Below are 72,089 nucleotides of genomic sequence, written 5' to 3'. Positions count from 1 at the left end.
TACAATGCTACATAAATAAACAGTATAAAATGAAGGAAATAGTGACTATTAATTTTAAGTTATTATTTATAGTTTAATAGTTTTGAATTATTATTTCTGGCTGATTAACTACAAAACAAAAAAGAAAATTAAAATTAAAATTATACTGAGTAACATTAAAAAGTGATTTTCAAATAATAAAAAAAGATGTATTAGAATATAAGATTTATAAAGTCGTAGAAAATAAAAAGTAGAGGAATTAAAAGCTGCAACGTATTTTATTTACTTTTTTAAACTAAGAAAATAATTTATTTTTGAACAAGAAAAAACATTTTATACATATGTAGTTTACATTATTATTATTTGGCCCATCCTTTATATTCATTCATTCCTTGTTCTGAGGTCAACATTTAAATCAGATCTTAGATCAGTGATCATCTAGATCTGTCTTTCCTTAATCTGTCTTTGACAAATATTTTCTTTATCTGTCTTTGCTTAATCTGTATTTCATTTTTCTTCATGAGGAAACATTAAAACATCTTTAAGTGTGCTGAGACAGGTTGCTGGCATGGTCGATTCTTTCACGGTTTCGTCTTCGGGCAATTTATCAGCTGACTTTGTGCTATATGCTGCTATCAGTCACAAGACGGCTAAGTGTATTTTAATACACCTTATTATTTTATACCTTTTAATTTATTAATATGTAAATTACAGTTCAGCCGTCTATCTAAAATTACATCAAAGTAATTACAATCAAGGGAATGTATCTTTTACAATTGTGGCAATATTCCTTTCAAAAGGGATTGATTGATTCCTGGAAGAAACATTGCTGTTATTATCATTGATTGTCAATGATAACAATTATTGACGATGTGGCCAATGATTGTTATGAAATATATCCATTTATATCCATTCATATTTTAGAATTTTATAAATTTTGAATTACAAAAACAAATAGTTTTTGGGTAACTAGAGCCTGGTTAAATGTATTTTGGTAAACATGATACACTAATTTTCAATTTAATAATGGCGAATTAACTGTGATGTTACTATCGATTACATAGGCACACCGGATACAAACGATATTCCCTCGGTTATTAGTCGAATTGTGTACGATGGATTAAGAAAATACCGACAATAGATTTGATTTAAAGAAGGGTAATTATTTGGAATTATACTTTATTACAGGTTTAGAGATGTGATCGGTGTAGTGTATCTTTCCTTTGTAGCTAGATGAGGTGTTGATAGTCTGCAAAGGAACAATAATAATAAAATGAAATATAAAATCCCCTTTTGAATATAAATAATGCCAGGAAATATCCAGATTTGTTGCGTTCAATTCCTGTCAACTTAATTAAGGTGGTAAATACTGTTGCGAGTTGTTTAATGTGATACCCCTATTGATTCATAAAGAATTTATTTCTGATCCCTTTATTCTACATAATCTCTTCGGGAAGTGTTTGATTTTGTTTTTCAGAAATTTGAGATTAATGTAAATCTTTCTAACGATATTTATGATTATTTTAGAGATAATTAAAAGTTAAAAAATAAATATGTAGTATAATATTTTAAAGTTATAATACAGTATTGTATTTAGTATTATATTTATTGTCCTGCATTCTATTTTTTTTATAGTAAAGTATTGTACTTCTAAAAGTACTGTATCATTTTATCATTGTTGTTGTGATTTTTATTACTATTATTTCCCACATATTTTTTCTTGACCTCATATATTTTTGTGATCAAAAGATAAGGTTATTTATTATTTTCCGCTTTTTTGCACAATATCCGGTGATTGATATACTTACATATATTCTTGTTTTTTTCTTTTCTAAACACAATTATATTGTTTCAAACCAATATCTAGGTTAAGAAACCGCATGTACTGAATTTAAATGTAAATTTATTGATATTTATCTACGTAAGGTAAAATTAAATATAATTTTACGGACCGATTTCTGTAAGTGGAAATAATAAGAAAATAATTAAAAATTATTGCTGTAGGATGTGGTGACCACCAAGTAATCGTCAATGATGATTTATATTTTACCGCTGACGATATAGAAAAGTATTTGCACCTTTTTTTTAATTTTTTGGAAAAGTTCAAAAAGCTTCATTTCGTAATAGAGCAACATTGATTTTTACAATCGGTTAGCGGGTTTTTTCCCATACGGAAGATATACAGTTCATCCCGACCGAAATAGAATGGCTCTACGATATTGTTCCCGGCACCGTTCTACCATTATTTTCTATAAAAACATCCAGGTCTAACGAATCAAAAATGTTTTTCAAAGATTAACATTTTTTTCTCTATTACCATATCAAGTGTTCATTTATTCATGAATACACAGGTATGAATGTTAACGAGCAAGTTGAGGTGAATAAATATGTCAAAATATTATAGGAAATTTCGAAAGTAATGTTCACATTTTCCAGATTTGATAAGAACAACACCAGAACGGAAGTTTTAATAGTGGTTTACTTCTGCTGCATAAACTTAAGAACGTACAAGAATTATTTTAATAACATAAATAATAATTTTTTAAATAATATTAGACGGAAATGCGGTTAAATAGTCAAACGCAGAATGCCCTACTTTATTATTATTATATTGGTTAATTTTTTAATTATTTTCATTAATTGCCTTTCTCAATAGAAATATGACGTTGTTGTTTATCTGAGATTAAAAAAGTATGAAAGAAAACTGATATCAAAATGTTAGAACCCGACTTGAATTTATTAAGAAATAAAGCAAAATAGAAGGTAAATCTGAGTTATGTGTAACAGTGAACGGGAAACTAGAAAAATAGCTTCTTAATAAAAATAATATATTTATTATTATTACTGTAGTTCTTTTTATTGGCTTTGTTATAATAATTAGGGTTATTATTTTTCTTATAGTTTCATTGCCATCTTCAATAAAAGAATGAGATTATTTGTATCCTCGAACTGAATTTGACGATTTGATTTGGTTTTATTAATAACACTTAAAAAAATAAACACTTGTTGTTACGGAAATCTAACCATATTTCGTCATTTTAATTAATTTTTTTAATGAAATATTTAAAACTAGGAATGGTCGCTATGTAATGTAATTATTAAATCTATGAAATGTCTGTTAAATTAGTACTTTAGTGGGTTTTTTTATCAATATCCGTATTTTTTTTTTCAATTTATTTGCACGTAGAGCCTGTAAAATCTTTTTCTCCGTAGACCGGTTTTAATTTCGATATTTTATCATACTGCCAATAAGAAGCCAGTCAAACCCGAAGAAATTATCTTCAATAACCCACACTAAGTAAATCACTCGTAAGTGTGCGGTTTGAGAAAAATCCAGTTAAATGGTGTTTTTGTTTCGTCTTCAGTTATTTGATTGGTTTGATGCAGCTCTCCAAGATTCCCTGTTTAGTGCTAGTCGTTTCATTTTGGTATACCCTCTACATCCTATATCCCTAACAATTTGTTTTACATATTCCAAACGTTGCCTGCCTGCACAAATTTTTCCTTCTACCTGACCCTCTAATATTAAAGCGACTATTCCAGGATGCCTTAATACGTGGCCTATAAGTCTGTCTCTTCTTTAAACTGTATTTTTGCAAATGCTTCTTTCTTCATCGATTTACAGCAACACATCTTCATTTGTCACTTTATCCATCCACCTGATTTTTAACATTCTCCTATAGCACCACATTTCAAAAGCTTCTAATCATTTTTTCTCAGGTACTCTGATCGTCCAAGTTTCACTTCCGTATAAAGCGACGTTTAATTATATACTTTCAAAAATATTTTACTGACATTTCAATTAATTTTTGATGTAAACTAATTATATTTCTGACTGAAAGATCGTTTCGCCTGTGCTATTCGGCATTTTATATCGCTCCTGCTTCGTCCATCTTTAGTAATTCTACTTCCCAAATAACAAAATTCTTCTACCTCCATAATCTTTTCTCCTCCTATTTCCACATTCAGTGGTCCATCTTTGTTATTTCTACTACATTTCATTACTTTTGTTTTGTTCTTGTTTATTTTCATGCGATAGTTCTTGCGTAGGACTTCATCTATGCCGTTCATTGTTTCTTTTAAATCCTTTTTACTCTCAGCTAGAATTACTATATCATCACCAAATCGTAGCATCTTTATCTTTTCACCTTGTACTGTTACTCCGAATCTAAATTGTTCTTTAACATCATTAACTGCTAGTTCTATGTAAAGATTACAAAGTAACGGGGATAGGAAACATCTTGTAAGACTCTCTTTCTTATTACGGCTTCTTTCTTATGTTCTTCAATTATTACTATTGCTGTTTGGTTCCTTTAAATGTTAGCAATCGTTCTTCTATCTCTGTATTTGAACCCTAATTTTTTTAAATGCTGAACATTTTATTCCAGTCTACGTTATCGATGCCTTCTCTAGGTCTATAAATGCCAAATATGTTGGTTTTTTTCTTTAATCTTCCTTCTATTATTAATTTGAGGCTTAAAATTTCTTCCGTTGTCTCTATACTTTTTCTGAAACCAAATTGGTCTTCTCCTAACAGTTCTTCCACTCTCCTCTCAATTCTTCTGTATAGAATTCTAGTTAGGAATTTTGATGCATGACTAGTTAAACTAACTGTTCTGTATTCTTCACATTTATCTGCCCCTGCTTTCTATAACTATATATTATAACTATAATATGTAGATAATATAGTTATAACTAAAAATTGGAAGGTCACCGTATTACTGAGTTTAACGAAGCAGAAATATATTTAAAGACAATAGGCGATATATATATGGACAAAGACAAGCGTAAAGTGAGGGTAACATCGTCTTTTGTATAGGTAATACTGATCATTACAACATTATTTTAAACAAAACATACTATCTGACACCTGATGGAAAATGAATACTGAAAACAAACACAGAATATTAATGATAAAATGAATTAATAATTCAGGACAATATTCAGTGAAATCGTTGTTGAAATCAATAATTTTACTCTCTATTTGGTTAAGGACTTCTCTTTGATAAAGAAAACTTTGACAATAGAAAAAGTAACCTATATAAAGAACACTTTGATATCTACAATAAACAAGTAATATTCAATATGTTTAAATTAGGAAAATTTAAACTGGAATATCGTTGACAGATGTAGTGATGAGTAATCGCCGACTCTTCCAAGAACATTGAAGTTTAATACAGAAAATAATGATCATATTGATTTTTCTAATATAAAAAGTTATTCGTCTGGAACAAGTTTCAATTTAGTTAATTGCCCGTACAATGTCACTTGAAACTGTAGTTCTCTGAGAAATTAGTAATACAATATGACCACAAATATTATTATCTGTCATTTAAAAAAATGAAAAGTAATATATTATTAAAATACCATTCACTGGGTGGAGTTAGAGCGCGTTACATCGCAGCTAATTTGTTTATATTTCATTACAATTGTCAATACTAATCCAGTCTCAATAATTCTCAAAATAATTGCACTACAAAATTATTAAAAGTATACTTTTCTGCATACCAAATTATTAAATAATAATATCACATAAAAAATGTATTTATTTATTATTTAAATACATAATATACACTACTACTTTTACGTATATGTTTATTTACCGTATAGATCAACTAGATAGAACGCCAGAATCAAAAACTAATTTAAATTAAAATAATAATAAAAAATAATATTCTTCTTTGCTAAATATCAAAATTATTAATAATGCATTAATAAGACAGCAAAGCAAATCGCTAATGTACCCTAAAATTTTACCAGCATGCAAACGTTTCACTACCACAAGTTAGTGAATTATAATAACTATCACAATTTGTATACTTTCTTTTGATTGAAATGCACTTATTGAAAATTACATCTTTTCCGATCACTCTAATCGCTTTTCCAAACTTAGCTGTGCTTGCCACATTAACTCTTTTCTTTTTCCTGTTTAGCCTCCAGTAACTACCGTTTAGATAATACTTCAGAGGATGAATGAGGATGATATGTATGAGTGTGAATGAAGTGTAGTCTTGTACATTCTCGGTTCGACCATACCTGAGATGTGTGGTTAATTGAAACCCAACCACCAAAGAACACCGGTATCCAAGATCTAGTATTCAAATCCGTGTAAAAATAGCTGGCTTTACTAGGACTTGAACGCTGGAACTCTCGACTTCCAAATCAGCTGATTTGGGAAGACGCGTTCACCACTAGACCAACCCGGTGGGTTTTGCCACATTAAGTATTTAGCATCCAGTGCACTTATCAAATTACTCGTATTTCTTCTTGAATGCTGATCCAAGCCATGTTTTATAGCATTGTTACCTCTGCCCTAAAATTCAAATTTTCTTCATGATTTTATGATCTACTGCTTTTCTGTAATTATCATCTAATCACAATTTTTTTTCGTTATGTTATTTTAAAATTATCAAAAGAATAGTTGATTTCACGTGGACATTGTGTAGGTTGTTTATTGATTGCTCGTGTATATATCTCACTCATTTTCTCATAGACACAAAATTCTAAACTTAAATGAGGATTTCGATTCTTCTAATATAAAAAAATTATTCGTGTGGAACAAGTTTCAATTTAGTTAATTGCCGGTACAATGTCACTTATAGCTGTAGTTGTATTGGTAAGAACCTTTTTTATTTTTTTCATCCGCTTTCTTAATAGAAGACTGAATAATTAAAAAAAATGGAAAAAAATATGTTGGCGATGACATCAACTGACACCAATGTAAAATAACAGCCCTGAAGTGCTCGCAATTTTTTTAAAAAACATTCATTACACAATCGGTTAGTTATAACAAAATAATTAATTCCAAATTACCAGCACGGAGAAGAAAATTACAATCATTTTGAAGCGTAAAGAGATTTCTCTGTAGTCTCGATTCAATTATCATACTGACTGAATAAAGTGTTTTCAGTCACGTTGAAAAAGTAGTCGCAAAAAAAACAAGCTGAATGTACGGTTTCACTTGTACAACGTGTTCATATTCCTCTGCAGTATTTATGAGAGGAATGAGACATTTTATACTTAATATTTATGAGAGGTGTGAAAAAATATGTGAAGTTTACGTTGTCTTCATAAATTTTACCAACGATTTTTATCTTTTAGCTTCGATTCGAATTTAGCAATAAAAATAACATTTAGTTTATATACATATTTTAAAAAAATAAATAAAATATGTGTTTCTTAAAATAATTGGCTTAGAAAAAAAAGTCAGAAAATAAAATCATATATCTGCCTTCCCAATATTTTTTGTCAGAAAATTCTTTATTCAAAAAGTAATACTTGTAAAACTTTGATAGAATAGTTGCAGAGAGATATTTTATTAAAAAAAAAAAAAAAAACTAAATAAAATAGAAAAGAGTTGAAATTTCTGCTTGAACTTATCTTGTATGCAAGTCAAAACAATTCTGTACTATTAAAATAACATCCAGCTGGATCATTGATTCATAAATAAAAGACAAGACTGTTAGACTATTGTGCTGTTATTACTTACTTCTGCTTCTACTACGTCAAATATGATGACGACTATGTAAATTAAGCTACTACCACTTATACTAATAAATTAATTATGAAGATTGCTATATAAAATGGTGTATTTAAAACATAAATACTATTTGCCAAGGGATACAAAAGAGCAGAATTCATGCTTGTTTTAATATTTAAGATAATTTATTATTTATATTATCTTAAAGAAAATGGTATAACACCTTCTTTTTTTTAAATAACATTTAAAGGAATTCTAGATTGATTCCAATCAGGATTCCAATCAACTGCTGCAGGCATTTCTAGTTCCTTCATCCATGATGTCAGTGATGACTATAGTATTCCCGCATTGATAGTGATTTCTGGTCTGCAGCGACAAAAAGAGAATAAAGTGCTGGGACAGGAGAAATATTAAAAAAAATCATAGAGATATTATATGGATGTAGTAAGGAGGAATTGACCAGGTAGATACTAAATGGGAAGTACTGTTTCATTCTTATTTTGCATCACAAATTTCTATTGAAAATGTCAAAAACTCTTAAATTAATATAATCGAATTGAATTTCCCAAGACTGAAAACAAAATATGAAGAGTTAATTTTTTTAACTTTCAGTAGTTGAGGATTACAATTCAATAAAAAAATCCAGATAAAGGAGCAGAAAGTATGCTCGCTATTTATCCATTTTATGGTCCATCGGAACTAAAATAAATTTATTGTTGAAAAACCATTGGAGCAGAGGATGACTTAGGTAAGCCCCATCATAATGGATAAATTCATAACTATTATTAGAATGGTCATGGCTTCAGAACCAAACCAGAAGATTTTGTAGTGGTAAGTGACTCTCAGTATAATGTGATTGCTAATAAAAAAAAAATAGATTTATGGTAACTTAAGAATTTAAAGTTTTATCTTCTAAATCTGGTATATAGACCTAAGAAAATTCTGGAGGAGTGTATGGCCCCTGAATTTTGTGTACATGGTGGAGATGACCGGGTAAAGTATTGATTTGTTTAAAATTTTTTGTGTACTACATTTAATTGAGATTTCCAGTTTCAAAGAATAGAAATTTCTTATTTTCATGTCAGTATATCCCCTTGGCTGTTATTTGAAAAGGTTTAACTGATTAAGAATACACCGTCCACTAGATTTTTGATAGTAGGGTGAATCTACCTGGACTGTAGTTATCAGAATGAATTAAAAGTAAAAATAAAAAATTGTAAATATCAAACCTGCCAGCAACATGCAACCTAAACAGGACAGCAAAACCAAGCCTTCAAAAATAATTTTACATAAACAAGTTATTGCTTTCAGGATGGAAGGACAAATAGTATAAGCACTACATGAATGATATCAACAAATTCAAAAAGTAAAACCCATTTTGTCCGTAGATTTTTGGATTTTATTTTGGTAAACTGTGAAGTTCGTACATGTCTGTTGCAACTGGCTATCTGGTTAATCATGATACCCACATGATTTCCCAATAGTAAGCATACTCCTAGATTTGATTTTAAAAGGTTATTTAGTAAATCATGAATGACCTGGAGCCAATTTTCTTGCATTATCCTTTGGTGATAATGAAATTAAATGGGAATATATTTGAATGGTGTGTACGAAGCACTTGAGGATTTTACAAATATACTAACAACGTTCACCAGCTACAGTATACCTACCACCATATAGCAAAATGCAAGTTCCTGAAAGATTTCCCAAAGAATTAATTTCCTTATGGAAAAGAGGAAGCTACAAACTAAATATAAAAGAACCAGTAGTGTAACTGATTACCAAAATTCTCTGACTAGAAAAACATTTGAATACCTTAGTGACTTCCAGTTGAAGTTAAATGGCCCTTAAATGGCCCATGACACAGAAAGTGAGCTTTATTCTAAGCTTACAGATTTCATACATAAAATCTTTATTAAAACTAAATGTCAACAATTTATGTACATATTGAATTAATATCGGTTTGAAGTAAAGTTTGAACTGGCACTTCATTAAATACATTTACGCAGTAAAGGCAAAATGTAAATGAATTTGGGATTGACTATTCTAAGTTTATCATTGTGAAAATACCATTCCTTCTGCCAATTGTTCATATTACATAAGAGTTATTGTAAAATAAAGGTAAAAATGTTTTTTTGAATAAAAATTTATTAATTAATGCAATACATGAAGTCTGAGAGCTATTATGTCACTTTGGGTCTGTGGTCACACCTATGAAGCAAGACAGCATTGTGCAAAGGTCAATGGGAGACATGCAAATTAAAAAAAAAAGTTATTAATTTTCTTGTTCATACCCAGAGTTCTTGGGCCATTTTTATCAACGACTAAACAGTGAACCACTTTCTAATGTATGTGAACCACTTCCCAGGTGGTTTATCTAGACTGATGGACATGGTTTGTCCAGCCATTATGTCCAGGCTGAACATAATGAATTAATCAGCATGCTTTCATGTTGTATGATGTGATCAGTCTCAAGGTGGCTAAGCATCTCTTATATTTCTTTTACATAAATGATGTATTACTTTGCCTAATTAAATTTTTCCGTTTGATTCTCCAAGACATTTTTTTTAACAAAAAAATGTGTTTGTGAGGCCCCAATTTTTCGTTTACATACTCTTTTTCGTTGACAAAACATTACTACTACTTTTGCTAAGCCAGTGAATGAATCTATCTTCTTTTTACCATTATTTTTCAAACAGCTATTCTATAAATCTTTAATTCCTTTGTTTAGAGAATATTTTGAAACTTTTTTTAATTCAATTAGTTTCAGTTATTTTAAGTTTTAAAAATTTAAATTAATTTTTTGATAATGCCACCCAGCATCATTACTCTTTTCCCTTTTGCACTTTGTGGTCTAAGTGGTTTCATAGCAAACAGAAATTTTTGGAATGTTAGTGATAGTTTTAGATTTCCTTTTATTGTATTAGCATTACTATTGTCAAGTAGGATTTGTATAAAAATCATTTATAAGATAATTTTTATACAAATCCTACTGTATGGTATTCCATCTTATGTCTTCTTCTTTCTTTCTTTTCCTGTTTAGCCTCCGGTAACTACCGTTTAGATAATACTTCAGAGGATGAATGAGGATGATATGTATGAGTGTAAATGAAGTGTAGTCTTGTACATTCTCAGTTCGACCATTCCTGAAATGTGTGGTTAATTGAAACCCAACCACCAAAGAACACCGGTATCCACGATCTAGAATTCAAATCCATGTAGAAATAACTGGTTTTATTAGGACTTGAACGCTGGAACTCTCGCCTTCCAAATCAGCTAATTTGGGAAGACGCGTTCACCACTAGACCAACCCGGTGGGTTTCCATCCTATGTCTGGTATTCTTTAAAAATAGAATAAGTAATGATACTCCCTTCAAAGAAAAAAAAATGAATAGTGGTTTTTAAAAGGTGATTGGTGTTATTAAGATGGTTATGAACATGAATTTTTTGGGATTTGGAAATGGATCTGTCTAGTGTTTTAAATATTTCTAAGATTGATAAGACTGTTGCTAATTGTACAAATATGTACAGGCATAGATAATAATACCTAGGGTGTTCTCATTAGGTTCTTAGGGGAGATGTAGGTAATGATTAAAAATAAAACCAATGTAAATATTAACACACTAGGGAGAGATTTTAGCACGGAAGGATAACTTAGTGGATATTAAAACAAGAATCCTGAATTACAAATGGTTTAATGTCCAAACTCATCCTGGTAAAATACATAAAAAAGTCAATTAATCTGGATAATGAAAAGATGATTAAGAATACAAAAGGAGCTGAATTGAATTCATCAGCTGGTGACTGTTCTAATTCATTTCTCAGTAATTACCTTTGTATGTAAAGGTTTATGTATTAAGGTTAAATTCTGATCTGAATGATGACAGTTATCTGCTCTATGATAATAGTTCTAATTCCTACTCTTCTTTTTTTGAGGTAAAAAGGAAAAGTGCTGGGGGCTGTGAAGGTGTTTGAAAAGAAAACTAATATAAAGGAAAAAACACAAAGAGATTTTAAGGGATGTAAAAACAAACCTACTGAATGCTGAATGGAAGGCATTGGTTTTCCAGGCATTAGTAAGTAGCCTTGTCCTTTAAGTTACCATTCATCATCAAATCATCAGTGTTACTACCACACAAGTCATCAAGAGATTTTTTGAATCCCTAAGCTAGAGATCAATGGTTTACATTAGATTCTAAGTAAAATATAAATTTTACAATTCTTATCATGTGTCAGTGGTTGAAGCTAATTTTGCTACAGTTAATGATCAAGAGAAGTTGCTAGAAAGTGTGCTTACTGCTTTGTTTTATGGTTGACTAGAATAGGACTCAATTTTAGCAGAAAAGTCGCTAACAGACAATGGACAATGAGGAATAGTAAAAAACAAAAAAAAAAATACAACATAAAGGGTCTAAGGGTCAAAGCAGAAGACACTGTACTTATTGACAGTAAGTATGTCATAATTCCTCACAGGATCATGCTTGGATGATGAATTTAGTATTGTTTATAATTTTTTGAGCTAGTATAAACTCTCTTCTGAAATTTTTCTCCACAGAGAAATATAATTGAAAAAGTTGTATTATATTAGCAGATATGATTTGGAGGTTATTGAAGAATATGGTGGAGTTTCCTATCCCAGGTAAAAAGAATATTTTGTTTTCTTATCAAACACAAACAAGGTAGTACTTTCCTCTTATTTGTCCTCCACTCATTTATAATAAATTAATACTTAGACAAAAGAAATGGCAGGATAGATTATTGGTTGTTTAATGCAATTGCCATGAAAATTGATTGTAAAAATATTAATTTGCCGTATTAATCATTGTTGCCAAAAGTGCTCTTTTATCCTATATTATAAGGGACATCAGTTTATTATTATTATTTTTTTGGTCAAGATCAATGAGTGTGCAGGAGGGAGAAGAGGAGTTCTCAATTTTCAGCAACATCAACTTATTAAAGACCATTAATCACATAATTTCATCAGATATGTATCATAGACTCGACTTTATGCTGTAAAGGAATTCGATAAGTCAAGAATTTAATAAACAATAGATTTGATCTCATAAAAGGAAATTATTTTGGATTATATAAACAATTACTAAGACACATGATTGAATAATATTCTCCTAGTTCTTAACTTGGATTCAATAGTTAATAGTTTGCTGGAGATTATTGTTTGCAAATTGAAGGATAATATACTTATGAAAACATCTAAACCAAGTAAATATTCAGCTTGGTTCACATTTCAAGTTACTCATTGCCTGGAAATAAAGAAGGCTCACACATTTTTTAAAGAAAACTGTTGTAGTTGCAATTTGATACATTTTCACTATTGCAAAAGTGTAAAGAATTTGTTTGGTTGTGATAGAAGACCATAAACAAGATTTATCAACCAATCCTCCCCTTTCTTGAAAATAAATAGGAAAATACTGATGTAACTGTTTGATTCTACTGCACTGATTGTTAATGGTGTTTAGTTTCTAATTTCATTGAAGCTGTATGACCTCTTTGGCTGATACTTCAAAGTTAGTTACCAAAAATTTGATGATTATCTGCTAAAAAATGTTATTATTACTTGGAAAAAAGAAACTAAAAGTTCAGTTTCTCAGTTAAATGCTGAAGTGCTCTGTTTTACTATTAGAAAGGTTATATCACTTTAAACTTTAAGCTTGGATGATATTCTCTCTATCATCATTAAAGATACTGATGACGCAGTTGTACCTGTTCCATTTTAAATGGAATTAAATAATTATATTTGACAAACATTTTAATTAAATAAATTTGAATTTGAATTTAACGTTCCATTTAATTGGAATTTGAGCATTGGTGCTTTTTCTTCTAGAAGTAAGCTCCCATCCTTATAAAAAGGATGGAAGTAGATTTTGTTTACCAGAATATCCACTGTGGATATACACAGTTTCAAGAAAGCAGAGAAAAAAATTTATAAAGAAAACTTTAAATTGATTCATCTTAATCCTAGGCTGAAATGAGGAAAATATCAGTTTAAAAATTAGCAACATTATTATCAAAAATTAACTAATGTACAGTTAGAATTGAATGTTAGTTAGTAATAATTTAACAGTAATAATTATTAATCTAATTAAATACATTTACATGTAAAGATAACAAGTTTGACACACATGAATTCAGATTAAATACTTTATGCATTAATCATCCTATAAAAAAATTATGTATTGCTTGTGAATACACTTAATGAATAAAATAATTAAAATTCTATAATTTCTGTTTGCAGGAAAATGCATCCATTGTTAGACATTTTATCCCCCCCAAATCAAAAAACGTTTTTTGGGTAGCGAAACTTAGATGGTAGGAAAGGAACATGTGACCAATTTGCAGTTGCATTTGCTTCAAAATTGCTCAGCAAACTGGGTTATATGTTTATGTAGATCAATCAGATGATCTAGAAAAAGCAGAATTTGTCTGACTAAAGTTTCATTTTGATTACTACTATAATGATTACAGCAATGAATAAGCAATGCAAGCAGATCAATATATTTGTTTCAGTAATATGCTATTCTTATCTGGATAAAATGGCTAGATCTTTTAAGATTGTGGTAGGATGTACATGAACTGCCAGCACATGAGCTTATCTGTGGGTGGATTGTTTGTCTAATTATGTAATCCTCCAATGGAGATTTCTCTTTCTTACTGTCTGCTCTATTTCCTTATCACTAATCTATTTTTCCTATCTCTTGTTCTGTTTATATAGATTGTACCCTTTAGATTTTAGATTAGGCTTATCTAAACATGCTGAATTTCGTAGATCCCATTGCATCAATGGACTGATCTGGTTGTGAATGCTGACTCTGGATCAACCCAGTGACAACACATACAACAAGCCTAATGGCTTAATTGTCTTGCTGAACTGGAAAGCTAGACCTCATAATTTCTTTTAAATATAAAATATCAATTTCCCATTAAATAAATCTGAAATTATCAGTGATTTTTAACATTTTTCCATTGTTTGCTGGTGTAGATCTTACATATTCTAATTATATAAACTGATAAAAGTAACAAATATAAAAAAAAGATAATATGAAGATAATTATTAACTTTATTATCATTAAAACATTTAAAAAAAAAAAAAACTATTATGATGTGTATTAATGAGTGGAATTGAATCTATTGAGTTTAATTACATATTTTTATCTCATGTCAAAATATTGTATGTTGGATAAATGGAGGATTGATCCAGAATGTGAAGAAGAATGACTCATCTAAACATTGTAAAATTAAATATAAAATAAACTGATATGTAAGTTACTGATGGAATAAAATAACACCCAAATGTTGTAGGAGTTGAAGATATATACTATGCTACAGAAAATTGTGTTTGAAGACATATAATAAAAAATGTATTGACCATGAATTAATATTACTGTGTCTTGAAAAATGTCTTTTAATCTTTAACCTCATAGTCATTTTTTGCCTTATATTTTTGTATCATTAAATAAATCCTAGATTATAGTTCTCCTGTGCTTGTGGATTGTTAACTATAATTATCTCACATTTTCTAAATTTGTTGTGATTGTCACTAAGAAATTTAAGTTCTTTATTTAAACTAACTTTCATTTATGTAGTTTCCATTTGATCTATTCACACCTGTGAATTGCATGCTTCCAGCAGCATGTAATAGTAATATTAATTATTGTTTATGAAAGATTATATGTAGTGATCTTAATCTATTAAATAATAAGGGCTGCATTATACATTTTTACCTAATTTTATGCCGCTACTTTTATTTTTAACATTCAAATTATTTGTTTCATATAAAAAATCACATACAACCCTGTTGATTGAAAATCATTTTTCCTATCACTAGACTCTATTACTTTCAGCAAAAAGCGAAGAATTAATGGAAATAAAAAATTAATCTTTATTAATATTCTACCAATACCTTTTAAAAAAATTATTTTAATAAGCTTTATCACTCGTGATTGTTAATTAGTTAAAATAAACAGGTATATAATAAAAAAGGAATATAAAAGTGATACATTTCTTTACAAGTGCATTTGGGAAGACTGCAGTAAGAAGCTGAAATTATGTAAAAAAATTGACAGTTCCTAAAAGTTCAAGAAAATCCTTATCTCTCTTCAAATAAAGCATAATTCTATAGTGAGTATTCAAAGGACACTTGCAATTTTTCATGTAGAGTTGCTGCTTGTTTATTTTTTTTGTTTTCATAACATCATGTGTAATTCTCTTTTGTAAAAAATAATATTTTCTGCAAGTACCTATAAGTAAATGTATGTTACATTAAATAATTAATGCATATGTTAAATATTTAACATATATTTAATGAGTAATATTATGTGTTAAATAGTTTTAAGTGTATGATTGCTTTTACTTCCTTGTACGAAGAAGTAAAGGAAGAATTGTAATCATGAAATATTTGGTCATCAGATTACAATGGAAATATCCATTTTGACCAACTCCGAATTCATTTTGATTAGTTTCAGTGTGACGTCTGTATGTATGTGCATATGTATTTCGCATAAATCTAAAACAGTTGTAGGATGTTGAAATTTTGGATTTAGGACCACTGTAACATCTAGTTGTGCATCTCTCCTTTTGATTGCCATCAACTGAACCAAAAGTGTTCATAAAACCCAATATCCCAAAAAATTGGATTTGTTATTTTTGTTAATTGCAGTAATACGCCCTCTTTGACAACTTTTCAACGATATATCATAAGTAGTACTTAGTTTCATTGGTTCCAGAGTTATAGTCAAATAAAATTTTAATTAATGAAGTAGTTGTATATTTGAATTTTATAAGGGGACGGCATATCGGTTTGAATTCGAATTCATCTCTTTTTTTTTATTTAAATATATTGATTTATTAATAATTATTAACTTCTGATTGAGAAAACATTTTACAATAAATAATAATTCAATAATAATAATAAAAACAAAATCAGAAGTTACGTATTAATGATATAAAATTTTATGTACTTTTCATTTTAAAAAATTGTGTGTATATAATTTAATAGACGTACAAGGAAGTCATGTAGTGACCACATTAGATTTTTATAAAAAATCTAAGGTTCATCTAAAGGATTTGAAAGTTAATGACCAACTTTAAATCATTATAAGTTTCTCATAATGATATTTAATATTGTCTGTACACTTATTTATTTCAATTTTTAAAAATAAACGTATTTGTACTTTTTTGTAATTACTAATGGGGATTAAATCGCTTAATACTTTGTAAAAGTAACTTTTTTTTTAATATGATGTTACAAGCTGAATGGAAACATTATTTTATGTTTACTATTTGAGATCCTAAGTAAACTATTTTGTTTGAAATCTTTCTGAATTTATAAAAAATCTCAGAACCTTTTCAAAAAATTATAAATAATTTAAATCCGATTTAGATTTTCTTTTTTTGTCTTCCAACTTTATTCCCGAAACATTTGGTTATAAGCAAAAAATAATTGCAAGACGGGTTTACATTAAGATCTTTATACATTTTTGAATTCATTTATTCAATTCGTAATGAAAATTCATAATTTCTTTTATTGCTCATTTTCTTACGTGTTGTGACTATAATTTACCTTTAATAACATTATAACTAATTTATTAATTTAATAGATTAGTTTCCATATGTTTATACTACTATTTTCCTATATTTATAACAGAAATATTTTTTATTCCATTTCTAACACAACTTATACATATACAATTTATACATATTTTAATGATATTGGTTGAAAATAACTACTAGCAAGAGTGGGAAATATATTTTACTGCATAAAATGTATTTGGTTTTTAATTCTCTACTCCTCCTTTAGAACATACTTTATTGGATAATGTCTGGTTGTATTAAGTGAATAAAGTAAACTAAAAATTTTTTGTAATCACTGTCATGTAGGTCTACTGGTTTATTAAAAAAAACAATTTTCTTATTCGATAAGGATTTTGATAAGATTTTAATCTTTGTATTATTTCTTTTGTTGACAATGAAATGATTTGTTTATTACAATTATTATTCTACTGATATTAATTTTAACAAGCTGCCCTTGTGAGATTACAAATTAGTCATTTTCAGAATGACAATAGGGTTCGTGTAGTTACAGAATTGAAGAAACAAAAATAGTAATATCTATATAGTACAAATCTAAGAATATTTTTAAAATGTTAATTATGTTTACTGACAATATTTCATTTCCTGCTTTCTGGTCAGTTAATAAAACTAGCTTTTAATCCAACTAGGAGAACAAACTGCATTTACATATTTGTTACCTTATATTGTCGTACTTTTTCTAAATTCTTTTCTTTATTCTTTGTCGCCACTATTTATTGTATTTCTCTTTGAATAAGAGTAAATTGATATTTTTGATTATCGAAGCTGGTTCTTGTTATCTCTCCAAAATCTCGTGGAGAAATAATGGGGATATTGTTTTAAAATACTCATATAAAACAATAGTTAACTAAATTTTTAACAAATCCCTTCATTTAAATTTGTCAATTTTTTTTTATAAATATTTTTGTGTTCAGATACCTTATCTAACAAGCAAACCGTTTCAAAATTAATAATCCCTGCTGTGAGCCAGCACTTGTATAATTAAATTACGTTCAGTAAGGGAGAACAAATATAGATTAATTTAGTCTGATTAGTCTCTGTTTTTTTTTCAAATTTAAAACTCTACTATACAAAAACTGAACTGTATACATCAGTACTGTAGCAGTAAATTTTAAATTGTTGAAAAATTACTCTTTATCAGTTTCCTAAAGTAATAAATTATTCTTAAATGAACTTATACATTTTAATAATCATTGAAATTTACTCTAAATACAATAATGTAATTCCTGAAAACATTTAACTGGCTTTTCGAAGGACATCCACCCATAAAAAATCTAACTTTTCTTCTGGTTTGACCAGAAAAAGATGGAAAAAGATATAAAAGTAGTTACAACGTATGTAGGTCTAATAAAACATTGAGCATAAAGTATCTAAACCAACTTAATTAAATCCAACTGATAAAAAGAAAAAGGTTTTCGAAAGATCACAATATTCCATGAACACTTCTATCTATAAGTTTGCAAAATTTTTTTATTTAATTAAAAAAAAAAATGTGTGGCAGTATAAATTTATTAAGGACGGTTTAATATTATGCATATCTTTAACTACAGGAAAAAAAATTTGTTCCATGGATTAATTAACCAATTGTGATGTGTAGGAGACTATTTGACCCTCCACCCACATAGGTCGTTATATTCATGAGAAAGTAAAGTTCTTAAGGGACATCTAGTTTAGGTTAATTAATCTTTCTTTGGTATCTTTGAAACTCTTCAATCCTATGTTATCTACCCCTTACTGAGAAATTTAATTTTGATTTTAAAAATAATGCTATTTTAACGAGTATGAAAAATTGTTAAAAAAAATAAATAACTTATTGATTTAACATTAAGTTTAAAGTTAAATTTAAATAAATTTTACGCCTATTAAATTACATATACATATTTTTTTTTTTTTTAAAATGAAAAGTACGTAAAATTTTATTTCATTAATAACTTTTGATATTATTTCATATTTTCTTTTTTATTGTTATTATTGAATTATTATTATTATTCTAAAACTTTTTACAATCAGAGGTTAATAATTATTAATAAATCAGTATATTTAAATTAAAAAAACAGTAGATGAAGTCTGATTCGAACAGATGTGCCTTCCCATTTTAAGAACCAAATTTACTATTATTTCATTAATTAAAATTTTATTTGGCTATAAATCTGGAACCACTGAAAATAAGTACCACTTATGATATGTCATTGAAAAGCTCTCAATGAGGGCTTATTACTGCAGTTAAGAAAAAGTCCAAAATTCAATTTTTTTAGATTATGGGCTTTTTTGGACACTTTTGGTTCAGTCGATTGCAATCAAAAGGAGAGGTGCACTACTAGATGTACAATAGTCCTAAATCCAAAATTTGAACATCCTACAACTAATCATTTTTGAGTTATGCGAGATACATACATACATACGTACGTACAGACGTCACTTCAAAACTAGAAAAAATGGATTCAGATATGGTCAAAATGGATATTTCCGTTGAAATCTGAAAACCGAAATTTTTCGCGATCACAATACTTCCTTTATTTCGTACAAGGAAGTAATAAAAACTCTTATCTGCTTTTCTTAATTTCTTCCCTGCACTGTGGTCTCTGTAGTATATTACACTGTCCATGCTTCTCACGGGCTTGGAAAATGTTGTGTAATGGAAAAAAGTAATAGAAAACTATCAAATAAACATTTTTAATTACGCAGTTAAAATAGAATTTTAACTTCTACCTATAGTTCAACTAGTCCTTCTCTATATAATAAAGATGGTTTCATTTTTACTTCCTTGTACGAAGTAAAGCAACTATTGTAATCGCGAAAAATTTCGATTTTCAGATTTCAACGGAAATATCCATTTTAACCATTCCTGAATCCATTTTGACTAGTTTCGATGTGACGTCTGTACGTACGTACGTATGTATAAAAAACGATTAGCCGTAGAATGCTGAAATTTTGGATTTAGGACTGTTGTAATATTTAGTTGTGCACATCCCCTTTTGATTGCAATCGACTGAACCAAAAGTGTCAAAAAAAGACCAAAATCCAAACAAAATTTGGATTTTGGACTTTTTCTTAACTGCAGTAATAAAACCCTAATTCAGAGCTTCTCAACGATATATCATAAGTGGTACTAATTTTCATTGGTTCCAGTAGCTAAATAAAATTTTAATTAATGAAATATTTAGATCTTATAAGGGAAAGACACATCGGTTCGAATCTGACTTCATCTCCTTTTCTTTTTTTAAATTTAAATATATTTAACTATTAATGATTTTTAACATCTGACTGTAAAAAAATGTTACATTAAATAATTATTCAATAATAACAATAAATAAAAAAAATGAAAAAAATATCAGAATTATTAATGAAATAAAATTTTAGGTACTTTTCATTTTAAAAGAATGTGTTTATGTAGTTTAATAGGCGTACAAGGAAGTCAAGTGGTGTCTATATCAATTTTTGCAGTAACTGGTACAGGGAAGTAAAAGGTACCAGCAATTTATCGTACTGAAGTTCTCCACTGAAATATTACGATATTGTGATCTGGTGTACACAGCCTTCTAATTGTTTTGTGATACAGATATACAGCTGTATGGATTTATTTGAAGAGCAATTTTTTAATAGATTATAATTGTCTGATTTTTCTTTTGTTGGTAATAAATTGCGTGTAACTAGTTATTGTACGGTTCCTTTGATTGTACATTCTTCAGGTAGAAATTTTTAAATGAATTTTTGTTGGGCGCATTTGTTAGATCCTGGGTTTTTAAATGTTCTTGATTAAAACAAAGGGATTAAAAGGTTATTTGTGATAATTTTAACAAACCTTTAAACATATTTTCTATTTTCAATTATTTTGATATTTAATTTTTGTTACAGATTAGTTTTAAAAATGGGAATATAAACAGTTTATTGTGTTCGTGAGTACATTTTGTCTTATTAATTTAAAAAAAATCATTTACTTTAAATTTAGCGAATGATTTAATTTTATTTTCGTTTTATTTGTAATAAGTCGATTCAAAAAAACTGATATGATTAATTTCTCAAACATGGTAACGCTGATATATTATATAAATAAATTAACAATTAATATAATTCATTTTACCAGCACGTTGATATTTTATCAAATAATTAGGTGGATTATATTAATTGTTAATTTACTGATATGATTCTTGGAATGCCGAAGGGTGAACTGATATTGTTTAATTTTGCTTTTACTCAACAAAAAATAGGACGTAATATTTTGTCTTGTAGCCGTAAGCTTCTGTAACCTGTTCCGGTTCAGAGAATCTTGTTAACAGAAATCGATTGGATTCCTTCTTTATTCCTTCTTTTGTATACTTTGCTAAAGAGTATTTTAAATTATAATTTAGTAAAAATTGACTAGCATACTGGTTTTTTCAATAAAAACTAAAGTTTTTTATTTGCCGATGTTAACATTTCATTTGTAAAACAATGTTAATAAATTTATACTGGTGTTTTTAAACTTCAACTATTATAAACTGCAGTTTAAAAATAGATTAAACTGCTTTACGTAGCTGGAATTTTTATTTTCAAGATTAATTTTCTTCATTTATATTAGATAAATTTGTATGTCCATAGTTTCTAGTGTATTAAGCCTACATAATGTGTTCTGTACAACGACAATTTTCGTATTTTTTTACTCTACAATTATTAATAGTTCAAGAGGTGAAAAAAGATCCTACTGTCACCAAAATTCACTAAACAATCACTGAATTAAATCGTCACAACACACATCCCAACCCCGTAGGGGAAGACACCCGCCTGGTGACGTTCCGGTCGCCACACCATCACCCCACGTTCCCAGCCTTGATGGGCTTTAACGGGAGTCGTCTATCGCTCTCTGATGTTTTACATCTCATAGTAATAAGCCTGGCCTCTTGGGATGCCACCGATGTAAATGCCTCGGTAGACATTTACATCGGTGATTATTAACTCAGTTTTGGCCTTCGGTGTAGGCTTCGTCCGGACATCTTGAATGTCCAACTTCTGTTGAAGAAGATTACCTGCGGCTTCTTCGCCGCCTTGCTGGCTTCCCGCTTTGTCTTAAGGACATCAGCATAGCGCCTGGGCCGCGCTGGGACCTGGACCACCTTGGGAACGACCTCAACCTCATTGGGCTTAGAGGCCAAGGTCTCAAATACTTCTGCTATCGCAGAAAACACCTCCTTAATTTTCACTAGCCGAGGAAGAATTGTCTTCCTCGTTCCCACGCTGACGCCGCCAGGAAGTGATAGAATTTCAAACAAGTAGTCCAGGTCCTCCTGGACTATTTTAGCCAGCGGGACAGAACTGCCAGGTCTGCCCTTCGCACTTTTGAAAGCGGGGGTTGTCTTAACCCGGGTGGGTACGCCTGTATCCACTGCGCTGGACTCGTCCTCAGAGGAATTTGACGGTACAAGCTCCGGCTTCCTCTTCCGCCTGGACTTCCTGACCTCCTGGAAACCTTCCATGACCGAAGATTCCCTATCTCTGAGCTAACTAACGAGATCTCGCTATCTTCCGCATAGCTAGGTTAGGCAAGCCCACAAACGTGACAACTGCCCGCAGCGAGCTCGGGCAGCCGGACACCTTAAATATTCTCCTGTCACACTATGTACCTCTTCACCGCTACTGGATCAATTAAATGCAATACGCAAACGAACGGCAAGAAATCACAGATTACTGCCCTCGTTCTTAAAGAACGCGAGTAGAACTAAGGGCGTACCCTTTACTCGTAACGGAGACTTACGACCAGGGATCGTTGCCATCTTATCGTGACGCTGATGCGGGTGCCCGAAGAAATTTTCGCCTTGCACTGCGTGAACAAATTAAGATTGACGGGTCTAAATTTAAACGATGCTACCGTTTCTAAAGGACTCAAATCGAATCGCTCAGAACTGCGAAAGGTACACAAACGATCACAGCTCAAAACACATAGAAAGATAGTCTCAGACACAACGTCACTTTGACCGCATCGAAGGGCCAAAGTTACATAGCCGACAATGGCACTACTGCAACTCACTACGCGGCTGTGTACCCCAAATTCCACAGCAGCGCTGGTTGATTGATAGCCACTGATCATTGTCAGCTCCGCGGACGTGAACGTAAGCACACTGTACTGGTAAAAAGTAAATTATCGCTACCGATAGCAGTTAACGTAAGTTTTACAACACTGGGACAGAGGCCGAGAAACGATGATAGAAGATATAGCAATTATGATATTACTATATTTCTGGTGTAGAAATGACACTTATGTGCCAGCCATATACATTATTAAATAATTATATTTGAATGCATCTTTTGTCATTTTTCAGATGATAATTTTATTTTTTAAATAAAATTTAAAAAATGAAATGAAAATTTTTTAATACCAAAGTTATTTTTTTCAAGGTCCGATTGGTCACGAAATTAAAACCACGGTGAAAATAAAAAGCTTTTATTTGTAACAAGTACTTACATAGTTACGCTATTTCTCTACATGGTCGCCACTCCGATTTAGACATTTGTCGTAGCGTGGTACCAACTTTCCAATACCCTCGTCATAGAACGGAGCCACCTGTATTTTCAGCCATGTTACTACGCTGGTCTGCAGCTCGATGTCTGTGTCAAAATGTTGCCCTCCTAGCTAGCGTTTAATGTGAGGAAAGAGGTGAAAATCGGTAGGAGCCAAGTATAGTGGCTGTATAGTGGGTGATCAAACACTTCCCAACGAAAACGCTGCAGGAGCTTCTTTGTTACAGCTGCAGCTGCAGCGTGCGGCCGAGCATTGTCATGCAGAAAGACAATGCCTGACAACATTCCTCTCCGCTTATTCTGAATTGCCCTTCGTAGACGTTGAAGAGTCACGCAGTATGAGGCTGCAGTGATGGTCGTGCCACGTTCCATGAATTCCATCAAGAAAACTCCATTCCGGTCCCAATTACCGTTCAGGTATTACTTCAGATGATGAATGAGGATGATATGTATGAATGTAAATGAAATGTAGTGTTGCACAGTCTCAGTTCGATCATTCCTGAGATGTGTGGTTAATTGAAACCCAACCACCAAAGAACTCCGGTATCCACGATCTAGTATTCAAATCCGTATAAAAATAACTGACTTTATTAGGAATTGAACGCTGGAACTCTCGACTTTCAAATCAGCTGATTTGGGAAGACGCGTTCACCACTAGACTAACCCTGTGGGTTAACGGAAATGCTTTTGGAAATTAGGCAAAGGGCGACAAAATAAATCCCTAAAATTTAATTCAAAAGTTAAACGTTTGACAGGAAATAGATATGTTTTGCTTCTTATTGTAAACATCGAAATGAATTTAAATTTTTCATAACATTGTCATGTAACAAGACGCCCCAGGCTACGGGCCCTATTCTGGCGGTCTGCTATAATACAAAATCAATCATTCCGGTACAGCAAAATTAACAATTATACCTCTGGTTCGGATGATAAGAAAAAACTGTTTCAAGGAATTTATCCATTCAATTTTTATTGTCATTTGGATTAGTAATGGCTGTATGCACTTCAATGAACAGTACAGTATTTAAAGCGTAACGGTGAATTATAAAAATTGGAATTTTGAGTTTTTTTAAATAAACTAGTTTCATATAAACAATCTTTATGAAATTTTTTGGGGAATATTATTATTAAATATTTCCAAAATCCTCCTTCAGTTCCACTAGCGTTAGGACAGAAGAGATTCTATATAAACCGCTTTAACATCTGTTAAAACTAATTTTTAAATTAACTATTGTACTTTAAAACAGTGTTCTTTAAGAAATCAAGCTTTTTACCGATCATGCTTTAAATCTCATTATTTTTTAAAATGTTGCTATTTTATTCTTAACGAATAAAATAAATAAATGGCATACCTTGAATTATTATTCTTTAAGCTTATTACGTATACTCACAGTGAGTAATCGACTATTACAATGATATAACTAAATAAACAACAAACCTCAGTTTGATTGATGATTAAGCACAGCATTTATTTATTCATTCGGTTCCAGTGACACTCATTATTTATAATATGGGATATTCATAAATTTGGTAACATCTTGACCGTTTGCTGAAACAAATTTAATAGAAAAAGTAGAACATTAAAAATAAAAATACGTTAAAACTTCGATATATTATTAAATTATTCATAACAATCCCCTTAATAAATTATACTTTTAATGTAAGAAGCAAATAATTACCATGTGTTCATATTTTTAACAATTTTCAGTCATTTTTATAACTTAAAATTAAAATTTTTATATTTTAAGTTTTAAAAATTTTATGAAATAAAATTAAAAGAAATCGAATGAAGACTTTAAAATACTTCAAAAGATAAACTGGTAAATCTCTTCTGGTTTAAAAATAATAAAAAATTATTATGATTTAATGTGTTATTTTGATGTTCTTGTTCATAATTTATTATAGTAAAATGGATTAATTATTAAAACTTAAATTAATAAAATTAAATTGACGTTCTCTGTCGGATATGCATCATCCGATCAGACTAACACCAGGACAAGACCCTCCATATTGCTATACAGGGACCCGATATTGGCCATTATCTGACCGATGGCGGTAGCCGTTTTCTAGGCTTTGACTGACTCTTCTACTTCCTGTCTCAGAAACGTGGCGTTCTTACCTACCATACCCATAGGTACTGCACTGCAAGGTTAAGGTGGATTACCATCCATCTTGACCCCCATAGAATGGGTCAGGAGATCCCATCATCCCCTATGGATGGTGGATTACCGCCTATCGTCACAAGACCCCTCCTTATGATGATTCCGGTCACCATACCACCAAATCCGATCCTAGTCCTGATGGGCTTTACCGGAGGTCACTATTTGAGGTTTCTAGACCCTCCGTAACATTTTTTCCTATTTAACCTCTGGGAATCACCTTCAGGTATTACTTCAGAGGATGATATGTGTGAGTGTACGTGAAGTGTAGTCTTGTACAGTCTCAGGTCGATCATTTTGGAGATGTGTGGTTAATTGAAACACAATCATCAAAGTACACCGCTATCCACGATCTACTATTCAAATACATATAAAAGTAACTGCGTTTACTAGGATTTGAACGTTGGAACTCTCGACTTCGAAATCAGCTGATTTGCGAAGACGCGTTCACCACTAGACCAACCCGGTGGGTTAGACCCTCAGTACCTGATTACATATTTCAGTCATCAATACGCTCTCTATCAGAAAGGTACCGACGCAAATGGCTCGAAAGATATTTCCATCGATGTTGAACCCATCAACTAACAAAAGATGTTTTTCAAACTCATCTAAACCAAATTGAAAAACTGATAGCCAATAAAAATTGAGATGTAACAAAATATTAATCTCATAGCCTCAAAAATTGTTTGCAACATAAAAATTTTGTCCTACCATATCAGAGCATCCAAAATTACTTATAAATTTACCAACGAATCTACCAAACAACAATCGGGCACAAGTGCCGAATGCGCGTACTCTAGCGGGGAAGCGCCCAAACAGGTCCCTAGCCTCCAGCCTACTATTCTACACTAAGAACTCTCTGCAATCTTTTCGAGCGCCAAAAACCTTGAAAATATTTTAATAATACGCCACTCATCTCTCTAACTTTTCAGTTTGCCCGCAGATCCAGACTCGAACCAATACCCTTAAGTTCCCTAACCTTCTCTACACGCCTAAACTCATATTTTGAGCAGACGTACAGCACAAGATATGGATCATCCGATACTAAGCATTCAGGACACTGACCCGAGTCAATCAAACCAAATTAAGTTAGACTCTCCCGAATTGCGCCATGCCTTGAAAGGAACTGAGTCATATGCCGGTTCGGAGAAATCCATGAGGTGACTTCCAACGCCCTTACGTCTGGAAAGAGACCGTGCTTATTCCGCCCATCTGCCGTCTCATCCCACCTATCCGGCCAAATACCAAAACCTGCCTCCTCTACTTCCCGAATACGCTGCGCAGTTCATCCGATTTCTTTGCAGCGTAACGTTCTGACTCAAGGACTTCAATTGGTTTCAACACCCGCGATAACTAGAAATGCCGCACGTGAAATAGTTCTATAGCCCTCTGCGTCACAGTAAGTAGCAGGGGACGTTGAGTCCTCAATAGAATATCGTGGTAGCTTTTATACCTCATTCTGTTTGCCCAAACAGGTGCTGCGACTGGAATAATCGCCTCGTATACGGCTTTATACAAAATATTCATTTTTTTTTTAATTTATATAGAGTGCGCAATATTTCTGTTCTGTCAGTTTTCTTTCGTTTATGTTCCAAAATCCTACAAACGACACCTCAGGGATTCTTATTACTTTGATCCTGAATAAAAGTACGCCAAAAACCCTTTTTACTGTTCGAATCATATGAAAATATCGGGTCCCCCAAATCCTTATACTCGAAAGCGAATTCCGCTCGTCGTTCAGGGTCACCCTCACGTTGAGACGCTCGCCTAAAACGACTCACAGACCGCTTCAGATCAGAAAACTTGTTCATAATATAAGAGGAAGCCTCCCTCAAATTAAAAAAATTCAAAAGTTTGTAAGGTAACAAATGCAACAGATTAAACAACAAATTGAAAATTATGTCTTATAAGATTATTTGAAATACGTTAAAGAATAAAAACAGTGCTGTGGCGGAAAGAAATTCTTAAAAAATTATGAAAGTAAATTGTAGATCAAAGCTTTACATTAACATCTTTTATCTGTAACAGCATGTAGACTACAAGTAATAATGATATATTTGAGTAAAATGTAATGTAAGGTACACACACACACACACACACACACACACACACACACACACGCAAGTTGGTCTAGGAGGAAAGTAAAAAGATCAGGGATTCGATTCCATTCTAGAGCTTGAAATAAGAAAAAAATTTATACAAACATATCTCCGAAAACGTTTTGTATTGAGTTACGGCTAGCGAGAAATTTCGTACGGATTCAGTTCCCCTCAGGTGAAGTCATACTGAAACTTTTGAGGCGTTATATAAGGGGTAAAATTGATAGTTTCTTACTTCTCTTCACCTGAAAAATCGAATGCAAGAACTCCTAGAATTGTATCTCCCGTAGTTTTCATGATATCCAATGTAAAACAGGAAACCTTGGTACGAAAAACACATTTCTTTAGTTCTGAAGTGTAACCTTGTTATTGTACTGAAATCTAAAGACCTTGAATATCTATCATTCATACGATGTAACTTTAAATGAGTTTAGTTAGTTGGAATAACCTTAAAAACAATAAATAATTCAATTTTTGGAAAAAAGCTCTGCAACATATTACATTTTTATATTTCTTCGAAAGAGACAAAGAAATCCCTTACTTTCTTCAATATCATAAAATACCATAACGATATGCCTGAGACAAATATTGCATAATATCTTTATATACTCGTACATATATTATTTGCAGTAATAAGTCTGCAAAGGAACATCTCATAGTTATTTTTCGCCCGATATATAGATGCTTTTGAACACAATCAGTTTTTTTTTTATAAGCTTGCCAATCCCAAATAACGTTCAATGGTTATAGTTAAGTTATTATATATATATACACACACACACAAATTTATTTATGCGGGAATGCGTGCTCTCTGTTCTCGCTTCCGTGCGTGTTACAGAATTAATTCATAATTAAATAATGTTAAAAATGGAACAAATGTGTTGAAATGGCAATACAAACCTGGTTTATCTTCTCTCGTGCGAGGTCCTTCTTTTGTTATACAAGTCAAATAATCCTATTATTTTAATACCGATTCGTATGAATAACTTAAAATCTATATTATTTTATCATAGCCTATGTCAGTCTCTCGCAGCTACTGAATATTTTATTTATATTGCTATATCCAAGGTCGCATCACTCATTTAAAGAATAAGTTAAAAACAATTATTCAAAAATATGGAATGTCAGTTAAAAAAAAGTTTGTTTATAGATTGCGTAAAAAATTAACAAAAAGAGAACAACATGTAAATCATTTCAATGTTATTTATTTTCCCTTCCCTTCGCTCTACTAACTCATAAATATATAAAAATGTAAATAAGAATATTATGTTAATATTTAAAACAGAAAGTCATAAATAATTAACCAATTAACAAAGATAAAGAACCCAACAAGAGCAACTTAAAAGTTGATAAAGCACAATTTTAATAACCGTGGGTTTCAAAAATCAGTCGCCATAAAATTGTTTTGTTCAATTTTTCATTTGTTATACTGAATGTTACTGAGATATTAATTTTATTTCAAGAAACAAAATTATACTTTAATTTGTTTTCAAGAGTTCAGCTTTAAATAACTGTTTTCTAGAACGTACTAAGAGTTATAACAAAATAAGAAAGGTGATTTCAGATACTTAAGCACACAGTAACAAAATTTTAATTGAATAATAATTTTTTTTCAAATTGTAGACTTCCTGCAAATCCTCTGATCAAATGTGTTTTTTTAACAACTTCCTAGGACATTTTTTTTTAATATTACGAACAGTACGTTAGTAATAACGAAGTTTTAAGCGATGGTAGTAAAATAATGATTAAAGAAATATTCAATAAATTTAATAGAGTAACTAACACAATTCACTTTTTTTTGTAAAATTTCGTTAATCAGGTAAATATTCCGGAAACAGACTTCATAATAACGACGGCCCCTATTTCTGTATATTTCTATATACAAAAGCAAAGAAAGCTCCAAATAGCTGCAACTACAAACATGCTTGTATAGCTTTAGTTTTAGTTTTAAGTTCAAACTCTGCCTCTTTTTTTTTCTTTTTTTTTTTAATTTTTATGGGCATCGACTGCTAAGGTCATTAGCCCTCGTCACATTCTTTAAAAGAAATTATTATCTCCATCAGGATCGTCATATATAAGGGTGTAAAGGGCCCTTACATTTTATTTATAAAACACAAACTTCACAATATACATTAAACATAAAAGACAAGGACAATCACAAACACTTACGGGGTGTAAAGGGCCCGATATTAAAATTTGAGATAAGGTTCTCAAAAGACCATGAAATTAAAATTTCAACTTATCAATGCCATTTCTTTCTTTCTTCTACGAGTCTCGTTTATAGTTTGTTTAAGCACCCTCGGGGTGACCAGAACCGCCGTTGAGCAGTATATCAGTCGCGCCAGGGTGCCGTGGCAGTTGAGTCTTTCTTATAAACAGGCTACAGGCGAGCACCGCGCACACCCATAGCCTCGCGCCCTCAATCCACCCTTGAGGGTCCCCCATGCCATCATCGGACACACCCCGACTCACTGCTCTTGAGTGCAGAAGAGCCAGGATGGCCTAGGCAAGAGGGCTACCTCCCGTCACTATACGTGCCACGCTTCGAGACTCCCTTATATATATATAAAACTACCGCTTAGAGATTCTTTTATCACTCCCTCTTGTTGTTATTGTTGTTTATTGAAATTCTTTAATAAACCGTAAGAAAAATTTTAAATCAATATTTTACTCATTAGAATATTACCGAATTAGAAGCAATATTTTTTAATTTAAAAATAATATTTATACGCAGTATATTTTAAGTTATTTTAATTAGTAACTACCATTTAGACAATTTGTCATGTTTGTTTTCAACAAAAAATACGTACGAGAAACAATGATTTTACTTAATTATAAATAATTTTTTTTTCATAAATTACATGTGTCATATATTATGCCAAAAATTCGGTCAAATCATAAAATATGTAAAATTAATTTTAAAGAATCATTATACGTATAAAACTTTAACTATTTTTGAAAGATTCTTACACAACTGAGTGATTTAAAACAAACTTAAAGTCCTAGATATTGATTTAAAGCCATTTATTTAATTTTTTTGATCGAGATTAAATTTGTTAAGATTGACTTTATGATGAGATTAGTCACAAAATTGATTTAATCAGGATATTGTATATAATGACATAAATCTAAACACATAAATAAAAAGTTGTAAAACTAAAGTTTTAACAAATTTTTTCAAACTGGTTCGCTTCATTGTATTTTTTTTATTGTTTATGGTCGAAAAACGCTTGGGCGTTATCATCGCCCGGTAGTTATTATTAAAAGGGTAATATAACCCCAAAATAATAATCTATACAAGGTGTAAACGTAATATTAATCATGTAATAAAAATTTACTAAAACAAGCCAAAAAGGCAAAATAAAACCCAAAACTAATATCACAGACAAAGTTGATAAAATATTAAAGATAAAATAATAGAATAAAGAAAGTATAAAAACTTACCTAACTCTGATGGGTTGTGCAAAAATCCCTACCCCGGATAGTAAAATTAAACACATAGAACTAAAAATCAAATCGAAAATAAAGGTTAAAATTATTAAAACACTCTCCTTACAGAAAAACATATATAAGTATATTAAATCCTTTGCAGTAACTCAGTATTTTGTAGTGATGATGCTACAGTAGTTAGGGAATTCATTTCTGATGTTAATTAAATTATCATAATACATACCATCTTTATCTGAATGAAAACGAAAACTGGGGAATCTGAGCTGATTAATATATTATCAACTAACAAAAGTTTTAATAAATGTGTAATCTCCTAAATTAATGAATCTTTGCTGTAGTTGAAAAGCTTTCACAATGCTTTTCCGTAATCGCTTAGTAAAAACACTTTTTCAGCTGTATAAAATAAAAAACTACTTAATAAATCTTTAATGAAAACTATTTAAGTTTATTTCCTTTTATAAAAGTGTTATTAATATTTAAATAATAAGCTTCTATTTGAAATAATGCTATTTAATAGATTGAATATTATACTTAATCTGCACAAATTCCTATATTATGAAGTAGTGGACAAGTATATAGAAATACATCCCGGTTGCTTTTCTATTCTTTTAACAAAGAAAGAGTAATACAGGAACTGAAAAACTAATCTGAGAGTAAAATGAATGAAAAACAAAGCACAATTTATAAGATTGCTTTATAAGATTGCTTATAAGAATTTATAAGATTGCTTATATTGCACAATTTAATATTGCTTATATTACTATATTTTTGGTGTATCAGGGAGAAAGAATAACAATTTCAAGATTTGTTGATGGCACAATTCTTTTGGTAGAAACTAGGAGTGAGTTCGATGATATCCTAATCGTATAAATTTATCGCTAAGGAGAAATTCAATTTAAAAGTTTAAAATGGTACCTACGTTGCAATATTACAAAGCATACACGAAATAAGCTAGATATCGAAAGCAGGCTGGCACAAGCAAAGAGAGATTTCAACTAAGAAAGAGGTTCTTCTTCTTTCAAGCAGAAATAAAAAGAACAATGGCATTTAAAATGTGGTATTGTAGGAGGTTGTCGGAAATTAGGTATATTGATAAAATATGAAATGAAGATGTCTAAACACGAATATATGAGAAGAAACTTTGGATGATATAATCTTACAAAGATGAACTAGACAAGAGTAAGTGTAACTATACACTGCTAACTATACAGTTGTAACTATACACTGTTACGCGCATCAAAATAATAGGAAAAAATACAATATTTTATTTTTAATTTGCTTTATATTATTTATTACTATATTTGCAATTTTTCCAAGTGAGAAGCGAAGATATTTAAATAATTCTAGTAATTACATAATTTTTTTTTCATGTCATCGTTCAGTTAGTTGTAATTATTTTACCACGATATTCCGATATCAATCATTAATATAGTAATTGCTGTTAATTTGACAATAGGAAGATGTGTAGAAAGTAAAAAATAAAAGGACAGAAATAGAATCTACAGGTAAGTGAGGTTGAATTGTGTAATAATTATGTTGACGTTAAAAAGTAAGCTTAGAACATAATTGAAGGGAGAATAGCAGAAATCAGTCAAACAATAAAAAAAAAAAATTCAAAATTATAACCTCTTGTCCAGCAAATAATGTGAATCCTGTCCACTGAAAAATGGCCAAAACATTTCAGTTTAGTCTGTAACTTTCAGTGATTTGGCAAAAAATGTTAACTGAAATCCAATTTTACGCCAAAAGAAAATTAATACAACTTATTTTTTTAAAAATACAGGAGTGGAAAATCATACGACTTTTTATTGATCCTTGTAAATTTAAAACACGGATAGTTAACTTTACAAAATATAATATAACGAAAATTTTCTTACGTTTAGAAAAATAAATTAAGGACGTCATTATATATATTACATTTTATTTTTTACTTGCTTAACAGTGCAAAGAAATATTTTCCTTGTTTAAAATTAATGACGCATAGCACTTTTCAATATTCCTAAATCAACTGTTAAGAAAATAAAGGGTCATTATTGTTAAATTATTTTACGTACTATAGATGGTTATTACTAGGCTGTGTAATAAGAAAAATTTATTTCACAATATAGTTAAACAATTATTTTTTTCCTAAACAAAAATGATAACGAATTCTAACAACTGACACGTTATTTAATTTCAGCATCAGTCTTACTCCTCAATACTATTCGCTTTTTACCGATAGTATAATTTTATTCAACATATTTTTTAAAAGTAATAATACCTTTTTTCCATTTTTAATATCAGGTAACATATTTATTTTAACTTTGTCAACGCAGTTCAACTAATTTCAGTTATTGACAGGCAAATATTTATGATATAAATTATATCATACTCTTATAATACTATTTGAAGATTTTATTTTTATTAATGTAATTTGTTATTAAATTCTTTTAAAAAACTATATATATATATATATATATATATATATTAATTGATGATGATTAATTTTTACACTGTTCCTTTTTAAAAATCGTCAAAGATATGTTACTTGATTTAAAAAAAAAAATATTTTTAAGAATAGTGATTTTTAATTAAAACTTTCTCAGGTAATATGTTTAAAAACTGAATTAATCACTTAAGAGTTTAATTAATTATAAATACTGTATTAAATCAATAGAACATAAAAAATGATATTAGTTGCTGATACATTCCCTTATTTAACAGTGATACACTGTTACTCGCATCAAAATAATAGGAAAAATTCAATATTTTATTTTTAATTTGCTTTATATTATTTATTACTATATTTGCAATTTTGCCAAGTGATAAGCGAAGATATTTAAATAATTCTAGTAATTACATAATTTTTTTTTTCATGTCATCGTTCAGTTTGTTGTAATTATTTTACCAACGATATTCCGATATCAATCATTAATATAGTAATTGCTGTAAAAATATACTATTGGGAAATGTATTTTTATCAGTATGATCTCAAATATAGTTATTAAAAAGTAATTAATACCACGATAAGGATGGAATGATATTTGCAAAAACTAAAATACAATTCAAAATTTTGTGTCGATGTGGACGACGTACGAATTCTAAAGATCACTTCAAACAAGATCACTACTAGACGACGATATTGATGTTACTTTGCCACCGTCAAGCAGCTGGGATAATTTGTCTATAGACAAAATTTTAATACCTTCTTCCTGCTTTGTTTGTTTCTTCTGAAACCGGTAGATTGTATATCTTTCTGATAATTCCACTGTTGTCTGTACATAAATTCTATTGTAATCTTTTGTAAACGTTAAACTGGATTAGACATTAGCGAGTCAATGGGTGAGAGGCGCCTACCAAAAACTTCTTTGCAATAAAAAATACGCTATAGACAACTAGTTTGTTCATTAGCCCTTTTCCCAAACAAAAAAAGGGGAAAAACGAAAATAATTTCAAGATTGATATTAAAAACTAACGACTGTTAAATCATTCTCTTGATTGATTGATATTAAAAAATATTACAAATTTTGAAAATCGTGATTCATAAACTTATTACATTTGTTTATCGCCTAGGTTTTCCCTTCGGCCATCATTTCTTTTTTTTTTCTCCATCTTCCTGACGGTCCCCACCTCTGATGACAGGGTATCTGAGGCCTCAGACACCCTGTCTGATACCCTTCTTCGTTCTCCGATACCAAAGATGTTATGCGGCCGGCATCAGGTGATACCGACCTAGATGGAGCGGTTAGTATAGTTGTCAAAGAGTCCAAACTTGACGTATCGCGTATTTCCTTGACATGACCACCAGCACAATCTGTTATCTCCCGTGCAATTAAGAAAGGGATGACTTTCTGGAACTTGCCAATCTCTCTCGTAATCACGAGATGTCTTTGTCTGGGCGCACTGTTGTTAATGAAAGATTGTTGACTTCCCAAATCCTTTCTAAATCTGTCTTTGTTCTTACTTTGTTTTCTATTCGCTTCAACGAATCGGTTGTTTCTAAACGAGGGTGTTTATGTGCATCCTCAATTACTTGTCAAGATTTTACATGAATGCTTATCCCTCCTGTAGCAGAATAACAATAACTTGTATATGTCCGCAACTTGCAGCGCCAATTTAGTAAAGGGAACTTATAAAAAATATTCTTTTATTCAGGAATACTTACAATATTATCATTATACATTCTCTGCCGATTGAGACTCTGACTATAAATTTTGATATTACATATTTTGTAGTGAAATGATTAGAAGTAGACCCTTATACAACTCACACATAATATGCTTTGCGCAGTTTGTACCTCGAACTTTCGCTTTTCAAGTGATCGGAAATAAAAGCTCTGATAGCCATAGTCTAGTTTACCATGTGCAAATTTAATAAAATTGGCTTTGTATCTCAAATCTTGATGACAAATTAATTGGTTGTTTCGTTAAAAAACACCGTCGTTAACACAGTTCGTTGCATACTCCTTCATGTGTGAAATAACATACATGATCTTGACATTGACCTCTACAAAGTTTCCGGTTCTTTTCTTAAGAGCAGTCCACAATGACTGCTTACCTTGAATACAGTGGTGTGCCTGAGTATAGTCACCGTTAGGCCAAGAACAGTACCAGAAAAAGCACGTAAAGTAAAACAATTTACGGTTTTACTCTTATTAATAAATATAAACTTAAAGAAAAGATACCGATTATAACAATAAAACAGACTTCAATAAGTTACTAAAGAGTAAAAAAATAACACCATTCAGTTCCTTAACCGCGACTATACGAAAATAGGTCGTGAGGTCCAGAAAGGTAAATAAATAGACAACTTTTACGATTTTGGAGAAAAGGGGAATTTTGGAGAAAAACTTTTTGCCAATGACAAGATAAACTTGCACGCATATACTGCGCTTAAAGTGGGGTTGTGTTTGCAAAGTTTAGGAAAATTGACCCCAAAATTTTACCAATAAATAATCCCAAATACAGAGAATCTCTGTGTAAAATTTTATCAAAATCTGTTTAAAAGTTATCAAGCTTCAACCACGTCAACACACATATGTACGTACGTACATACGAACATTACCCCCAATTTTTTTTTTGGGGGGGTTTTTGATGAATGAAATTCTATGAAATCGATTAAGTATCCGGAACTGGAACGTGTTTAAACGCTCCTCCATATATATCGATTATTTTTAAACATGAAAAATGTTGGATTTAGGATGAAGTAGAAAAGAGTAAAAAAACAGTATATTCTATCCAAAAATTCAATAAAAATTAGAGTTAATTACAATTTTTTTCCAAAATGGCGATCATTTTTTTTATCTTATGTTTTAATGTGTATTTAAAAAAATTCTTAAAAATAAAAACCTCTTTAAGTAGCATTTTCTATGGGAAAATTATGTAAAACGTAGTGATGTGTAAAAAATATTTATTACTTCCAAATTAGAGAAATGGACGGAGCATCAGAAATATCTAATACCTCAAAAAAAAAAAAAAATAACGAAGCTTCTTTGAAAAAATCCTGTAACTCTTATAACTTCTGAGATACCAATAATGGCCTTCTTGAAATGAACATCATGTGTAGGTATATATATATATATATATATATATATACATAGAAATAACATGTTATTTCTTATCTACGTAAACAAGCTAGTAAGTAATAAACAATTACTTATTGACCTTGGCTTCTCTACTATCTTGTCATCAATCGCCATTATTTAAATACCTGCAATTATTCTTTGGTTTCTATTAAGAAAGAGTACATTACTTTACATATTACACATTATTATTCTTGATGTAATTGCATTTATCTTACATAATATCTCCTTTATTATTAAAATAACCTTGTACTAGTCCAACTCAAAATATCACTATTAACTCGTGAAATACCCATTAAAATAAATAATAACTCGTAAAATTTAGTTTAAGTTAGAACATTCACAAGCGATGAGGTCTTATCCGCACAAAAGTTATTTTTTCGAAAAAATAATCAGCTCAATAGAATGGATTTTGAGAGAACGTTAAGAGAGAGAGAGAGCGAGAACAAAGATAGAAAAATTAAACGTTTTGGTGGGCTATAAGCAGCCATTGTACTCAAGTAGACGTTTAGACAAGATTGTCACTTTGCTTATCCGATCGCTCAAACTACCGAACAGTCGTAATAATATACAATATTATGCATTAAAATTCTTACCTTATTACATCTTACCTCTTAATTTCTTCTTTTGAGAAAAGCATTTAATTATATGCAAAGATACGCGGGCGGCAGGTTGCTGGCGCACTCAGCTCAACAACATAGATGTTGCTGGAGATATTTTCCGACCAATACCAACAACCCCACATATGTTTTTAGAATTTTATTTATTTACATTATTAATTTTACAAATTTCAGTACTAATGAATTAGTTTTTGTGAAACCTATTATATAATAACGGCGATCAGTGATTACTCTTGGGGAATAGACTTTTGGCCGTCGTGCTCAAGCGAATGATATTAATGAGCGGCGAAACCAGTTTCCTAGCTGGTATTAGTACAACAAAACATAAACAATAAATAAAAAATTTAGTTTTCCGATTTTGAGGGAAGGGGGTATATGGAGCAAAACGTTTCAAAAATGATAAGTATGTACGCATATACTGAGCTTAATATAAAGTGGAATAATGTTTGCAAAAGTTTGAGAAAATTGGCCAACAATTTGTCCCACTTACAGGAGTCTCTGTACAAAACTTTATGAAAATCGATTTAAAAGTTATTAAACTTCAAACATGCTAAAACACATACATACCTACGTACGAACATTAACCCTATTTTTTTTTTGGATTCCTGGATTATGAAATTTCGAAAAATGCAAAAAAATCCCATATACTGATTACTTCTGACTGATTACTTCTTGCAGCTACAGCATAGCTGCAAGATGGCTATGCAAGAAGCTATGCTGTGCAACATAGCTGCACAGCATAGCTTCCTGGGATCGTAGCTCTAGAGCTACGATCCCAGGAAAGTGAAAAATAAAAAAATTATATATATATATACTGTTGGCAAAGCAAAATGATGTAACCTAAGTATTACGTAGATATTTTTACTTCTGGATTGGTAAAAGTTATAAAAATCATTAAATAGGGTTCGACGGCGATTATTACATCACTTACTGCTTGTACAGGTTCAACAGTCTTGCTTTAGACTCACCTTTTGCATTTTTGGTGCTGAAATTTAGCCCCCAATGCTTATAGGTTAAAGTTTCTATAAAAGGATCTGTAAAAGGTTATAGGATTCTACAAAAAGAATTCTTTTCTTTTGTCTTTTAATCAATTTATGCAGCTAAATTTTTACTATAAACCATTTATTTTAAAAGATAGTCAATTTTGTTATTGTTTGTCTTAATTATTCTATGATGAACATTTAAGCTACGAAAGGGTAGAGTGAAGTTATTAGTGGTTAAAGCGCATGTCCTTATTATCATAATGAATTCATGAAGAAAACATCATTTACTCTAATAACAGGTAGAATTAATTTAATATTCGATTCATTATGATATAGCAAAACATAAAATTAAACATATTTACTCTAAATTAAAAATTTTAATTTCATGGAAACAACTCGTTACTATTGAGAAAAGATTCCGTTATTCAATAATAATGAACATTGTTCGTTAATAAAACATCTAAAAAAATATTTTAATCAAAATTGTTTTAAAAAAAATGTATTTTAATCAAAGAATAATGAATCAGATTTATTCAAAAACCTTGAATAGATTTAAACCATGTTTTAAATATTCTCACGCATGAGTACGTTTATAACTAAATTAGTTTTATTAATATTATTAAAATTTATTTAATAACTTTGTTGTCAACTGCTTATTTATATAACACGTAGTGTTGAACTATACTGTATTTGTATTTTACTTTATTTTTTTTAGTTCCTCATGAAAATAAACTAAAATCATGAAGGTATAATGTAATCAACTTAAAATGACTCATTCCCACTAACCCATAACAGACCACTTCACGCACATTGACTACGAACGCTACAGCCGTTTACATAATGAGTTGGCACTAGCTCTAGACTGGAAGTGTACTTCAGGCATTGTGAAAAAAATACAGCTTAATACAAAAAAAAAATCAAAGAATTCTCATTTTTACTTCCTTGTACGAAGTAAAGGAAGTATTAGGATCGCGAAAAATTTCCGTTTTCAGATTTCAGCAGAAATATCCCTTTTGACCATCCCTGAATCCATTTTGACTAATTACGGCGTGACGTCTATACGTACGTATGTATGTATGTATCTTGTATAACTCAAAAACTATTAGCCGTAGGATGTTAAGGTTTTGGATTTAGGACTGTTGTAACATCTAGTTGTGCATCTCCCCTTTTGATTGCAATCGACTGAACCAAAAGTGTCCAAAAAAGTTCAAAATCAAAAACATCTAGATTTTGGACTTTTTCTTAACTGATAGCTTTTTAACGATATATCGTAAGTTCCAGAGTTATAGCAAAATAAAATTTTAATAATGAAATATTTGGATCTTATAAGGGGAAGGCGCTTCGGTTCGAATTAAACTTCACTCATTTTCTTCTTTTTAACTTTTTTTTTAAATTTAAATATATTTATTTATTAATGGCCACCTCATTAATTCATTATTAACCAGTGGTTGTAAAAAAAATTACAATAAATAATAATTCAATAATAACAATAAAAAAATACATGAAAAAATTTCAGATGCTATTAATGAATTAAAATTTTATGTACTTTTCATTTAAAACAGTGTGTATATGTAATTTATAGGCGTACTAGTAAATCATGTGATGTCCACATCAGATTTTGTAAAATATCTGATTATTCGTTTTTGTTTTCTGGTCGGCTTTACATGATTGTAGATTGGATGAATATCCCGCGTACGTGCGTGCGCGGAATGTGTTGTGTAACAAAATTGACTTTTAGATTTATACCTACATGGTCACACTGGAGGCCTCTGGAATTGTTTTCTAGTTTGAGTTGATTAGTTGTTTTATGATTGTTTAGGTTTCAATCGGTTTCTGTTGCATTTTGTTTTTGTTGTGGGTTATAGAAAAGGTGTTTGGTATATTAGTGTTCAGCTTGTTGTTTTGTTTTTTTTTTGGGTTTATGTGTACTTATTCTGTTTGGGTTTATGTTTGTTTTTTCGTTATTGTTTTACTAGGTTACTGTTTTGTTGGTGTAATTGGTGTTTACGTTGTTTAAATGTTGCATGCTCGTTGGTATTGTGTGTTTGGCACGCTCTAACTTAGGTTGGGTTTCGCGGATCAGCTTAGTCCGTAAGGTCTTGTTTAAGACTTGTGTTAACAGTAGGGTATGCACAGATGTATTACACCGATGGAAATGTCGGGTGTGGCATTCGCATCGGTGGCATCGTGACTGAGGCAAGATGGAATATGTCTTGAGCTCTTTGAAGATGACCTGCGATAAAGCCCCTCAGAGCTAAGAACGGAGGGATGGTATTGCGTTTAGATTCGTAACATGGCGAGTGTCTTCCCCTTCGAGGTCAGGATCCTAATATTTTAGGTAAGATTGTTGAATTATTAATTGTATAAATATTTGATATTAATAACTAATATTTTAGCAACTGTGAAATTATCCACTTTATTAAAGAATTGAGGATCGTATTTCACTTTCAAATGAAATAAGTTTAAATGAAGGGCAGAAGAAAATGTTTATGTGTAATTTAATAGGCGTACAAGGAAGTAATGTGGTGTCCACATCAGATTTTTTGTGATGTAGAGGGCCTCTAAAATTTCAATTTTTTTCGAAAACATTTTTTACAAACCTAGATTATTTTGTAATACTGACATTACGATGATCGTGTAGAAACTTAACTGCAGTACTGGCTTTCTAAGCCGCAATAAACAGGCTGATGCTACAGGAGTTAATATTAATAATTGTTACATACCGTAATAGTTTAATGTGATACATTAGTCGTTGCTTACACTTGCATAAATTCATGATGAAATTACAATATTAATAAATGCCTTTGTATTAGAAAAGTTAAAACTAATATAATACTAATAATGCTCTGAGATAGATAATTTCCATGTCCAGAACATACCATTCTACGTTACACGCGTAGGGCGGTTACAGCTGTACATAAGTACAGCACACATAGTTGTCTAATGGGGCTCCGAGCATTTCCTCGGAAAAAACTCGGGATCATATTTTTAGTGATCCTGATATGACTTCCAACTTCAGTTCAGTACACGGAGTGGACTTTTTCACTTAACGGAAAAGATTTGGCGGTCAAGGTCGAAGTGATAGCAGTTGTAACAGTGATCCTTTAGTTATCTAAATGCTGCGTCGCGATGGCAAGCATGTAGTAAGATGCACGTGTGTGTGATAGGAGCTCTAAAAGCTTTAGGTTTCAGAGCAATTAACCTAGCAATTAGGCTAGGTTAATTTCATTGTCGCGCTGCCCTGCCGTTAACCATTGCTGCTTCGCTTTCTGTTTGCACCAAAGAAGAGCAACGTTCAGTGATCCGTTTTTTGTGGTCGGAAAGTGTATCAGGAGCCGAAATTCATCGCAGACTTTCAGCACAATACGGGAACAGTGTGTTGTCACAACGGAATGTCTACGAATGGATTGAAAAATTCAATAATGGATGCATAAGTATTACGCACGACGAAGAAGCCGGACGACCGTTTACCGGCACAAATGAGGAAAACATTGAGGGTGCACGTGAAATGGTTTTCTTAGACAGAAGAGTAACTATTGATGAAGTGGCACATCGTCTGTAAATCAGTCACGGTTCTGCCTACGAAATCATTCACAACAGACTTGGGTTTCATAAAGACTGTGCAAGATGGGTCCCAAAACAACTCATACAGTTGCATAAACAAACGCGCTTGGACATCTGCCAAAAACATTTAGATCGCTATGGTAACGAACGGGACATCTTCGTAGACAGAATCATCACTGGTGACGAAACATGGATCCATCGTTACGAGCTGGAGAGTAAACGGCAGAGTATGGAATGGAAACATCCAAATTCGCCCTGCAAATAAGTTCAAGACCCAACCGCCCGCAGGAAAACTGATGCTTACGATTTTTTGGGACTCGCAAGGCCCAGTACTGGAGCATTTTGAGAAAAGGGGCACGACAATAAACAGTGCGCGTTACAGTGAGATGCTTACCGCCAAGCTGAAGCCTGCAATTCGAAGCAAATGCCGAGGACTGCTGTCGAAAGGTGTTGTGTTGTTGCATGACAGTGCCCGTCCACATACTGCTGCCCACACTGCTGAAACGCTCCAGAAACTCAACTTTGAAGTACCGGCTCATCCTTCGTACAGTCCTGATCTTGCCCCTTCTGACTACCACTTGTATGGTCCACTCAAAGAGGCATTAAGAGGCCGTCGATTTACCTTGGACGAAACAGTGAAAGAAGCGATGCATTCCTGGCTCGCAGCTCAACCGAAAACCTTCTTTTATGAGGGCATCAGGAAGCTTGTGCAACTGTGGACCAAGTGCGTTGCAATTCAGGGGAACTTGGTTGAAAAATGATGTGCATGTAAGTTTCCTATTTCTATTGCAATAAAATGTATAACTAGATTGCGGATAATAATTGACTTACCCTTGTATTTAGTAGCCTATTTATGTCATTTCCCAGCAGTCCTTATTTTTATCAAGACGCAGGTTTCTTTGCGTTTCTTGCAAATCACGTTTTCAAAAGGGGAGTTTTTAATCAACGTTGTAAAAAAAAAAATAATATAAAAAAGAATTAAAAAAACGTCAAAATACTATATCCGCTTTAAAACTCTGTACAAAAGGTCGTTGCCTCTGCAACCAACGTAAGGTATTTCTTCAGAGGATGAATAAGGGTGATATGTTTGAATGTAAAAGAAGTGTTGTCTTGTACAGTCTCAGGTGAATTACTCCTGAGATGTGTGGTTAATTGAAACCCAACCACCAAAGTACACCGGTATCCACGATCTAGTATTCAAATCCATGTAAAAGTAATTTTACTACGATTTGAACCTTAGAACTCTCGACATCGAAATCAGCTTATTTACGATGATGGTTGACCGCTAGGCCAAGCCGGTGGGTATTATCTTTTAACTATAATAATGAAATATAGCATAGTGATAGTATAGTCATGAATGATAAAGAAAATACTTTTATTATTATAGTTATTTTTTTCAATGGACAAAGAGTTAAATATCAATAGTGTTCTAAAAGTGGTTATTGACAAAGACTATTAATACTGTGCCTTTCTTACCACATCAAACTGTGACATTAACTTAAATATCAGTAAAATCATCTCTAGGAATGATTAAGCTTGACGTCGCTGATTAAATTAAAGGATATATTTGCTAAACTGAAAATCCATGGGTTTGTATTTTCACAGAAAACTAGATCTTTCATTTTTTGAGGACTCCAACAAGAAAACCCACGTGCGAATGAGAGCCACTCGAAATAATAAGGCTCAAAATAAATAATATAAATAAAAAAATGACTAGTAAAAAATTATTGAATAAGTTTGAAACTTTAAAAAATTAATTTGTAAATCTATTGTTATTTTACTGTTTTATCTAATAACTGGTAGAAAAACATCTTAAAATCACTAGTAAAATGTTTCTTTAAAATTTTATTCTTCCATTTCACTAAAATAAATAATATTTAAATATAAATATTACGAAAAATAAAACAATTTTAAAAATATTACTAAAGATAACCATCATAATAATAAAGATAAGCAAGTCTTTTTGGAAAAAGTTCAGATTTCATAAAAAGATGCTGAGTTCAAACATAAATTTGTATATGTTGAAGTAAAAATTTAAACAAATATCTAACTATGGCGATTCATTTAAAACAAAACAATCTTTCGAAAAAGAGCTCGTGAATAAGAAAAAGTTTATTATAGGTCCTTCTTCCGAAAACTACCTCAATTATAAATTTTAATTTTACTTCTAAAAAAAACTGAAAAAAATTCTCAAATATCGAAAAAAGTTTTATATATTTTTTTCATTTGTGAAGAACATGTAGCCTACATGAAATTTATCTAAATAATTCTGGTTTTACTTTAAGAAAATAGAAGCTAAAACCTACCTCAAAAAATAAAAGCTTTAAAAAAATTTACAGCCGGGGTTGTTGAGACAAGAGGTTGTTGAGTGAGTAGCGCTTATTAAAATATAATTTCGACTTATATTTGTAACAAATTGTTTCACTTAGCCAACATATATAAGATAACCTTGAATTATATTCATCGCTGATGTACACGGAAAACTACTTATTTGTTGCTATTATTGTACACCTACGCACCTACACAGATACGCAGACACCCAATTACTCATCACTCATTAATTAAATACATCCAGAAAGGAAGAGAAAATAACAGGTTTCACCGCCAGAACGTGAGAGAGAGAGAGAGAAAGAGAGAGAGCAGAAAAATGAACGAAATGCTCCTAAGGACTGTATAAGATCAGCTGTTGACTACATCATCGGTATTAAATAAATTATGACAAAATAACAAGTTATCTCTTGGCTAACTTACCCGTTTCTGAGTCACTGATATTAGTAAACAAATTAATTTTTTTATTTATAACTAGATCGTACAATTAACTCCACTTATTATGTCGAATATAATTAAGCTTCTTCTTTTAGTGCAGCTTAAGATTTTGCCACTCCAAAAAAAATTATTTGATCTTAAAGTGTTGCAATCAAAGTATTAAAACGATTTTTATCGTAAATTGAACTATATATTTGGACGTTCCCAGATATAGAAAAGATTCTATTCGTAGCCCGTGGAGCTGCGTCTCTTCTTCAACAATATTTGTGAATAAAGACACTCATGTTCTGATTCTGGATTAAAATTATGTTTTACGATCCATGATAAGTAAATATTTTCAACCAGGAGAAAAAATAAATACAATTCTTAAATAAAATATTCGTAAAACAACACAAATAAAATATGTCTGGAATATGGAATTTCCCACATTTCGTATGAAAGTCCACACAATAATTTCATTTTATCAAAGAGTCAGTAAAGCTAATTTAAAATCGACAAGATATTAAATTTTTGTCTTTAAAATAAATTCAGGTATACAATAGAAAATTATTTATCTATCTTAACAAAGAACAATCTTCTTTTCATACCGAATAATTTCATTTTGTGATAAAAGTTGTAAGAGTGTGAAAATAAGTATAACATGTCAGTATCCATTTTTTCCCACTCTGCAGATGTATTGAAAAATCAATAAATACAATAAACAACATAATTTTAAAAAGCTAAACAAGACTTCAGTGTTCTCTATTTTATAATATTTAATTATTTAATAATAAAACAGATAACATATATCGCATGTTACATTCCTTCTTTCTTTCCTGTTTAGCCTCCGGTAACTACCGTTTAGATAATTCTTCAGAGGATGAATGAGGATGATATGTATGAGTGTGAATGAAGTGTAGTCTTGTACATTCTCAGTTCGACCGTTCCTAAGATGTGTGGTTAATTGAAACCCAACCACCAAAGAACACCGGTATCCACGATCTAGTATTCAAATCCATGTAAAAATATCTGGCTTTACTAGGACTTGAACGCTGTACCTCTCGACTTCCAAATCAGCTGATTTGGGAAGACGCGTTAATCACTAGACCAACCCGGTGGGTTCCATGTTACATTCCAATGTACTATTTTTGCACTTTTCCTTTCCTGCTAAAATTGGATCACTACCGCCTTAAAAGATGTTTTTTTTTCTTTTTAGTGACATATATTGATAAAAAAACATATAAAATGATGAATGGATATTTATTTAAAAGTCGTGCATGTAATGTTATCATACTTGATCAGTAAACTTCTGTTTATTCATCCTTTACAATAAGACATTGCTCATAAATTTATAACAATTTGATGAAGTTTATTAAAATCTATTTTTACGTCATTTATACGAAGTAAACGGAAGTATTGTGATCGCGAAAAATTTCGGTTTCCAGATTTCAACGGAAATATCCTTTTTGAGTATCCCTGAATCCACTTTGACTGCTTTCGGCGTGACGTCTGTACGTACGTATGTATCTCGCATAACTCAAAAACGATTAATCGTAGAATGTTGAAATTTTGGATTTAGGACTGTTGTAACATCTAGTTGTGCACCTCCCCTGTTGTTTGAAATCGACTGAACCAAAAGTGTCCAAAAAGCCCAAAATCCAAAAGAATTTTGATTTTTGATTTTTCTTAACTGCAGTAATATGTCCTCATTGAGAGCTTTTCAACGGTATTTAATAAGTCGTACTTAGTTTCATTGTTTTCAGAGTTATAGCCATATGAATTTTTAATTAATAAAATATTTGGATCTTAGGGGAAGGCACATAAGTTCGAATAAGTACCAACAATATAACTACAAACAATGCCCCGAAACGGTGAGGTATAACGTTAATAAAAATTCCCCTCAAAGAGGTGATGGTGATTATCACAACCTCATCCCAGTGACGCGCTAACTCATTGTCGCCCCCAACGAAACCACTACCCTCCCACGATGCCAAACTGATAAAATGTAAAAGGCTCCTAAATGATTCTAACGTTATATCATATAAACAGCTTAATAAAAAATATTTTTTTATTAACTTAGCTCAATTTGTAAGCTTTAGTACCAACTGTGTTTTATTTACTGGTTCTTTAACAAGTAATATTTCCGTTAATTTCAATGGTTATAATTATTAAAATTAAAAGACAAAAATAGTTTTGATAAGCTGAAAGAAAACAGATAAAGTAATAAAAATACTAACGGAGATGTAGTAAACAGAATATTACTTTAACAACAATCGTTGCATGAAAGGATAAGCCTAACAACTTTTATTATGGGCTTTACTCATTAAATAAGGACCCCCTTATCATTTTCTGGAAAAATTGTTGTACGAATTATTTCACGCCTTATTATTCACTTTTTTTTTCTTTTTTTGTCTTCAGTCATTTGACTGGTTTGATGCAGCTCTCCAAGATTCCCTATCTAGTGCTAGTCGTTTCATTTCAGTATACCCTCTACATCCTACATCCCTAACAATTTGTTTTACATATTCCAAACGTGGCCTGCCTACACAATTTTTTCCTTCTACCTGTCCTTCCAATATTAAAGCGACTATTCCAGGATGCCTTAGTATGTGGCCTATAAGTCTGTCTCTTCTTTTAAGTATATTTTTCCAAATGCTTCTTTCTTCATCTATTTGCCGCAATACCTCTTCATTTGTCACTTTATCCACCCATCTGTTCTCCTATAGCACCACATTTCAAAAGCTTCTAAACTTTTCTTCTCAGATACTCCGATTGTCCAAGTTTCACTTCCATATAAAGCGACACTCCAAACATACACTTTCAAAAATCTTTTCCTGACATTTAAATTAATTTCTGATGTAAACAAATTATATTTCTTACTGAAGGTAAGAAATATAATGCTGTTTGTTCACATTAATTAATGTTAATTTAAACACCTATAATCTTTTCTTTTTTTTCATTACTTCTGGTTTATTTTTTATTGTATGATCGACTTTTTCCTCACTTCATTAAAAAAAACAATTCGAATACTATATACTCTCGTCGTAATGATTGGATTGTGCATACTTTCTTACTCAGCTTGTTAACAAAAAACATACCAGAGTTTTTTAAATTTTTAAATGACCATCACGTGAATAATGGCACTTAATAGGAATATTAATTAAAAACACTAAACCTGGCTAGGACAATGAAAAAATATTACTTATTGTAAGGTTAAAGAGACAAAATTTGAGATATTTTGAATGTTTTAAACGAGCATAACATCTAAATGGGTTAAAAGTATTAAAAAAAACTATTTTTCCGGTAATTTTTTTTTTCAGTTAAAAAATATTTTTAATGAAACTACTTAGATTAATCGAAAAAACTTGTAGAATAAAGTAATATCTTTAAAGTAATAATCTTCGTTACTTCACCATTACTATGAAACGAGTTATCAGGCATCAGTTGCCAACGATTAAGTTAGCAATATAACAGTATTACATCCGCGTCTCTGGTTCACTTTTAAATACATATTAAAGTTATATATCAAAATGATTGTAATATATTTTAACTTTCATCCGAATGAATTTTAGGATGAAATTCACCTTGATTAGAACAGTAACAAAAGTTTTTTAGAGGAGGTAGCCACATCACTTCACTTTCTGTAGTGAGCATGGCATAAGATGTTTGTTATTCTTGAAAATAGCTAAGCCACCTTTTTGGAATAACTTGTACAATTCATGTTAGGTCTTCAAAAAAACTTTACAGTTATGATAGCTAAACTTTAATATAAATAAATATACATTAAACATTATAAAAGTTAACTATAATTTCTGTTTTATTACCGACGGAAAGGAGATGTTATATTCTTTTAGGGTAAGAGATTTTTTTTTGTGTGTGTGTGTATGCCTGTTACCGTTTTTCTCAAAAACTACCGATCCGATTTAGATTTTTGCATTGCATATGTATCACTTCAGAGCAAGTTCTTAGACTGTTTTATATGGTTGTAGGCCACAGTGGGGGCTGAATGGAGATTGTGTGTGTCTGTTACCAGTTTCCTCAAACACTATTGGATCGATTTCGATGTGATCAATTAAATAGGTATCAATTCAGAGCAGGTTGATAGATATGGTTTACAGTTGTAAACCACCAGGGAGCGCTGCAGTAGATATGTTTCTTCAAAACGGCTTCGTAGATATTTAAAATTATTAATTTTATCGTGCCATTGTTTTCCATAGCTCCAAGATTTATTGTTCTGAATTTATATATAAAAATTAGTTTTACACCTATAAAGGACTTACTAAGTAAGTACTTTATGGGAATTTTCACATACTATATGTTTGTTACCATAATTCTCTATTCTTATACGTATATCAACCTCTATGCGTTATTTCGACCACGCATATTCACTTACAGCCTACTGCTGTCGTTTTGTAAATAAGTAGGTCTAATGATAAAACCATATTTTTTTAATAAAAAAGTAATGAAGTACAGAATATTTGATTACAATCTTGTTGAAGTTTCTGTAAGAAATGATAAAGTATATCCACAATCAATCACAGCCCTTTACATAACAATAAATATTCGAACTGTGAAAAAAAAAATTGGCATAAAAGATAAAATTATTATCTTTTATAATATTTAATATACGTTTACATTAAAGTTCAGCTGAGCTAACTATATTCTTTTTTTTTGTTGACGTGACATGAAGTATGCAAGATATTAAAAAAAAAGTGACTTACCTATACTCAAGAGTAACAAAAACAAAACATCCTATGCTAGGCTCACAAAGAAAAGTGAAGTGTTAAAGGGGCTGTTTGAATAACCCAAAATGGAACGATTTACAAACTAGATTAATATTGTGTTACTTGTACGAATAACCGCATGTGTTAATAATAACATAACGTGTTAATAAGTAAGAAAGAACATAATACAATCAGTTTGTATAATACAAGATATTGAGACAAAATGAAACTGATTATTGAGGTGAAAATAAGAAAGAAATTCGTTGTTATATAAAGAAGTATGGACGATCAGCTGATGATGTATTTCCTAAATGAGACCGATACATATAGTTTTCGATTTCTTACCTAAAGGAAGCCCCTAGCATACTGTGAAAGCGAGGCCAGTCTCAGGATAGGATTTTACGTCATCCTTCGATATAGAATGGTGATATTAAACTAGTCTATATCTATTTTTATAAAGACTTTACAAGTCAGTGTGTAGTTACCGGAAGCTTCGCCAGTATACTAATTACAGTAAAAAGGAGTTATATTTTCTGAGTTTTTATTTATTTTATAACATTCCAGGCATACCTATTTATTTCCATGAAGCCAATCTGCGTTTGATTGAAGAAGCAGGGAGAAGTACATTAACTAGGGCTTAATCAGCTGTATGACTACTCTCGAATTTAGATTTAGTTTAGTTTAATTTAATGTTACAATTAACTTTTATTAGATTAGTAACGCACGAAACACGCTTTGTTTAAAAGCAGCCTCAGAGGAGATTAGAGAAATCAAATTCGACAGACCAACAATAGGCTACAATACACCGATTAAATAAATAATTATTAAGAATATGTACACTTGTCTTTTTTTCAGTGCAGTAAGCTAATAAGATCTTTAGTTAAAAGAAAACAGAAATATATTTTGATAACATTAATAATATTTTTATGTCAGTCAAATATATTTAAAAAACTTTCTCATGCGTTTTTAATAAAGTTAACTTTTATGTACCAGTATATGTAAATCATCATTTTTAACATTCGCCTTTTGACATGAGACTAAAAATTTATTATTTAGAGGTAAATTTATACCAAAACAATCATAATATAAAAAAAATAATTCCTCGTATCGCGATATTTATTAAAGTAGAGAAAATGAAATAAATTTGAATTCAGAAAATTTATTCATGTGTAAGGAAATAAGTGTAGATGTACTTAAAATAATCAATTCTGTTACTAAGGCTAAAGATGCGGTTCATTGACATGACCTCTTTGTGTACTTTGTACACAAACAGGTTAAACCTTACTTAAATTAAATTAATAATAATTTAAGGTTTTAAATTAAGTAAGGGTTTAAATTATTTATGCCCTGGGTGCCTACGTAGTCCAAGTTGAATTACGTGAAGTTGTCGAAAAACGGAGCCATGATGTTGTTCTACAACATCCGTACGTGGTCAATGTTGATCTGCCAGGTTTCCTAGGTTGGAAGAAGTTTGAAGTTGGTGATAGCAAATCCGCCGTTCTGTGTAGGAAGTCTTTAGATAGCGTCTTCATACGGCAGGCTTCTGACACGCATCACGTCGTTATTAAGCTTGCCGTGGATGGTCTGGACCTAGATGTTGTTAATCCGTATTTTCACCACATGGATCCAGTGAACAGCATGACTACAAATCGTATGCTGGTGGACGACCAGTATGGTTTGCGCCGTGGGAAGGGCACAGAGGATGGCATTCTAAAGGTAACAATTGCAAGGAATGCTATTGATGCCTTCATTGGTGTTTGTAGAGTCATCCCTGCCGATTGAGCTTGAATTATCGTACCATGCGTATTCTTTACCAAGGTGTCTGCGAGGCCATAATAATGTACACTGCGATAGTCTGAGCTTATAGTTTACAATTCCAATGTTATAGAGACATTGAAAGCCCAGTGTCTTCTATTGTTAACTATTGTCGGAGGCTACAGAACTGTCTCCAGAGCGGCAGTCTATATCGCCGGCATATTGACATTCTAACTACGGTAGCTAGAGGTATGATTCTAAGAGGAAGGCCTTCTTACTTCTGGGCGTATGCGAGAAATTGAAGACCAAGCTTTTGACTCTTGGCAAGTTAGGTAGAACGAATGTAGGAAGAATCGCAGAGAATGGAGTATTGTGGCTGGCTTCCTCCGTTTCCTCGCCCTGAGCAGGATGGCTGAAGGAATGTAGTAGCACCCGGATGGGTAGGAAACGCCTGGGCAGTTGATTGGATGGTAGGCGTGTTGGCTTCGAACCGCAGTTACTTAATAAAGACATAATGATTATTTAATTTTGGCTGTCGGCTGAACGACGACTGCAGTGCCGAGTGTGATCGTTTATCATGCATCCGTGAGGTGTACTGTCGTTTTGACGAGGGCAGTTTTGAAATGAGCAAATACCACTGTCGACAAGATGGCTACCGCACTACCGATGGCATGGATTCCCATGCAGGCGTGAGGTGTAGCGGCATCTCGACGATGGTAGTTTAAGTGAAGGTAATTGTCACGTGGGGCTCTGCGATGGAACTGAGTGAGAGTAGGAGGTCTGTCCGCCTCTTTCTGGTAGACCAGACCGGAGTCTACAAATGAAATCCTGTCAGGGGTATGAACTGAAAGTCTGAGTTCACTAAGGGAACTAGGACTAAATTTCATTGTTGCGATCAACATTTTTGGTGGTATGATATTTATTGTATTGCCTCGATTATTATGAGACATTTACATACAAATTGGCTCTGTAAAATGTAGAAATGGGCTCGGGATTCGTGCTTCCGCGAACTCGGTTTGTTAATTCTGAGCTAAACGATGTAGGTCATTCAAGATATCCGGAGGAGGCCTACAGCGGATGCAATAGCGGAGTTTAAAAATCACTGAGGCATTTTCATTGGTGGCATCCTAACGAGGCTTGACTTATTATTGTGGGATGTATAAAGTTAGACGGCGATTTAACTCCCTTTAAATTCCCATCAGGGCTAGGAACGGGGGTGGGTGTGGGGATCGGTAGCGTCAGAAGGCGACTCTCTTCCCCTACGGGGTTGGGATGTGGTAACAACCAACCTCTGGTACCTCTTGCATAAGAGGGACCAGAGGAAAAAAACTTGACTGGCTTTGAGTTTACAATTGGTGATGTTTGGACTAGTTGGTCGTGTGTGTACCTTCCGCTAGTTTCGAGGTTTTCTTGGTTTTAGACTGCGGCTACAGTTTAGCGTCAATTGTAGACTGACTTTACTCCTTGGACACGAAGTTTTAAGGTTTGGATTTCTGCGACGTGTATCCGCCTTACCGCGGCGGCAAAGTGATGGCAACGACTTCTGGTCGTAATCACAGTACAAGCAAGGGAATATTCCCTAGTTCTGCCTGCGTTCTTTTCAAAACGAGGGCCGTCATCCGTGGTTCATAAGAACCGATCAAGAAGTGGCTAAGAGATACAACGAGCTACAGCCGAGTACAGAAGGTCTCCAGCTACACGTAGCTCGCTGCGGGTGTCGTTGCATTTGTGGGCTTGCCCAAATTTTTACGGTAGAAAGAAGACAGCGAGCAATCTTGATGATCCAGGTAGTTTAGGGTAACTCTGGCCGTGCTAGATGACGAGATGTTGGCCAAATCCAAGCGGAAGAGGAGAGCGGAACTTTCCTCGATCTCCTCGAGTTCAGATGGTGAGGGTCTGAGATGGATGTAGGGACATCCCCTTGGGAAGTTAGAGGCCACCCTTTGGTTGAAGATTTTCGAGTAGCGCAGACCCGGAACTTCTGTCGTGCTGCTCGCTGCAGCCCAGCAGAACATAGATAATGTGCTAGATTTTGTAGAAGGCCCTCGCAGAATCAGTCCAGGTGCGAGGAGCAAATTCCTGACTAGGTTGAAGCATTTCAACCTAGGCAGGAGGCCTTGCATTAGGGGTGTTCTTTCTACATTGGTAGAAGTCTTTGGAAAGTTGGCCTCCAAGCCCAAGGAGGTCAAAGAAGTACAGATTCTGGTGCCAGCTCCCAAGCAGCCAAGTGTTATACTGATGTTGTGTGGGCAAGCAAGAAGCTAGCCAAGCCTTGAAGCAGCCTGAGGTAATTTTTGTAAACAAAGTTGAGGGTCTACTTAAACTAGTATGCAACTCAAAGAGGACTTCCAGGTTGCCTTTCATGGCAACAGGCAACAGGGAGAACTTGGATTAGGGAAATTAAAAAGACCAGCAAGCATCTGGTAGTGATTACAAATGACAAGGAGATAGTCCGAGTTATTGTGAAGTCTTCAGAGGTGAAAAAGCTTGAGGTCAAGGTTGACCCAAAGCGCAAGCGTAGGCCACGGGTTATTGTCTATGCCATTGACTGGCAGCTATCCAATGAGAAAGTTCTGGCTCTTTTTCGAGGAAAGTTTCAGAAATGTGATAAAAAAAGATGTGTTGGCAAGAGCTGTACAGTTTTGATTACATTGAAAGTAATCATATACTTCTTTTATAAGACATAAAAACATTTTGAAGAAAGCTAAGTAGAGCGAGGAAAGTAACTGAATAGTAGAATCTGGTAAAAATAACAACAATTGGAAATTAATTAGTAGGAGGGAAGCTAGCTCAAGAAAATAACAGAAGAAATAGGAAAGCAATAGCGTAAATGAATTTTGACTGAATGTCAGAGGTGCAAAAAAAATTCAAAAGAACAAACACTAGAATCAGAAGACGGTCCTACAAGGTCAGTGAAATTAAGACCAGAAGAATAATGAAAAAATGAGTTACTAAAGAAATAATTTGATAAGATGGAAAACAGAGGAAAATACAAAAACATGAAGGATTAAGGTCTTTACAGGAAATTGAATAATAAACAGAATAAAAAGTATTACTCAAAAAACCATCTCTCCTTTGGCTTACAGATAACTGTTGAGATGTAGAAGATTTAGAAAGAAAACAATAATATTAACTAATGTATAAAAAACCTACAAAAGTGATAACTGGAGATGGATTTGAATACAAGATCGTTGATACCAGTGTTCTTTGGTGGTTGGGTTTCAATTAACCACACATCTCAGGAATGGTTAATCTTAAACTGTACAAGACTACACATCATTTACATTCGTACATATCATCCTTATTTATCCTCTGAAGTAATACGTTACGGTGGTTCTGGAGGCTAAACAGAAAAAGAAAAGAGAAAGGATAACTGGAGGAAGGGCATAGGATCTGAAGAAATTGACAGTAGGAATGGCAAAGTGTACAAGAGGAAAATATTTTGAAGAAGTGGAAAAATATGTGAAGGAACTAGAGCAGTTTGACAGTATGCCAAATGATCTTCCTTTAGAACATCAGATTAAAATGGAAGAAGATAAACTATAAGTAGCAACTCAAATTATACAAGCAACAAAAAATGAGAAAGTTATAAGTTTTTATAAGTGCTGAAAGTAAAATGTATGACTAGTGCTTGTTGTGTCTTTGTTACTGTTCAAAACAACTGAATGGGTTGAGCAGAGAATCTGCAATTACTTTTGTCAGAAACTTATGATATGCAAGTAGAGACAATAAGGAAAAATCGAACAGCTTTTGGTGATCAAGCTATGGGCATAATGGAATTAAGAAGTGCTGTCACCATTTCCAAGATGGCTGAACAACTGTTTGAAAGTGAAATCTGGCAGATTTTTCACCCTTGAAAATTCATAAAAACTCAAGAAAATTCAACAGATGATGATGAATGATTGTTGAATAATAATTAGAGAGTTTGAAGATGAAATAGGAATTTTTTTTGGCTCAGTGCAATCGATTTTAACAGAAGATTTTGGGATGTGGCGTGGATTAACAAATGTAACATTATCAGTTCTTTTCTTGCTGAAAACTGTCTGGCAAAACTGTTGATGAGGTTATTACAGCAAAAGAGAAAATAACAGGAAAGAGTCCGAAAATTACAGCAGTAGTGTGTTATTGTAATGGAAGTAGGAAACTTCTCAAAATTGATTTGCCTTTGAAAGTAGGTATAACTAAATTCAATGATTTTTAAAAATAATGACATTATATCTGAGACCCATTAGAGAAGCAGACATAGAGGAACAACCCATAGTTAAAAGAACTTCAGATCCGGTAAAAAAAAATGTAACATATGAAGTTCCTTTTCTTTATACTTTTTTATGTAATCAAAACCAGATCAACATTGTACACTAAAAAGGAGCTCAAATTTGTCATTGCCTGCCAAGATCAGTTAATAAAATTTGTGCATCATAAAGCATTGAAATCTAAGACAACTGAAGATGTAACATATAATCTCCTAGAAATATTCTTAGTGTTTGATTCATCAACTATTCTCCAGTTCCACAATGGAGATGAGTTTATGAATAGTGTAATCAATGAGGAACATTTAACGTGAGATGGAGTAAAAACATTCCATGATAAGTCCTGTCACAGTCAAAGCCAAAACTCTGTTAAAAGAATTAATCAGGATACCCAAATTTTGAAAAATCATAGTTGAATGATAACCAAACATCAGAGGGTTTGAAATTTTCCAATATATGCAAAACATGACTTGTAATAATGGTATTCCTTATGATGTTTGGACAAAGTGAAAAGGACACTCAAAACTTCAGTTCTACCTTGTGAGAAGATTCATGTCTTTGAGTTTACAAAAATATACTAAATAAGTTACTATACCTGATTTTGATTGTATAAGATCAATCTTCAGAACATTCTGGCTGTTGTAGTTATTGTTACACAATAATAATTTCTATGAAGTTAAATATTCATGTGGAACTATCAATAGAGTGTACACTATAAACCAGTTTGTTACTAGTAAAGGAAAACTTTTTGGTGTGAAAGAGGTTTCATTTAAGAAAATTACACTTCATAAAATGGATATGAACAAATTGGTGGAGAACAGGAATATACTTGCTACAACCTGAAATTGTAAAATAAAACTGAGAGATGCAGCTGGATAAAGTGTGTTGATTTATGAAATTCTAAGTTGCTCAGTAGTAAGGCTTGAAACAACAAGAGAGCTAATTTGGAATTACTATAATTATTTCAGTACATAAACAGATGTAAAAAAATTCTTTAAGTGAGTACTTTTAAATAATTATAAACTGTGGCAGCCTAAACATTTGTAGTTATTTTAATTTTTTGTTAGGACATTTACACTGTATTAGTTTTATAATTTTTACTATAAACTAAAAATGTTTAAATTTCATTAAAATGTTAATTTTTTATTACATTATGTAGCTCCCATACTTCTTTTTTTATAAGGGTGTAGTGACATTTGTGGTGTAATTTTATAGATTTTTACAGCAAATTAGAAATATTTAATTTATTACTGAAAGGTTTTGAAAGTAGGTATAACTAAATTAAAAAATTTAGTTATACCTACAAAGTAATAATCCCCTTTCAGGAATTATTACTTTGTCTGGTGCCTCTGCACATACCTTCCTGTAATTGTGGCAACTACAGTAGAACTATCTAGTTTTCAAAGGCATTATAGGTATGTTATTTTATTTAGTGGAGGCCATTACTGAACATTATACTTACTGGTTTTGTAACGTATATTTATGTTTACTCTTCTGCTTTAGATAGTACACCACTGCATCTCAGAGATTCAGCCACTATCTGTCCATGACCCCTTACTCAGATTGCTCCTTATATACAGATAAACATCAAAATAATCTTTCCCTTATCCACCACTTGGAGGAGAGGTCCCCTGTTGCATGCTGCAATGCTACTAATTTGTAGCTGAGGCTGATTTGAGTAATGTATTTTCAGTAAATTTTTTATTTTCTAGATTTCTCAGTCAGACTAGAAAGTATGTTATTTTATGTAACTATCAAGTAATTTTTCCTTTCTTTAATTTATTGTTAAAAGATAGAAAATAATAAACAGTTTTAAATAATGCCAACACTTGTTTTAATTACTTTTTCATTGAATATGTTACAAAAGTTTTGTGATCCTAATTTTGTAATGAAATAATAAAATTATGATAGAAAAATAATTGATATGATTATTTATGAATAAATAACTAAGCTTAGTTATTTATTGCTATGAATAATTAAACAATATACCCACATTTTTTCACAGTTGGATCAGCAGATTGGCATCAAAAACTGATTTTTTACAGAATTAAGTTTTGGGTCCATTCCCATTATGGTTACAATTAATAACTTGGTTAATGATGAAGAAAATGAACCAGTTTTGCTCAGTATGCCATATAATTTTCCAATCATAAGAATTCTAATTAACTGTTAATTAATTTAATCTAGCTGCAGAATGGTTTGTAATAATTTTTTTAAAAATAAATGAAGAAAAACAATGGTGTTTGTACTGGATTTGAGAGATTTCAAGAGATAATAAACAATAAGCATAAACTAACTACCTTGGTTTTGTATTAGTTCGAAATTCACTTAAGAAATACTTATTACAAACCTATAGATTTGTAAAATAAAAACTATATAATAAATCTAGATGTTAAGTTATACTAAACATTCTATGGAAAATTATATACTAAAGAAATCAAGTGATTAAATATCAATAAAATATCTCAAGAGTCTTGGCAATTAGTGTAGTGTGGTTAGGCTTCTACATGCAGGGTTTTCGTTAGGTTTAACTTCTGGCATGGGCAGAGCATTCTTTCATTTCTCTTTTCATCTCTTTCACTTTCTTTGTTAAAATACATTATTTATTAATCGGTTTCGGTTCCGCTTGGCAGCTGGTGAGCTGTGGTGCGACTTCGGGGAGGTCCAGTCAAATGAACACCTGATGTTTGACTGCCTGCTCTTGGGGGGGCCAGAGAACGGGCCACCCTGGAACTTAGTGGTCAAGGAAAAAATTTGCCACTCACAAGCGGCGAATCAATGTGGCGAGAGACGCATTGTCGGACCATGTGGGAGTTTCTTGATGCGGTTGCTCTGTTCAACCGTCATCATAGCTTACTTAAGGGAAAGAGTCTTTACGCATTTTCAGGAAAGATAATCCTTAGTATGGCTGACCAACAGCCAATTATTATGAATCCAGGCGCTATAAATTGGTGGACAGATACTTGCTGGCATTCAGCGACCTAGGCGTGGCAGCGAATTGCTGCCTAGACGAAATAAATGTTATTCATTGATGTCATATATATTTTTAGTAATTGACGGGGTGCGCCGACCCATTTTAGTAAATATATGACAAGTGAGCGGTTGGGACACGTAAGCCAGTGGTGTATGGAACCGCGCTTTGTCCGCTCACGCTGTTAGGTAAGCTCTAAGTGCTATTTTAGTATACTGGTCGCTAAACTGTTTCGAGGCTCAGTAGCCTTTTGCGGCACAGACATTCGGTCTTATGCTTTCGGGCGACCGAATGGGGTGGTGGCGAGAGGAATGCGAAGCAAACTAATAGTCTTTCTCAACAATTCTGAGAAACAAAAGGCGTCTTGTACAATATCTTACAATTTCTATACTACAGTCATTATTGAAAACCGAAGTTTATCAACGTCTATATCTAATTCCAATAATGTAAATTTCGGTCGATTGATGGTAACGAATACTATACCAGCCTCACCTACTTTCATCAACTCTTCTACCAGAACTCTCCCATTTGTAGAATTAATTTCACAGATTCCGCAAATTAACCGCAAGTTCTATTATGCAACTTGCTAGAAGAGTTTTTAAAACAGAGTATGATTAAAAGAGAAACTTTATGTTGTGTATAATTTATGAACTTTGCTTTTTATATCTTTTTAATTATTCTCTTTGTTGTAATTTTATTTAAAATGGCGCAATTTTATATATTTTGTGTAGCGTATTTTTAACCTTGTTATCATTTTATTACTTAATTATGTAATGTAGAATAAGATAAATGTTTTGATTAAATAAAAAAAATTACGTTATAAAAAAATTAAAATTTATTTATAACATTTATTATAATCATAATAATGCTGTGTTACATTTTGTTTCTTAATTGTTCTCTCTGTTTTAATATTTTGTTTCTAAGAACAGGTATAATGTGAAATAAGCATTATTAACATTATAATTTTATCGATGATATTAGCGTATGAATGAAATGAGATTAACACCTTTTCATGGTCAGACAGTTCAGGAAGTCCGTCCCCACATCTTGGTCCATAATGACTGATGGTTGCTGGGAAGAACCCTCTTCCATGGCAGTATAAAAAATCTAGTCCGTCTTCGCCGGCTCGACCATTTAAGGCTCTGAAAGCCTAAGAGAGGATCTTTCCAGCATCATTTGTGTAGACTGAGAGGGTTGAATCCCTCTCGCAAAATGAGGGTGATGCAATTTCGCAGATGCTTCCTTCCATCTGCGATGCTTCAGGCGACTGAGGCTCACTTTTTGAGCCTCAGTGACTGAGGTTGATGAGCATCACTCATCGTGAGTTATGCTATCTCCAACATCATTCGTGTTCACTGAGTGGGGTTTAATCCTTTTCGCGAGATGAATGCGATGTTTCCTTCCATCTGCGAAAATGCACTAGATTGAGAGTCAGAAAGCTTGAGTGATGACGTTTCTATCATCACTATTTCGTCACGACTGTACCATTGAAATGGGCATTGACCTCCCAGAAACTATTGGAGATTGCGGGCTGAGCTCACCCAATCTCTCAGATGATACTGGTCGTTAGGGATTAATCTATTTACTTTTACCATCTCCTTCTGCTGATTACGAGTCGTCGTCATACATTTGGCAAGATTTGTAATAGGCAGCTTCATTTTCTTTACTTTTGCATCGTGTTTCTCTTTATTATGGTCTCTAACTTGGCGATTTAAACGTGTTCTTTGAGAGGATTTTGTCTATATTGATAATGCAGAGCCCTTGATTGTGATGAAGCTGCAACAATTCTAGAAGTTGAGGATGAGACAGGGGCAGACTTTATTGGTGGCGGTGTTGCAGCAGTCTTTAATGATTGTGAAACTGCAGCAGCCCTTGATGAGGGTGGAGGAAATGATGACACAGTAGTCCTGGAAGATGTTGCAGCAATTGTTAATGAGGATGATTGACCTGATGGCTCACTCTAGAGATGAGGGCTGAAATGTTAGGTGATGGGGGTGACGTAACGATGTTGCGGTTTTGTCGTGCCTTCACTTCAGCAACATGTCTAAGTACGAGTTGTACCAGCTGCTAAATCTGCTTCAACTTATCCTCAATTTGCTATAACTCGTAATTCTCCATCTGAAAACAGACATTGTTGAAATTACTATCATTAGAGATAAAGTCTATTAGACTGTATAGTACATTTCGAGTTACGTGATGGCGATGTTGGTTAAAAAAGATTTTTAAATAATAAATTTTTTCAGGGGGGAAATGTTTTAACTAAACAGTCTAAACTGGATGACGTAAAACGATTTGAATCGACAAAGCGAATGGGCATGTGACTACCGACAGTTTTTGTAAAAGAAATATACTTTTCAGTAGTGTTTGGCATTAAATTAATTCTTTTCACATCGTATCCCAGCTGCTTAACAATAAAATGCGAATTGTAATTTGAACTGTTAATTAATTGTTACGAATAGGTAATCCCACTCCAGCCATCGGAGTGTAACGGATGGCTAGACTATTTCAAAAAGCGGAATGGGATTTTTCGCTATCATTTTAGTTGCAAAAGGCGCTTCTATATCCTTATTATTTCCATATTCCTCAGGATCTAAACACTTACTAAGAATAGTTACTAACGTTTTGGTAATATTCCTACACAAGCACTGAATAAATCCTCTAAAGTAGGTCCGCCGGGACCAAGTCCCAGACGGTTGACGTTCAGGACCAGTATCAACACACTCATCACATACTTCTTCCTCAACAACTTCTTCCAGTTCATCGACTGCGTACATATTACTTACGCAGAATTCATTTTTTTTCTGCACAAACATTTTATAAGTAACTAAATAAATAGTAAATAATGGTAAACTTACTTTAAAATAAAAATGCTTTTGATTGAAATCTGAGGATATTGGACAAATATATTTTAGTCTGGAAAAGAAAACGCCCAATAAATTACTGTTTAATTAAAATAAAACGAATGTTATTTTAAAGTTTTAATTCTAACTATGAATATTAGTATTAATTATAATGCACAAATAAAATCTATCTAAACTAATACTAATAATTCTATTTAATGTGTGTAATGTAACTGAAAAGTAAATAATTAGTGTGTAATTAAACTAGAGAAAACATTTACATATTATTTAAACCGCATGTCATATAACATCAGTAAAACAATAAAGTAAACTAACAAAGTACGTATCGGAATTTATATTTAAACTATCACAATGAAAGTCTGCTTACCTTTGTAATAAGATGTTTAGGCTACAGATGGAATCCAAAACACCAAGCCGTTTTTATTAAGGAAGCTTTTGGATTGGCGGAAACTGGACAGATATATGTTCAGTTTAGAAAAGAAAACTTCGAATAAATCACTGTTTAATTAAAATAAAACAGATGTTATTTTTAAGTTTTAATTCTTACTCTAACAATATTAATATTGTTTATAATACACAAATAAAATCTTACGTAAAAGATACTACACTAATACATATAAATATTATTTCATGTGCATAATTAAACTGGAGAGTAAATCTACATATTATTTTAAGTGCACACTAAAATACTATTATATTAACCTTATAATTTTTTAAAGTGAATAATTATTATTTAAAAATCGTATCACTCACCTGGTTGATAACGAGGATTTTAAAAGCGCCACGCCTTTTCTTTTTCCTGTTTAGCCTCCGGTAACTACCGTTTAGATAATTCTTCAGAGGATGAATGAGGATGATATGTATGAGTGTAAATGAAGTGTAGTCTTGTACATTCTCAATTCAACCATTCCTGAGATGTGTGGTTAATTGAAACCCAACCACCAAAGAACACCGGTATCCACGATCTAGTATTCAAATCCGTGTAAAAATAACTGGCTTTACTAGGACTTGAACGCTGGGACTCTCGACTTCCAAATCAGCTGATTTGGGAAGACGCGTTAACCACTAGACCAAGCCGGTGGGTTAAAAGCGCCACGCCTTTCTTTCTTTTTCCTGTTTAGCCTCCGGTAACTACCTTTTAGATAATACTTCAGAGGATGAATGAGGATGATATGTATGAGTGTGAATGAAGTGTAGTCTTTTACATTCTCAGTTCGACCATACGTGAGATGTGTGGTTAATTGAAACCCAACCACTAAAGAACACCAGTATCCACGATCTAGTATTCAAGTCCGTATAAAAATAGCTGGCTTTACTAGGACTTGAACGCTGGAACTCTCGACTTCCAAATCAGCTGATTTGGGAAGACGGGTTCACCACTAGACCAACCCGGTGGGTTAAAAGCGCCACGCCTAAATCAGTAAAACTTCACCCCAGGCCAGACATTTTTTATCATCTAACAAGACCATTACGTGTGCATCAAAATTATACATGTGGCCGTTTTGACATTGCTAAAAATGTATCAGATTGATACACATGGCGCTAAGAGTGTTTTAAACATGACGTGCGTAAATAACAAGCACAGAAGAACGTAGTGTGAATACGTTGAAAAATTGGCGGATATTTACACAAAATGGTCAACATTGCCTTTCTGATAACTTCAAAATAAAAAGTAAACAAGTCTGACGCAAATAAATTTCACCAGATAACTTTCAAACTAGCAAATAAGGTCAATACAAAGTCAAGAAGCACATGTACTACCCAACACGAGGCTTTTTTTTCCGCATCATACAAAAAATATTCATTTTTTTCGCATCATACCAAAGATTTTGTATATGTCATTGATGGAGGGTGATGGGAGGGGGGAATGACTATTCTCCCTCCTGTGACGGCTTGATAACGATTGTCCTACAACCAGCATTTTTACATTACTCGGGGGCCCTGCAAAGAGGTCGTAGTTTAGGAAAGGGTCATTTACTTCCATTATTACCTCCATTTACGCTTATATGTATAATGCCCATATATGTTTTTAAAGGGGCTCTGTCAATTCACGCAAGTTGAGAAAGAGAAGCTGATTGAGACATAGGAAGAGAAAGAGAGAGGGTGTGAGAGAGGTAGTGAGAGATATAATAATTCGCCTATCTGAATTGATAGATTACTCTAGAGCCCATCCACTTGATAATAGAATTGGTTTGAATTTTTTAAATATTGTTTTATTTATGATTTATTTCATTCTGAAAAAAAATTACATCATAAAAATGAAATTTTATAATGTTAAAAGTTCAAAGTAGAAAACCAAGTGGTTAAAAGATTTATTTAATAGAAGACCACTAATGAGTTTAAACTTGGCGAAAATAATTAGAAAGTCGATTGTATTATGGCTCGTTGTGTTTATGTCCATCAAATAATTCATAAATGAAAAAAATCATAAGGTTTGTAAATAATAAAATATAGAATCCGTTAAGTAATCAGTTTATTTTCACATATTTTAAAAGTTTAATATAATGTGATAAACATCGTAATACATAATTACTGAAATTTTATATTTTATAACATTTGAATACTATAAATAGAATTAAGCTATGCATATGAGCAGCATTCTTTTTAAACATATGATCAGCACTGGATGTAAAGTAAATGCATAAACTGCTTTCGACTGCAGTTCTACATCCTATTTATATTATACTTCCATCATTTAATTCTGGATAAATTTTCACACTTTTATAATTATTCACTGGTATCTAATTCCTGCTTCTTAATTATTTTTAAAATTTATAACTTTATAGAGCTTTATCTGATAGACAAGTTAATTTACATTCATCTAATGATCCAAATACAGGATTTCCTCCACACCCACCATAAATGAATGACTTACATTCACCTTTCTCAAAATAATATCTTGTCATGGATGCAAAACAGTGACCACTGTTAGGTGTATCATTACATTTTTCTTCTGTAAAAAAAAAAATTGTATAACTATCAAAAAAAGAAGCTGAATGAAAATTATGCAATTAGTTAATGTCACTATTGAATGGCACTGCGCTTATTTGAAGTATGCTTCAAATAATGGGTAATGTAGTATTAAAAAGTTTACAATTGTGAATTTTAAACTAAAGAAGAAAAAGAAGAGTGTATTGTTTTATAAAAGGATATAGGATGGATATAAAACAATACACTCTTCTGGGACCCGAGTGTTATTCTCAGGTAGAAGAAAAAAGCTTCCAGCTTATCTAGAAAAGCTCATATAATATGAGCTTTTATAATTATATTATATATATATATATATATATATATATATTAATTCGTAATACACTTTAATCACATTTTTAGCTTTAATTGAATGCTTTTATAGGCTTAAATCTTCTTTGTTAAATTGACATAAACAATAAAATTCTAAGAAAACGTTTTTAGAGAATTCGTAAATACGGAGAAAATTGTTGTAATTAAACTCATAAAATGCAATATTATTACTTTGTCAATCAAATGCTATAATAAATAGATTTTTTTAATAGAAAATTTTACAATATTAATAATGATATTTAATAGAATTTTTTGTAGTTTTTATATTAACAAAAACATTTTAATCAGGTTTTATTCAATTTAATTACATAATTTTTTTAATTTTTAATTTTATACAAACTTTGTCTTGAAGTTTTATTTATTTACAGTTTAATAAAGTAAATTTACACCAATTCTAAAAAAGCTTGCTAATTTTTTGGGTGTTACAACAATCTTCTTGGAAAGTACTTCAACCTTTTTCAGTTATAATAAAAAATTACATATAGAAGCATTAATTATTGTAATAATTTGTGTCTATAGAGTTTAGTGTTGAATAACCTTTAGAGTAATTTTATAGACCTAGAAAGGGTATTCGATAAGCTAGACTGGAATAAAATGTTGAGCATTTAAAAAAAATTAGGGTTCAAATACAGAGATAGAAGAACAATTGCTAACATGTACAGGAACCAAACAGCAACAGTAATAATTGAAGAACCTAAGAAAGAAGCCGTAATAAGAAAGGGAGTCCGAGAAGGATGTTCCCTAACACCGTTACTTTTTAATCTTTAAATGGAACTAGCAGTTAATGATGTTAAAGAACAATTTAGATTCGGAGTAACAGTACAACGTGAAAAGATAAAGATGCTACGATTTGCAGATGATATAGTAATTCTAGCCGAGAGTAAAAAGGATTTAGAAGAAATAATGAATGGCATAGATGAAGTCCTACGCAAGAACTATCGCATGAAAATAAACAAGAACAAAACAAAAGTAATGGAATGTAGTAGAAATAACAAAGATGGACCACTGAATGTGGAAATAGGAGGAGAAAAGATTATGGAGGTAGAAGAATTTTGTTATTTGGGAAGTAGAATTACTAAAGATGGACGAGCAGGAGCGATATAAAATGCCGAATAGCACAAGCGAAACGAGCCTTCAGTCAGAAATATAATTTGTTTACACCAAAAATTAATTTAAATGTCAGGAAAAGATTTCTGAAAGTGTATGTTTGGAGTGTCGCTTTATATGGAAGTGAAAGTTGGACGATCGGAGTATCTGAGAAGAAAAGATTAGAAGCTTTTGAAATGTGGTGCTATAGGAGAATGTTAAAAATCAGCTGGATGGATAAAGTGACAAATGAAGAGGTATTGCGGCAAATAGATGAAGAAAGAAGCATTTGGAAAAATATAGTAAAAAGAAGAGACAAACTTATAGGCCACATACTAAGACATCCTGTAATAGTCGCTTTAATATTGGAAGGACAGGTAGAAGGAAAAAATTGTGTAGGCAGGCCACGTTTGGAATATGTAAAATAAATTGTTAGGGATGTAGGATGTAGAGGGTATACTGAAATGAAATGACTAGCACTAGAAAGGGAATCTTGGAGAGCTGCATAAAACCAGTCAAATTACTGAAGACAAAAAAAAAGAAAGAATTAAAAGTAGAAAGAATGATTGATTTTGAAAGAAAAAATTCAAATGTAACCTTGTACTTGGTAGTAGCCTAATAACAAATTTTGATTGAGAAAATAATTCTTTAATCTATTTGCTTAAAGCGTTATTATTTTTTTTATGGCAAAATGCATGAATAACATGCACCACACCATAGGTGTGGCGGTTATAAATAATATGGTTATATTATTTAATAATATGGTTATTTATAGATAACCATATACGTCCTATACGTCACTATACGTCACTTAGAAGTGACGTATAGGGATTTTATAAAAAATATATTTATTATCGGATAATGTTGAAAATTTAATAAGTTAGAATTTTAGAAAGATGGTGAAGAAAATATGTAGATGGTGCTATAATTTATAGTTTATAAAGAGTAATAATAATAAGTACTTTTTTCTCTTCCTGAAAAAAAAGTTTGTGTTACACAAAACCAAAATCTTCCCCTTCACTAGTACTTACTTGAAACTGTATTTACTAAAGTCCTACAATGACATAACGTAATCAACTGCATTATTAATAACAATACAGCGAGTCGGACTTTGTCCATCTGAAAACAATGAAATTTTATTAGAGTATCAGTAAATTACTCTGTTTCGATAAAGGTTAATTATATTTTATCTTATTATTTAGAGTAATATTAATTTTATTACAATAAGTCTATAAAAGTAGTTTAATTCGAATTTTACTGAAATACTTCGTAAATTTGAAAGTAATATGATAGACATATAAATAGCTTCCAAATAAATGCTAACTGAAAATGGGCATCCTCAGAAAAGATGATTTATGAGAAGCTAATAGTAAAGAATTTAGTTGGGATCAGAGGTGAACTGGTGCTGGAATGCCGTTCCGATACTGCTTTCTGGTAAAAATAAAAAAATTATCCTTTCTCATAAAACTTAAATTCTGGTCTACATTTTAACATTAAGTACTCATTGTTATCATATTTCTTAATGAAATATATTTTATCACTTCCTTAAATGGTGTGTGACCAATTCGTGTAATGAAATTTCTTGTATTAGATGTTTTTGTGGATATTAAAAATGCTTGCTTTAATTCATTTCCCTCATTTCACTTGAATTTTTATTTTTATGATTATTAACAAATTATGAGCCGATGAAAAATATAATCCAAATTATAAAAATAAGATCCTACGAAAATTTTCTTTGTTTCTGGATATCTGAAGACAAAGGTAGTTAAAATAAGTCTCTAAAAATTTACGCACGAGAAAAAGTTAAACATTTGACATGAAATATATATGTTTTGCTTCTTATTGTAAACATCGAAATGAATCTACACTTTTCATAACATTATCCTGTAGCCAGACGCCCGTGTCTATGGACCATATCTGGCGGTCTGCTATAATACAAAATCAATCATTCTGGTACTAAAAAATTAACAATTAAACCTCTGGTTCGGATGATAAGAAAAAACTGTTTCAAGGAATTTCTCCATTCAGTTTTTATTGTTATTTGGACAAGTGTTTTCTGAATGTACTTCAATGAAAAGTACAGTATAAAATTAAAGCGTAACGTAAATTATAAAAACGGGAGTAGCGAGTTTTTTTAAACGAATTTTATACAAGTAATACGTATAAATTTTTTAGGACATTTTTTAAGTAAAAATACAAAAATTAACAATTACACATGGAATAAAATTCTTATTTCCAAAATCTTCCTTCAGTTTCACTAGTGTTAGGACAAAAGAAATTCTAAATAAACCGCTCTAACATCTGTTAAAATTAATTTTTCTATTAAATACAGTTTTATTAAACGTCAGGCTCTTTACAGTATCATGCTTCAAAGTTCAATTCTTGAAGTTTGATTTAAAGCATTTTTTAAATTTATTTTAAGCAGTTGTGTAACTAATTTAAGGTAAAATTTATCGAGTACAGTATGTTATAATTTTATAATTTTCTAAAAGTATTATAACAGTTTGAATTAATAAATAAACAAGTAACTCATAATATTTTATTTTATAGTTATGTTTGTTTTATATTATTTTTGTAAATATTGATATTTTATTTCTAGAATTAAATAAATAACATACCTTTAATTATTGTTTTTTAAACTTATTATGTATTCTCGCAGAAAGTAATCGACTATTACAATGCTACTAACTAAATAAACAACAAATCTCAACTGTATTAATGATTAGGCACAGCATTTATTTATTCATTCGGTTCCAGTGACCCTTATTATTTATAACGATATAGAATTTTCATAACTTTGATAACATCTTGATCTTTTGCTGAAACAAATTTAATAGAAAGATATTTTGAGTAGAACAATAAAGTAAAAATACGTTAAAACTTCAATATTTTTATTAAATTATTCACAATAATCCCATTAATAAATTATTTTATATTGTAGGAAGCAAATAATTATCATATGTTCATATTTTTTACGATTTACAAAAAGTGACGGAATGTTCCATCTCTTTTAAGTTTTAATTTTTTTATATTAAAGTTAAACTAAATTATTGAACTTCATTTTAATTTAATTATTTTAAATTAAATTACATTTTTAAAAATGTTATTAAATATAATTTTAAAAAATCGACAATTTAAAATACTTTGATTAAAAATGATTAATTGGTAAATTTCTTTTGGTTTAAAAATAATAAAAAATTGTTATGTTTTAATGTGTTATTTGGATGTTTTTTTCCTAATTTATTATGATAAAATGGATTAATTATTAAAACTTAAATTAATAAAATTAAATTGATTGAATTCCATAAGATACCAATTTGCAATGGTAAAAGGAACGCCGAAATACTAATTTCCTTGAACGTATATTATAGTAATGTAACGATGTGGGTTAATACTACGGATATAAGTCGTTAGCTTGAACGAAGTATATTACAGAAACGAATGATGAGCTATTGGCTTCCATGTTACTAAAATATATTAAAATAATTGTTATTCAGTTAATCTTTAAAAGATATAAAATGTCTATAAAAGATATTCAGTAAACTGAATAACAATTTAATAAGTAAAATGCAAAAATGTGTGTTTTAGCACCGAAAATAGTGAGAAGAAATGCAGCTTTTTACGGTCATTATCCAAAGGATGAAAAATCTATTTTTCGAGCGCAGGCGGCTTTGTCAATCCAGAGGGCTGGATGGATATGATAATTTAAAGATTTACCTAAGACGAAGTTTATGCTTCTCAAGGGTGCAGACAAATTATCATACAGTCGTAACCCCCGTATTAAGTATAAATGCTGTGTAATCAGCCGAGTTCGAGTCCATAAGTACCTAAATGTTTTGTTTGATGAGAAGTTCCTGTTTAGTAACCACATTAGGCAAGTACACAATAATCAGATTAATTTATCTTTCGACCTTTGAGTGATAGCAAATTTTTGTATCAAGTCATTTTCTTATTACCTTTCAATAAGTAAGAAATCGTAGGTGATGCCAAAGCAGTAGACGATTATCAATTATTATTCTGCTGTAAAATTTTCATAATAAAAAAATACTACTCTATCATTAAAATAAACAATCTACGAAAATTAAATTGAGATCTATTTAAGTTATTTTATGAGTAAATTGATTCAATTTTTGTTTGTTCTTTATAGAAATAGACAATACTTATTATTGTATAACATAAAAATTATTACATTTTTACCGAGGAATATTAAGAAAATATTTTTCATCAGAATTTTCAATTATCAGTGGTATTTAATAGTATCATAAATGTCATACATAAACTAGGTGTGAAACGCCTGGCACGAAGAAATTTCCCTTAACTAGCTTAATGAGTGTATCTCCCGTGTCCTCTAAAAATGTAAACCAATATCATCTAGAAAAAGAGAAGGGATACCGTGTTCAAATACCATGAACGAGTTACCAGAAATAGCGGCTCGTTCAACCGAATCCTGCCTTCCACTACATTGTATTGTTCTCTTATACCACTGAATGTGTTATGGACGCTTCCGATGACAAATAATTTAACTGAGTATAATTGCGATTTCACTTCTGTTTGAGTTTATTTCACAGTTATTTAAAACGTCAACTAGAACGACACGCGGGTTATTTATCTTATTAGATTAATAAATCGATTCTAAAAGAAAAGTAATGCTAACAACAAAATACTGTCAATAGAAATTACGGTTTTTATTTTTCTCTTTTTATTAATGACTGCTTTTTTTTGAAATTTTTATTCAGATTCTATCTTCATGATCAGATGTAAGTCTTCGTGACGCGAGTGGTAGTATTAAAAACATTTTAATACATTCTAGTAATGGCATAGTAATTTCTTTTTCATATTGCCGTTAAATTTGTCGTAATTACTTTACCAATGATATTCCGACATCAACCATTTATACTCGTATAGGAATAACATAAAAAACACGTAAAAACATAATTTTGGGAAAGGTAGCTTTGTCAGTAAGACCTCAATAAACAATTAGAATTAAAGTAATTCATACGACGACAAGGAAGAAATGATATTTGAATACTAAAATGCGATTCACAATTTTGACTCGGTGTAAACGACATAAGAATTCTAAAGATTAGTTTATTCAAGATCACTACAAATAGGTGATATTGATGTTACCTTGCTACCGCCATCTGTTTGCCATAGGCGGAGACTTGGGAAAAAGTGGTGGTCCTCTGACTTTAGCGTGATGTGTGCAAGAGTTAGGTCCGCTAAGAGAAGATACTAGCGTCACCACCTAACGGGGTATATCGTTGACGACGTGCGCGTTGAGAGACTGCGGATCTACCTTCGCGTCCGTAGTGAGTACGTTCATGGCATCAAGAAAGCCAAACTCTAGTTTTGGCCAGACTCCATGCGCAAGCTGTAGCGCAACCCCTGGCAGCTCGCAAAGTCATGTTACTGGCCAAAGCCATTGCACGTGCTGTCCAGTGTTCGATGCGGGTTTGGTGGTCGGGACCACACTTTAACATCTGCAACGGCTTACCAGGCGTTCCTGGATTCTCTGGTTCCTGGTGCTCCGGAGGGTGAAGCAGAAGTCGGCGTTAGGGTGGGTGAAACACCATTCCTTGGTGTACAGGCCGTAGATGTTGATCGGTGGTTTTTCGTATGGCATTGAGAAAGGGACCGGGGATTGACCAACTTGACCCGGATATTTTCCATTTTCTGCTGCCTTTCATAAGAGAGCCACTTGAGAGGCTGTTCTCGGTGGTGTGTGCCTAAGCTGAAGTAGTATTCCGACTTGTTGGGAGGTGGCTTTGGTGAGGGTGCTCTTAAAATCGAGAAAGGATCCGATGGAGGTCAGCAGTTATCGACCAATTAGCCTCTTGTCAGTAATCGGCAAGTTGTTTGAAAGGCTGGTTGTGGAACGGCTGGGAAAACATCGATATGAACTCTCTTCAAAATGGAGGCCACTATGGCTTCATGAAAAGAGTTGGCACCGAGGATTGCATCTTGAATGCTCTGGTCCAGGTGGAAAGCGCCGACAATAAATATGTTTTGGCAATTTTTATTGACATAGACATTCCCTTCCTTGTGTTGGAGTTCTGTACTCTATGAGTTGGAACGCCGCAATGTTGCCGTAGCCCTGTAGGCTGTAGTACGTGACTACTTGTCTGATCGCACGGCTTTATTTATGGATGCTCACATAGTAGTGGAATAATCCATTACCAGGGTTCCGTTCTCGGTCCCCGCTGTGAAACCTATTATTCTATGGATTTTTGGGTGCCCAGGCTTTCGCTTATGACTATCTCCTGTTAGTTTGTGGTAACTCACTACCGCAGCTAGAAAACCGATCGCGCAGAGGGCTGGATGAACATTCATAATTAAAGAATTTCTGTGCCCAAGACGACGTTTATGCTTCTCAAGACAAAATTATACTTAATATTGTTATAATAT

General features: G+C 31.7%; 1 protein-coding gene and 2 long non-coding RNA genes across 3 annotated transcripts; all 3 read right to left on the bottom strand.

Moving 5' to 3' along the window:
- Positions 1–15,572: 15,572 nt before the first annotated feature.
- On the bottom strand, positions 15,573–44,473 carry LOC142318067 (uncharacterized). The gene is made up of 3 exons (XR_012754804.1): positions 44,299–44,473; positions 24,996–25,106; positions 15,573–15,714 (listed from the first exon to the last, which is right to left on the bottom strand). It is a non-coding gene; the product is annotated as an uncharacterized LOC142318067 (long non-coding RNA).
- Positions 44,474–59,316: 14,843 nt separating this feature from the next.
- On the bottom strand, positions 59,317–61,794 carry LOC142318066 (uncharacterized). The gene is made up of 3 exons (XR_012754803.1): positions 61,666–61,794; positions 61,293–61,350; positions 59,317–60,555 (listed from the first exon to the last, which is right to left on the bottom strand). It is a non-coding gene; the product is annotated as an uncharacterized LOC142318066 (long non-coding RNA).
- A 1,960-nt stretch (positions 61,795–63,754) lies between these two features.
- LOC142334171 (kunitz-type serine protease inhibitor 2-like) lies at positions 63,755–68,456 on the bottom strand. The gene is made up of 3 exons (XM_075381975.1): positions 68,303–68,456; positions 66,716–66,803; positions 63,755–64,251 (listed from the first exon to the last, which is right to left on the bottom strand). The coding sequence occupies exons 2-3, from the start codon at positions 66,801–66,803 to the stop codon at positions 64,079–64,081; spliced, it is 261 nt and encodes an 86-aa protein (XP_075238090.1). The 5' UTR covers positions 68,303–68,456; the 3' UTR covers positions 63,755–64,078.
- Positions 68,457–72,089: the final 3,633 nt, after the last annotated feature.

The sequence above is a fragment of the Lycorma delicatula genome, chromosome 1 (genome assembly GCF_047948215.1).
Source record: "Lycorma delicatula isolate Av1 chromosome 1, ASM4794821v1, whole genome shotgun sequence".
In the NCBI taxonomy this organism is placed as follows: Eukaryota; Metazoa; Arthropoda; class Insecta; order Hemiptera; family Fulgoridae; genus Lycorma; species Lycorma delicatula.
The sequence above is the reverse complement of the archived record's forward strand: the minus strand, read 5'-3'. Positions and strand labels throughout refer to the sequence as shown.

Coding starts and splice junctions, on each gene's coding strand:
- LOC142334171 (XM_075381975.1), bottom strand. CDS start 66,803: ATGGACAAAGTCCGACTCGCTGTATTGTTATTAATAATGCAGTTGATT. Junction 64,252..66,715: donor TTTAGTAAATACAGTTTCAA/GTAAGTACTAGT, acceptor TTTTTTTTACAG/AAGAAAAATGTAATGATACA.